The sequence below is a fragment of the Uloborus diversus genome, chromosome 2, assembly GCF_026930045.1.
Source record: "Uloborus diversus isolate 005 chromosome 2, Udiv.v.3.1, whole genome shotgun sequence".
Taxonomy (NCBI): domain Eukaryota; kingdom Metazoa; phylum Arthropoda; class Arachnida; order Araneae; family Uloboridae; genus Uloborus; species Uloborus diversus.
Genome location: NC_072732.1, coordinates 215,500,704 through 215,572,792, shown reverse-complemented (window position 1 = coordinate 215,572,792; position 72,089 = coordinate 215,500,704). Strand labels below are relative to the sequence as shown.

At 36.9% G+C, this 72,089-nt stretch overlaps 2 protein-coding genes across 2 annotated transcripts; one reads left to right on the top strand and one right to left on the bottom strand.

Moving 5' to 3' along the window:
• The first annotated feature begins 25,146 nt into the window (after positions 1–25,146).
• On the top strand, positions 25,147–25,680 carry LOC129217785 (calcium and integrin-binding protein 1-like). Its single transcript, XM_054852126.1, has one exon. It carries the CDS (start codon positions 25,147–25,149, stop codon positions 25,678–25,680), a length of 534 nt encoding a protein of 177 aa, XP_054708101.1.
• Positions 25,681–29,195: 3,515 nt separating this feature from the next.
• LOC129216797 (angiotensin-converting enzyme-like) lies at positions 29,196–67,469 on the bottom strand. Its single transcript, XM_054851013.1, has 12 exons — positions 67,311–67,469; positions 65,691–65,787; positions 63,592–63,735; positions 60,763–60,948; positions 55,887–55,984; positions 53,677–53,846; positions 44,857–44,981; positions 38,021–38,119; positions 35,585–35,729; positions 34,321–34,419; positions 32,904–33,026; positions 29,196–29,472 (listed from the first exon to the last, which is right to left on the bottom strand). Exons 1-12 carry the CDS (start codon positions 67,467–67,469, stop codon positions 29,196–29,198), a joined length of 1,722 nt encoding a protein of 573 aa, XP_054706988.1.
• Positions 67,470–72,089: the final 4,620 nt, after the last annotated feature.

Sequence of the window (72,089 nt, the reverse complement as noted above, 5' to 3'; positions counted from 1 at the left end):
TAAATATTGTTTGAAACTTATTGTTAGTTCTAGGACTCAATTTAAGGGGAGTTGGTACTTTAAAATCTCTAAAAAAAAATGTTTCAGGTTTTTTATAACCAAAATATTCAAATCAAGAGCTCTCAAGCGACAAAGAATTCATGTTTCTAGTTGATTAAAAGTAACTCAGTATTTTTTTTTTAAGTATGCAAAAGAAGAACTTTGACTAGTAATAAATATGGTTTGAAACTTATGGTTAGTTCTAGGACTCATTTTAAGGGGGTTAGTACTTTAAAATCTCTAAAAAATAATGTTTCAGGTTTTTTATAACCAAAATATTCAAATCAAGAGCTCTCAAGCGACAACGAATTCATGTTTCTAGTAGATAAAAGTAACTCAGTATTTTTTTAATGGGGCAGGAATGTATTAAAATGTACGTAAACTTTACTTTCAAATCGATTTTCTAAAAATATCAACTTCTTTTTTCTTTTCTGAAAACTACTTTACAAATTACTTAGAAATTTTCACCATAATTATGCTTAAGTGAAATTTTTGCTGTAGGACTCAAACTTTTCTAAAACAGCTGTTTTTATGCTCAAAAGCGGTCTTTTTGTTTTCATTTGAAGAGGGACTAAAGGTTAAAATTTAATAAATTATACAGGAAATAATCAGAAATGCCTTAATGTGTCACTTTAGTAGACTCTTAGATAATTTAGTAAAGTTTTAGATATCTCTGGAAAACATTGTGAACGTTTTAAGTTTTTACCATTATTATTATTATTATTTATTTATTAGTATTTATTTATTTATTTATTTTTATTTATTTTTTTGAAGGAAAACAGAGTCGGTACGCGTAATGTTAAACTACAGCAGTTTAATATTAAGCGTACCAACTCTCCTCAATATTAGGAAAGAAACTACACTCTAAGACAAAAAAAAAAGTTGCACCAGGAAGGTGTGGACCGATGTGAATGAAATTTGGAGGGCTGGTTCTTCTGCTAAGATATGCAAATGATTAAATTTCCAGGTTAGGGTTGCGCATGCAACGCGCGCAGGGTGGCCCTAAGCACAGCGCAAGACCAGCTATATAAGGGCGTCCAGTAGAGCAGCAATTTTAATTTAACTCAATCTGATTTGTTAGTTACGTCGTTTAACATTGGATTATGCCTCGAAATGAAGTTCGCAAGCAATTTACGCAACCAGGAGTGTTCGAAAGGGGTCGCATAATTGGCCTCCGAGAAGCTGGATGGTCATTTCGACGGATAGCACAGCACGTTGGTTACACTGATGTTACTGTTGCACGCATTTGGCGGCAGTGGACTCAACGAGGCACATATCAGTGTCAACCAGGCTCAGGGAGCCCGAGACAAACCGTACCGAGGGAGGACCGGAGGCTCGTAAGGCAAGCTCATAACGATCCAACCAGCACAGTTGCAGACATCCAACGGGCTGTGGGACCTTCCATGAATCAGCCAATAAGTGGTCGCACTATTTGCCGACGGCTGTACGACGTGGGACTGCGCTCACGTAGACCGTAACGACGACTGCCATTAACAGCATTGCATCGTCGGAAAAGATTGGAATGGTGCCGTACAAGACGGACATGGGGCGTCGAATGGTATCGCGTAGTCTTCACTGACGAGTCCCGCTTCTGTCTTGGTGGAGACGACAATAGAATCCGCGTGTGGAGGCAACGTGGTCAGCGCCAAGATTTACGGTTTATTGTACAGCGTCATACGTCCACGAGACCTGGTGTCATGGTGTGGGGCGCAATTGCATATGATGCAAAATCACCTCTAGTGTTCATTAACGGTGCTTTGACCGGCCAACGTTACGTTCAAAAGATCGTGCAGCCAGTTGCTTTGCCATTCCTGAACACCCGTGTTCGGCCGCTATTCCAACAAGACAACGCTCGACCCCATATTGCTGCCGTCTCTAGAGCTTGTCTTCAAGGCCTAGACAGCATGGAGTGGCCGGCATATTCACCAGACCTGTCCCCAATCGAGAATGTGTGGGATGCCATGGGACGAGATGTCAACACTCCACCCGTACCTCGAAATCTGCCGGAACTCCGTAACAAAGTTAAAGCAGCATGGGATAGACTACCACAGGACTTCATTAAGAACCTGTACGATTCGTTACCAAGACGATTAGCATGTTGTATTCGGAATAATGGCGGCCATACCCCATACTGAATGTTACCCATTTTGTGTATGTTGTTCAATAAATTTTGCTTATATCGTTTTCATTTTCTAATCATTTACTCTTCCATATACACTTAACATACCTTCCAAATGTCATTGTATTCTAAGACTTCCTTCATGGTGCAACTTTTTTTTTGTCTTAGAGTGTAAATACACGCCTGCGGAAGTAGCAGAATGAATCCATCGATATTGCCAGTTTTCTTTCCGGAAATTTTGAGAAGTGAACAAAAGATTAAACTTGGAGAAAAGTAAAAAAACTATGAAATAATAAGAGATCTTCTGCTTCGGTGCGCTGATGTATCAGCTAATGTAAGACGTGCAGTAGTTTCAAAAACGTTTTTTTTTTAAATCGGGTCAATCATTTGTGCAAGTTTATCCCCAGTTTCGCCAAAACTTCAAATTTCCTCAACCCTATTTTCAGTAAGTTACCGCCCTACAGCCAGGGCTAAGGCAGGAATACATGAAATACACCGCCAACTCAGTCATTCCAACCGGGGACTGCCAGATAATGCTGATGGGTGCTAATAAGGTTCGTGCTTATTAGCACCCATCAACCCGGCATAGGAAGTGATTGAACTGGAGGTGGAAAACCTCTTAAGGAAGCTTGTTTGGCTCTCTTGGCTTCATTTAGAGGTTTTCCACCTCCAACTCAATCACTTCCTATGCCGGGTTGATGGGTGCTAATAAGCACGAAACTGGCAGTCCTCGGCTGGAATGACTGAGTTGGTGGTGTATTTCATGTATTCCTCCCCCCTTTTATGTATCAAAAGGTATGATTGAAACTGGAAAACAGAGGGGAAGGAAATTTCGTGTCGGGGAAACTGGGGAGACACCTTTGTGTACCTCCTGAATTTGAAGATAATGAAACTTACCTCGGATAACGTTTGATATGAAACTTCGCCTGATCCTAATCCGGCGAGTGCTCGGAACCACCTGAAAATGGTTTCGTTCTTTCTTCTGAAACTTTCCCAGTTGAATTCGTTCGCCCTCTTTGCCGTCTCTTTCTCGAACTCGGCTAGCTCTTCTTTCACGTTCAACTGTTACGAAAAAAAATACGCGCATTAAACGAAACGGAAGTCTCCAAATGTCCTTATTTTTGAGAAATGACGATTGCTTATTGTTCTCACTCGACAGTTTTGAATTCCTATGATTTTATTTTCCCGCCAGCACCCTCTGCAGCATCACTGTCGACCGGTTCCTCACGATGCTGCTCCTCTTATGAAAACCGTCTCCAGGTTGCGTCCATATCCTACTCGCGCACATACACAACTACACACACACACATACACACACATACACAACTACACATACACAACTACACACACACACATACACACACATACACAACTACACATACACAACTACACACACGCACACATACACAACTACACACACACACACGCACACATACACAATTACACACACACGCACACATACACAACTACACACACACGCACACATACACAATTACACACACACGCACACATACACAATTACACACACACGCACACATACACAATTACACACACACGCACACATACACAACTACACACACACACACACGCACACATACACAACTACACACACACACGCACACATACACAACTACACACACACGCACACATACACAAAAGCATACACACACAAACACATGCACACAACTACCCACACACTCATCACACTCATGCCTGCACACAGACGCAAACACATATGCCTACACACACATACAAATTCCCCACCACATACAAACACTCATACACACAAATACCCACACAATCATACCTGTACACAGTTACAAATGCACATGCCTACATACACATACACATACCCCCTACACACAAACACACATATCCCCCACACACATATAAACACACGTGCCTACATACACACACACGTGATTGCGAAAAACATAATTTGAATTCAAGAGGTCAAAATTCAATTTTTTTTTTTTTTTTTTGAGCAATCACGATTGCTTATTGCTCTCACTTGACTGTTTTGAATTCCTATGGTGTTATTTTCCGCCAGCACCCTCTGCCAGCACCACCGTCGTGTCGACAGGCCTCACGATGCTGCTCCTCTTGTGAAAACCGTCTCCAGGTTGCGTCCATATCGTACACACACGCACGCCTACACATACATACACACACTCATGTCTGCGCACAGACACATACACATATGCCTACATACACACACACGAACGCATACACACACGCGCGCGTACACACACATACACAGCACACACATGCATGCATACATACACACATACACACGCACCCGCACACATGCGCCTACACAAACACACACGCTCGTGATTTCTAAAAATATAATTTGAATTCATGATGCCAAAAATTCAAATTAATATATATATATATATATATATATATATATATATATATATATATATATATATATATATATATATATATATATATATAAACTGTTGATTTCACTTTGGTTTCAATACTATAGTTGCTAAAAATGCAGTAAAACTAAGGCCTCCTACCCACAATGCGGTTAGTTGAATCAACTTTTTGAAAACGTTGCCTGTCAGCAGCAATTCCACAACGCTTTTAAAACTGAACTGGTTGGCTGGCATTTTTTTGCTGTTTATACGAGGTAACTTAGCTGAATCAACTTTTCGTCTCGAAAGAAAAGGGTACATAAAAGACAAATAATTTCATGTCTCACAACAGCGGACTGAGCCGAATCTATTCGAGTAGCTGTGCTGCACAACGCTGTTAAAACTGAACCGAGTTGACTCAACCATGGTTGATTGGTGTGTAAAGCGACTGCTGGGCAATGTTTCTTAAAATCAATAAATTTCGATCACTTATAAAAACTTTCATTTAGACGTATGAGCAGGGTTGCCCACAAGGGGGGATTATGGTGCAAGTTGCGCCATCAAATTTTTTTTTGGGGGGGGGGGGATTTTTAAAATTACTTTTTATTTCTTTATTTAGTTATCTATTTCTAATTTAGATTAGTATTTATTTTATTTTATTATGTTTATTTTTGATTTCATTTATTTAGTTTGTGTGTGTGTGTGTGTGTGTCATTGGCGTAGCACAGAAATTTTCTAATAAAATAATATTAATAATTAAAAATAATTAAATACATAAATAAATAAAAAATATTTCTGTAGGAATAAATAAATAAAAAATATTAAAAAGAAAAATAAATTTATTTTAAAAAATAAATAAAATAAAAAAGAGCTAAAAACAAAAAGGGGGAGAGAGTTGAGGAAAATTGGGGGGGGGGGGACGATTTGCGCCATTGAACTTGGGGGGATAGGCACCCCTGCGTATGAGTAGTTACATTTAAGTCTTGATTGTGTAACACTTTGGGTTAAGAAACTAACAGCTTTAATGACTTATTTACGATCTTGCTTAATGTGTTACTAACTTTGTCATCTTGAACATTCTTTCCTGCAATGAAGGGTGTAATAGAAGCAGAGATAACTAATAGTTTTCTAGAAATAATGGAAAATGTTTGGAAACTGAGCAGTATTTTATATGGATTGTGAAAGATTTGTGGTGTCACATGAATTTTTAAATAATTTTCAGTGCTTTGTATGAAGCTAAAGGAATTAGACAACGATTCAAAGTCTGAGTGTACTTGAGGGCCCCTAATACTGGAGAATATGGTGTCTTTCTTACACATTGTCTTTACTAGCGTGCCTCTTGACAATAGGTCCCCCCCCCCCAACCTCACATCCTTTCCTTTTATTTCCTTTTTTTACTCACCAACTAAGATAATTTTTGAGCAATCACGATTGCTTATGGTTCTCACTGGACCGTCCTTGATGTTGTGTTTCCTTTTCCAGCTTGAACCAGGGGCCTCTGTAGCACCACCGCGGCTCCTCTGGTCTTGAGCACTGTCCCCCAGAATTCACTTCTGCTAGACGGTGGCGTCCATGTCCAACACACGCATGTTCATACATATTCACACTCACACACGTACGCGCCTTTACACACATACACACACACACCTACGTGCACACACTTAAGCCTACACACACTCAACTTTACACACATAACCAACCAGGAGGAGAGATATGCTTGGGGGTGGGGGCGTTTCTAGAAACCATAACTCCAATGACTAGGGTCTTGTAGCAGCTCGTGATTGCGAAAAACATAACTTGAATTCAAAGTTTTAGAATTCAAATTGGAGTGGATTGGGGGAAGTGGGGGTCTTTTTTTTGCTTTCACTTCTCCCGGTGGTTAAAGTTTAGTGCAAATCTTATTGACTTATTATTGATAGTAATGAGTGACGTAAGATTCATATCTGGAATGAAATATTATTTGCTTTGTCCGAACTAATAAATTGTGTTTTTTTTTTTTTAACTTTTAACTGTAAACGCTCAGATACGGCATGGGTGCAGTCCTTCTTTAAATCCTTTATAAATTCAGAATTTCTCTCCTGAAGATTTAAAACTGAGTTAGTTCATTCGCATCTTTTTTGAGCAATCACGATTGCTTATTGCTTTCATTTGACTGTTTTTGACGTTCCTATCATTTTTCCCACCGCCCGCCACCCTCCGCAGCATCACCGTCGACCGGGTCCTCACGATGCTGCATCTCTAGCGAAAACCGTCTCCAGGTTTCGTCAATATCCTACACTTACACGCATACATACACGCACCTACACACAAATACATATATACACCTACACACACATACATACACCTACACACAAACACATACACACACACACATACCCCCCACACACAAACACACACACTTACATATACACCATCACTCGTGATTGCGTAAAACATAATTTGAATTCAAGAGGTCAAAATTCAAATTAATTTTTTCAATCTATCTTCTTTTTTTTTTTTTTTTTTTCATTTTCATTATGTCCGCTTTAAAATAAATTAAGTTTTTTTCAATATTAGTTTTTTAACAGTATTTTTTTCTAAATTGCAATTAGGTACATTTCTCACTCTATAGACTTTTTTAAATGATTGCTTCAGGTATTATGGTACAACTTTTAAAATATTATCGCTCATTGTCATTCTTTTTGCGTGATATCTTTATCTTTACTAATAATAAAGCTGAAAGTCTCTCTGTCTGGATCTCTCTCAGGCAGGACCTCTGTGACGCGCCTAGACCGTTCGTTTGATTTTCATGAAATTTGACACAAAATTAGCTTGTAGCATGGGAGTGTGCACCTCGGCGCTATTTTTCGAAAATTCGATTTTGTTCTTTTTCTATTCCAACTTTAAGAACATTTTACCGAGTAAATTATCACAACGTGGATGAATAAATGACGAAATTATCATAACGTGGAACCGTAACATGGGCAAGCAAATGAATATAGCAAATTGGCGAGAAATTCATCATCCATTATTTGTAAATAAATATACAGGCGAACCAAATAACCTTGGAATTTTCTACTACGGGCAAAGCCCTGCGGGTACCACTAGTTACTAATAATAAAACTGAAAGTCTCTCCGCTGGGATGTCTGGATCTCTGTGACACGCATAGCGCCAAGACCGTTCGGCGACTTTTCATGAAATTTTGCATAAAATTAGTTTGTAGCGTGGACCTCGAAGCGATTTTTCGTAAATTCGATTTTTTTCCTTTTCTATTACAATTTTAAGAAACTTTTACCGAGCAAATTATCACAACGGGGACGATCGAATTACCAAATTATCATAACGTGAAACCGTAACATGCGCGCGAGAAATTCACCATCCATTTCATATAAATATAAAGGTGACCCAAATGACCTTTTAATTTTCTACAACGGGCAAAGGCGTGCGGGTAACACTAGTTTAAATTAAAAGGGAAATTAAAGAAAAAGTATAGTTAGAATATTGAGATCTTGAATTCAAATTAGGTTTTTCGCAATCAAGAATATTGATAGGACCCTGCGCGTTGTGTTTCTTGTTTCTACGAATGACTTTTATCGCACCCATAATTAGAATTAAGGTGTCAACATTCAAATGAATGCCAGGGGTGTGTGCTGGATACTGTATTCGCGTAAAAATTAGTGTGTAAATTCGAGAAGGTCGTTTATAAATAATTTGATTCCGGGACACATGGACTCCTGCGTTATAAGCATAGAAAAATAAAAATCAACGGACGCGGACGTCATTCATCGGTCAAGTGAGAGCAATAAGCAATTCGTGATTGCTTAAACAAAAATGCAAAAATATAATTTTTAGAAATTCGGAGAAATTACAATTTGAGTGCAGTACTTGATTGCAAAAATCAAAAATTTGCATTTGTAAAAACCAAATTCATTTTGTTTTCCCCCTTTTTACTTCCTTTTACAAAAAAAGGAAGTATTGTATTCGCGAAAAAATTTTCATCCAAAAATCGGCCTTAATTTCCATTTTGCTCACCCCCAAATGAAAGTTGAGTTTCTTTTCAACCCGACCACTCGTGGATATGTGCCTAAGAACGTACAGGCACCCAAAATATCCATCTTGACGATCCCCGAGTTAATTACAACGAGTTTTCTCGTCACGTCTGTATGTATGTGCGTATGTGCGTATGTATGTCGCATAACTCAAGAACGGAATGTCCTAGAAAGTTGAAATTTGGTACGTAGACTCCTATTGGGGTCTAGTTGTGCACCTTCTTTTTTGGTTGCATTCGTATGCTCCAAAAGGGGTCTTTTGCTCCTTTTTTGGGGGAAATCATCGTTAATTTCGATGTAAACTCAAGTGGTGTTATAATTTGGGGGACACTTGCGATATATCGTCAGTCTTTTGGTCGCCATGTTTTGTCGCCAACTTGGCGACAAATTTGGTGATTTTTTTTAATTTTTTTTTTAAAAATCTGGATTTAATTTCGCCATTGTTGGTGATATTTAGAGAGGAAACTATTGAATCATATTAAAACTGCCAATAATGAGAAAATGACATCAAATTGAAGTAAAAGAAAGTCATGTGATGCACACATCAGCTCGTTTTTCTGAAGGAAACGTTTTTTGTAATGCCAAGTATGCAACTGCCTGAAAGGAGATTGTTGTGGTTAGGTGATCGCTTCTTACGCCTAAAGACCCAATTTCGAACCTGAATCCATTCGGTGGATTTTCATGATGCAGAAAATCGATGCCCTCCATGTCGGATGGTTATCCCTCAGTTAATCGTTTGGCTTTTATTACTTTCGGCGAAGTTAGTTTGCCAGTGCAGTTTCACATCGAAGAGAACTCGGGTGTCACCAGTAGCTGATAGGAAATCTTTGCGTCGCCTGAAACTACAACGAAACCGTGCAGACGTTAATGCGTTTATAAGTTACGAGAAGGTTTTGCTGTCCGCTACAGGTAGTTTCCCCTCATAACGTCTGGATCACCAATTTGTTGATCTTATCGAACATTATTACTATGATCATTAAACAATTTATTAGAAGGTTGCATTAGATTTAGAACATAAGGTCGCAGATTAAAAAAATAACATCCATATGCATTTGTTTTCATCGAAAAATCGCTAAAGATCTCAGCGCCTTTTTACCACACAATATGTTATTCTTTTTTTTTTTTTTGTTAAGTTAAATTATTAATGGAAAAAGAAATTAAAAGTTGAAGTTCTTTTTTATTACTTTGCTCCTCGTAATTCATAAACGCATAAACGTCTGCAAGGTTTCACTGTTTTCTTTAATGTTTAGGCGACGGAAGGGTTTCCTGTTCGCTGCACCCCCCATCTGGTAGACGTGAAAGTTCAAGTAGTAAAGGCATCCGCCAATAGTGGTACTGCACCAAAAAATGGATGTTGTATCGGGGATCGTACAAACTCTGCAAAAGGTAAAGCCTCTAATGTAGCCCTATTAGAAAGAAAAAAGAGAAGTCGACATAGGGTAACCGCACCAGTACAGACATGCTTAAGCTATTGCTCTCAGTAACTCAATTTTCTGAGCCTTTTAATGTATTTAGACCTTAAAAACTATTTTCCCTCATTCAACTACATCTCATCTTACGTTCGGTTGCTTCTTGATCCTCTGAATTTGTTTTTTCTATTTTTATTTGCTCAATTTCGAAAAAAAGGTCCGACCCCCAGTGACAGACACTGACAATTCTGATGATACCCAGTAACAGATGGGATGAAGAAAGGATGGGTAGTGGACAGAATTCCTCTTTTCTCTTCAAAATGTGCAAAAGTTTTTTATTTTTAGGCCTAAAACCTTTTTAAACTCAAATGAAAATGAAACACCGGCAGACCTCTTGGTGGCAGTTCACTAGTGCCCCCTATTGCCTTGTAACTACCAACTGGCTCAAAAGATTCATTCTTATAAGACTAGATGGTTGCACCATATTCATAGGTCGCAGCAACATCAGTTTTACCCGCCTAAAACTCTTATAATTTAAATTCAAACTTACGACTGTCTGTTAGTGGATTCTTGTAAGTTGCTGGTGCCGTTACCCTACATAAGACATGATGACCAGTAGGATTACCGCAGCCGAATACATCCACATTCTGTGATCTGATTAGTTTTTAGATCGATACATGACACTTATGAATTCCCAGGCCAACTTTTTGAGAACATGGGTGAGGAGTCTCTATAAGGTTCTGAAGCTATATTGCACAAAGAAACTTTAAGGGACAGCTTTCTCTCAGGTTTCTTTTTTTCTTCTCTGAGACAGCTTTTTGAACTCCTGTTTTAAGCTCCTTTTGAACTCCTTTTTTGAGCAATCACGATTGCTTATTGTTCTCACTTGACTGTTTTTGGCGTCCTATCATTTTATTTTCCCACCGCCATCCTCCGCACCATCACCGTCGACCGGTTCCTCACGATGCTGCTCTATAGCGAAAGCCGTCTCTAGGTTGCATCCATATCCTACACACACGCGCATACATACACAACTACACACTCACACGCACACACACACAAACATACACACACCTACACACATACACCTACACACACAAACACATACACACACGCACACATACAAACACCTACACATACACGCATACATACATACAACTACCCACACATTCATGCCTACACACAGACACACACACACATACACCTACACACACATACACCTACACATACACATACATACAGACACCTACACGTACACACAAACACATACATACACGCATACATACAAACACCTACACATACACGCACACATGCATACAATTACCCACACATTCATGCCTACACACAGACACAAACACATATGCCTACATACACATACCCCCCACACACAAATTCATACACACAACTACCCACACACTTATGCCAGCACACAGACACAAACACACATACCTGCACACACATACACATACCACCTACACACAAACACACATACACCCCACACGCAAACCCACACGACGCCTACACACACACACTCGTGATTGCGAAACACATAATTTGAATTCAAGATGTCAAAATTCAAATTAATTTTCCTTTTTTTTTCTCCTCATTTAAATTCAAACTTATGACTATGTTACTGGACCTTTGTTTGTTACTGGTGGCGTGACCCTATGCCTACAATTGTGTAAAAAATTTATCTTACTAGAGATTTTCTGTTCTCCTCCGTCAGGTCTGTTTGATATCCCAACACTTTGCATTGCAAATAGTACATCCAGTGCCGATATCTGCAGTTGTTGATACTCAGGAACCTCTTAGCGTCTTTCAAGCTGTCCATTTTGTAATTATTGTTCGTTTCGGGACAATTTCGTTCGATGTCGGCCTTCATTCCGCTTCCTTTGACACCCGTCAGGATGGACGTCAACCCCATTACCATCAGGCACGCAGCAACCACCAAGCTGTTCTTCATCATGTGAGTTTTCCAAATGCTTATTATCTAAAAAGGAAACAAAAAATGAATAAGAGGCCATTCATAATTTACGTAAGGGTCCCTGGGGGGGGGGGGTAGGAAAGATCTCTACATACCCGTGCATGAAAGAGAGAGGGTTTAGATCCTTTCTTACGTAATATTTTCCGAGTCGATATTTTGTATAAGAAATCGCGCGGTCAAGTGGTTTGGCAGGGATCTTATTTCATTTGCTTCTGGAAGGTAAAAAACGTACTAGGATAAGCCTTTTTTTACTTGTTTTTTCAAAGAATGAATAGTGTAAAATATGATAAAAGAATCGCACTGACCTGGAATGTCTTATTTTAAATTAGTTTCACATCATATACAAAAAAATATTTGTAAAAAAAAACATTCAGTCTAGATTCCTTTTAGTAAATATTTCTTTGTGCACAAAAAGTTTTTTTTTTAAATGTAATAATAGTGAATGAAATGACGATTCCAGTGATGTAAGATTCGTTATTTTATTATTTTGAAAACCGAAACGGAATCTTACGTAAGACGGAGGGGGCGGTGGACCTTACTTGGGGGGGGGGTCAAAAATTGTCAAAATCATCCTTACGTAATTAATAAATGACTCGTAAGTACAGTCAAACTCGCTTATAACGAGTGCAAAGGGACCGAGATATTTGCTAGTTATAACAGAGTGCTCGTAAAAAACGAGTTTGATAAAAACCATAAAAATTCATCATAGCTGCTTTTTTTCTCTTTTTTGATCACTATGTTCCAAAGAAGTAGATTACTTTGTTTTGAACTGCCTGAAGGTCGCTTTCTTATATCATTGTGTTTGAGGAAGATACATACACACATATGTGACTTTTTAATGTTTCTTTTCTCCACAAATTAAAACGAACCGATGTGTGCATCACATGACTTCCTTTTACGCCAATTTAATGATAATATCGTCTTGGAGTAAGCAAGGAAACACTAAATATTTTAACAGTTTCTTGCGAACCGAAGCAAAAAAACGTTTTATACAGATTTATTTCCCCATTATTGGCAATTTTAACGTGATTCAGTGGTTAACTCTTTAAATATCACCGACATTGGCCAAATTAAAACCACAATAAAAAATTAAAAAAAAAATAAAATCGCCAAAGTTTTCCCCAAGTTTGCGACAAAACTTGGCGATATATCACCAAGTGTTTTCCAAATTATATCACCACTTCAGTTAGCCTTGAAATTAACAATGATTTCCCCCAAAAAAGGTGTATACGATCCCCTTAGGTACATCTGAATGCAACCAAAAAGGAAGGTGCACAACTAGACCCCACTAGAAGTCTACGCACCAAATTTCAACTTTCTAGGACATACCGTTTTTGAGTTATGCGAGATACATACGCACATACGTACATACACCCATACGCACATACATACGAACGTACGGACGTCACGAGAAAATTCGTTGTATCTAACTCGGGGGTTGTCAAAATGGATATTCCGGGTGTCTGTACGTTCCTAGGCATATATCCACGTGTGGTCGGGTCGAAAAGAAACTCAATATTCATTCGGGGGTGAGCAAAATGTAAATTAAGGCCGATTTTTGATTGAAAATTTTTTCGCGAATACAATACTCTTTTATTTGTAAAAGGAAGTAAAAAGTTCTGTCATAGCTTGTTCACAGGATTTATGATTTATCACAAACTTTGGTTAACTTTGGAACATTAAAGAAGTTCCCCAAAAACCGCTAAGCTGAGCTGGAAGTCAATAGAAATTTTTTGAATCGCAAAAATATTGCTCGTTTTAAGCGGGGTTTGCTCGTTTAAAGCGAGTTATGGTCCAATAGACTTAACATTGTTCCAACCAAGTATTTCTGGTTTTCTCACTGAATCCGGGTTCTCCTTAAATCAGGGCTCATTATAAAGGAGTTCGACTCTAGTAAGTTACCGCCCTTTTTACTACCTTTTACTTCAGCGGTTCTCAACACCCAACGAGCGCGTAAAAAGATTTTCAAAGGAGGGGGGGGGGGGCGTGAGGGTATAACAGATGAAATAAAAATAAAAACAGACAAGATTTTTTCAATTTTGTGGTCACATGAAAATATTAGCTGCATCAGCCCTCTCATTAATGCTGTAAAAGTGACTAATGTAACTCATGGGCAGCCAAAATGTTGATTTTAAGCATTCCCGAGTTAATTACAAAACTTTTTCTCGTAACGTCTGTGTGTATGTATGTACTTACGTAGGGGAGACTGGGGAAACTAGATCCCCACTTTAGTTTTCAATTTTTTTTCTCTGCTGCAAATTATCAGTTTTTTTTTAAAGTACGTGGACAAATGATTTTTTCCTCTATCTGACAGTATTTTTTTATTTGAAATGAAACAGTTTTGGTAAAATATTTTTTTTCAAAAATTTCATAAAGGGATCATGTATTCCCACATCAAGAGATACATGATCCCTTCATGCGGAATAATCCCACTTAGAAAATACATAGACTTTTCATTAGATCGGCAATTTATTTATGAATTTTAGTTTTCTGCAAAATGTTTCTAAAAAATAACACCATTTCTAATTTTCTTTATTAGATTATAATAATGTGAACACAAAATAACATAGATTCAAACTTCACTAGACATTTGTAAAAAAAAGTGTACTTTACTTTCATGAACTTATGATGCTTTTGATCATTTACTTATTATCCAATACAGTTGTGAACAAAAAAAAAATACTATGTTTTATAAATAAAATTAACAATTTTTTTAAAGTAGCGTAATGAAGCTAAAATTACAACAAATAAAGAAATAGGATGACAAGCACGAAAATCATCTTATTTGCAAACATCTTGTCTTGCAATAATAAAATCAAGAGTTTTATCAATTGACTTAATTTTTAAAAAGAGGGAAGAAAAATGTAACTATCAGTGTACTTATAAAAAAGAAAACTTATCTCATATGTTTTCAAAACCTGAAAAGTCAAATGCAACCAATTCGTTTGTTGTAGTTCTTAAAGTTCAGCTCAACCCATCTGGATGTATGCAACTTACCACATTCATTCTGATTTACTACACTTTTGTAAATTTTTCAGGAATAATAGATTGGTTAAGCATGTTACCTTTTCGCTTAAAAAAAAACCTATTTCAAACTCTAGAAATCCAACTTAGCATTCTATCCGCTAATGGGCAACTTGCTTTTCTATTGTAAATCTAACTATAGCAAAATCTTTTTTTTTTCTTTTAAACAAGAATTTGACATCTATTTCAACTTGTTCAAGCTCATTTGGCTGATCAGAACATAATTTATCAGTAAAGTTAATCTATGTTTAGATGTTTGAGGTGTTCTGTATGTTACAAATGCGAACTACTTATTTAATTGTTTAGCATATTTACTGCAGTGATTGATTAAATTTATCACTCACTATGATAAACTTTATTATGTTAACATAGTTTTGAAAGTTTAAAGTTAATGTCAACTAAGTAAAAAACATTTATATTGTTTTCATTGTATTTATATTGTCATATGGAGACTTGATCCCTGGGATCATGTATCTCTCTAAGCGAAGGAATCAAGTATCCCTAATATGCAATTTTTACAAACATACTTGTTCTATTATTAACAATCAGTGGCAATTTACTAAAACTATTTCTCAATTATTTAAGACTGTCTACACTTTAACATTATGCTTCGGAATTTTTTTAAGTTGTCGGCTAATGTAAACTTCGGAATGCTTATCTAAAAAAAAGTTTTCCCTTGACACATTCAGTCAATCATTTCTAGAGCTAAAACAAAATGACTGAAAAAAACAAAATATTACTAGTTTTTAAGTACAAATATAACTTTAACATAATTGTCAGGTTTCAAATCTCTACTTAATGATTTTGGTACATTTTTGGCTATGGGATCATGCATCACTAGGGATCAAGTATCCCCAGTCTCCCCTATGTATTAGGGTGGCCCTTATATGAGGGTTGTTAAAAAAATGTGAAATTTCCATGGAGCAATTCGTGATTTTGGTCCAGTCTGTAAAAAATAATTACTGTAATTTTCAAGATTTTTAAGACAAGTTTTAAGGTTTGCTATCACAACAGGAAACCTTTGAACTTCTAGGGAAAAAAAAGAATCTGAATTCATCTACAATTTTAAATTTAAGCAAAATTATGCAGCCAGAAAAACATGAAATTAATAGAATTGAAACACGAGATCGAAAGAATAAGGATGTTTTAGGACAATAAAATGCAAGTACAGATGTTTGCTCCTAAATTGCTTCACTAGCAAGATTGATGTTTATTGCACTCTTCCGATCTATGCTTTGATATAGAGGGATTCCCATTCCCCTTCTGAGGGAAGACTCACCCGCCTCCCTATACTATCGAGTCCCCCAACAGCGAGAACCCCCCCCCCTCCAAAAGAGCAACTTAAAACAGCATTTTCTAAAAACTTAAAAATCTGATTCTTGACCCCCCCCCCCCCTCCGCCGCCATTTTCCGTTGGTGAGCTTTTCAGTCATAATCTATATATATATATATAAATGAATGTTTGTCTGTATGTCATCCATGAACTCAAAAACTACCCGGCAGATTTAGCTGAAACATTCACCGTTTGTTATTTTTGGTACTGGGAATGTTTATAGACCCGTTCGAAAAAAATCCGATCTATAGTTCCTTTTTTATTCCAATTTAAGTCACAATCCATTGAAAAAATACGAATAAAATTATCGGCTGCAGAAATTAATTCGCGTGAAATATCTCATCGATAAGAAGTTAGCTGTTGCCATTTTTCTTGAGTTTGAACAAATGAATTCTTTCTTTATTGTTTTATGGCTTTTCATGCAACGGGGGATTTAAAACTTTTTCTATTTAATATTTTTAGCGATGGATTGATCTTGCAAACTGCGTGAGTACAAAATTTGAGTATAGTCACGGCTTCATTTGATACCTGGACCGATTATTATGAAAATTGCTATATATATGTATTTTTCCACGGAGAAGGTGCATAATATGCTCATTGAAGCCACTCGCCACCAGGTGGCACTGCAGAGTAGCAACTTCTGCCCCGTTCAACCGATTTTCATGAAAATCAGTATAATTATGTATTTTTTTGTTGGCGTGGCAACGCGCGTCGGTTACAGCTAGTGAACTAATTAAATGCATCACTTTTCTTGTAAAATTTTGGCTCCTTCCTTTTTTACTTAAACTCTGAAGGTATGTTCAAGGTTTTAAATAACCTCATTGCGTTATTCGATGCAAAAGTTCGATGGCAATTTTTCGGACTTTTCTAAAGCTGCATCAGGATACACTAGGGTTTCTTTTTAAAAATTCCAACAGTACTGCGAATACACAAAGCAAAAGAGCGCAAAAAAAAAAAAAAAAAAAAGTTTGGAAAAGAAATAATTTTTTGTCTCGATTTTTTTTGAAATTTATTATCTCGTGTTAATGTTAATTTCTTTCGTTCAGTGTATGAAGTGAATGTAGCATTCTGACTGATTTTTTTCGCTACACTAGTAAGAATGAATAGATCGTTAAAAATGTGTTTTGATTTTTAATGTGTCGAAAAACTTCATATTGAAAAAAAAGGGGGGGGGGCTCATTTATCTTCTATGTGGATATTCAAATGTCGAATCATAAGTACGCATTAATATGTTGCTCTTGATTAAAAATTTGAACACTTATGAAACGATTTTCATTTTCTGTGATTGTAATATAGTTGAATATTTTTGGTTGTTCCTGTAGATTTATAAACACCTACGCTCTTCATTTTCGGTACGGATCGTACTGTAGTAAATGTCAAAAACGTATTAAAAATACTGAGCAATCCAAGTGTATGTACTAGTGCACGAACGCACAAATTTAAATCATGAACACTTCTAAACTATATAACAAATAAATACCTTTGTGCTGAAAATTAAAATATTCAATTATCAAACGTTTTTGAAGCACAAAAAATGCCAATTGGCATTTTTTGTGCTTCAAAAAAATGCCGGAAAAAAGCGAGGTTGACCAGCATGCCTGGAAATTCGAATTTTCCGGCATGCTGGATAATTTGAGGTTTATTTGGGAACAAAAGAAAAGTAAATTTCCCCATTCAGCTTCAATCAGAAAGCAAACCACTGTAAGGAAAAAAAGAAATAAACTCCGAAAGTAACCCTTTTTCAAACAAAATGTGTATTGCCTATAATATGTGCTTGTCATTTATGGTAGATCATTATTAATTGATTTAATTACATATTAATAAAGTTTTTAATTCAGAAGCACCCTCATCCTTACTACGATTTGTTCATACTTTTTTAAATAAATTATTTTAGGTTCCTTTTAGAGAGATAAGTTTAATTTTTACTTATTGAATTGCTATGGAAATTCTTTAGCACTGGTTTAGGGAAGGTAACTTACTGCTTAAATGTTTGCTTACTTAGTTTTAATTTAGTTTTGATAAAATTATTCGTTACTGAAGAATATTTTTCTTGTTAAAATAACAAATGTCATTGTTAGTAATTACAAAATTAAGCTTTTTATTAATACTAATAAGACATGTATAGAAATTATATACATTTTTAAGCTGAGCATAATTTTTTATAGTATATACATTTTTCTCCAAACCTCGATTTTTCCGGCAATTTGGAAAGGATCACGCAAGTGTTCCGGCATGCCAGGCAAGTGTTATTGAAAATCTGGTGATAACTTCTCCCGAACGCCAGCGAATTGACCATCGAACAAGGTATCAATAAATTCGTCATTTTCCCGTCTTCACGTTCGGCTTTTTAACATAACCCTCCGATAAAAAATAGCGGAGATATTAAATAAAAACTATATGAATTACAGGGGTAGAAGTGACCAACTTGTCACTTATAGGACATCTTTCACAAAAAAATATAGGACAAATATAGGACACATTATATGAATAATTTTGCCATGAAAAAACAAATAATACATATCATAAATTATTTAGCTATTCTTATCAATGATTTTTTTAAAAAAAAACCTCAAACAAAATTATACCTTACATCTGAAATGACTTTCCAGTAGTTAAAAGAATATTTTTTGAAAAAAACTGTACTTTATAGAAGAAATAACTAAACGAAATTTGAACTCTTATTTTTTCTTCCTCACTCATAACCCAAATACTAATTCCACTGTTCTTTGATTTTATATCTAAACTGAACCCTTTAACACTTGTATTAAGAACAGAGGTTGAGAAGGTTCCTTCTGACGTTTTTCAGAGTTTCCGTTATTCTTGAATGTTTTAGCATGCTCCCTCAATTGCGAAAATCCACTATTGCTTATAGGCACTGAACAGTCGAAAAAATGGCAAAAAGCGGTAAAATCATTTTTTCCTTTAGTGCACCATGCACCAAAATTTGTAGAATTATCGTCCTTCTGCTTCAACAACAACAAAAAACGGGAATATAAGATTCTTGAAAAATATAGGAAATATAGGACGATTTTGATGCTTTTTTTGAAAATATAGGAAATATAGGATATATAGGACTACTTCGACCCCTGGAATTATGATACTTAGATTTCGACATAAAATCCCTATTTTTCGAAAGCTTTCTTCCATTTAAATTATTAATCGGTGCTTCATGTCAACTTTCCGTAACAATGCTTTTATTAAAAATTTGTAGTGGTAAAAAAATCTTTGAAAAGAGAGGTCTGTTGCAATTTTTTATCTCCAATATGAACAAATAAAATTCCAGCTTTTGTTTTGTATCTTTTCCTGCAATCAGGGGATTTAAAATGTTTCTTTTTCGGTTGTTTTTCCGTAATCTACCGCAAAATACGTTACTGGAGGTAGAAAACCTCTTTAAGGAAGCCAATAGTGCCAAACAAACTGGTAGCTAATACAGAATTGGCGCTGACCAGACGAGTGACCGAAGCAATGGTTCGGTTCAACTCGAGGATTTGACTGAGCTGATGGTGTATTTCATGTATTTCTGCCTTAGCCCTAACTATAACTTACTGAATATACCTGCCTTGCCTTCAATCTTCGAGTTGAACCGAACCATTGCTTCGATCACTCGTCTGGTCAGTGCTAATTTTGTATTAGCTACCAGTTTGTTTGGCGCTCTTGGCTTACTTAAAGAGGTTTTCCACCTCAGCTCAGACACTCCTACGCCGGGCTGATGAGTGCTAATAAGCACGAAGATGCAGTCATCGGCTGGAGTTGACTGAGCTGGCGGTGTATTTCATGTGTTTCTGCCTTAGCCTTGGCTATAGGGCGGGAACTTACTGAATATGTTACTGACTTTCTTTCCTTCTTCTTTCTTTTTTGTTTTTGTTTGTTCAAGCCTGATAGTGGAACACGTGTCACTCGCCATAGCTTTTATTTTCGAGTTAGACCGTGCAAAGCCGAGCGACGCAGCTACTATGCAATAATAAAATTTGTTTACGAGTTTAAATTTTCAAGCAACCACAATTGGCATCAGAAAGGCATTGTAAATTCATTTGGATTGTGATTTCTAGTACCGAATTCTTATCACTAACCTGTTATTAACATGAAATCTTCTAAGATCGTACCCGTCTATGAATTTTTAACAACCATCCAGGCAGAGAACATTTCGAGTGATCATTTTTTCCCCCAAAAAAGTGCTTCCGTCAAGGTTTGTTAATGATTTGTAAAAAGAACTCTCGAATGATATCGAACCATAAAATCACAATTGCGTCATTTCCTGGGAAAATTCAGATCAACAAATTTCGTTTTTAACAGTAATTTACAAAAAAAGGAATCATGTGACACTTTTCTTGGATTTTCCGACATTATTTTTATGGGTCTGGTTAATCTGCAAAAGGTTTAATCTTTTTTTTCTTTTCGTTTTCTTTTTAATTACCCTTTTTGACTTCTTTAAAGTTTAAACCTGCATTATGTTTTCATTTCATATCGCTTCTTCGTAGATTAAGAAGCTCAATAGTTCGGTGAGAAACATACTTAAATGGAGAGAAACTATTTATGAAAGGAAAAAACTTGAAACCTTTTTCGACAAGCTTAAATGACATTTTTCGCAAAAAAAGATCGCGGTAAGAACATTTCAAAAAAATCCAAATTAAGAAAACAAAAAACAAAGCCAAAAAAAAGAACCATTTGAAATACACAGTGCACTTCCGATTATCTGGGCTAATCACCCTAACTGGTGACACGTAATTCAGGAAACTCGGATAATCGGAAACAGCTTATTTTACAGTGTAAAAAGTTATTAATGAAAGCTATTATTTCCGTGTAATAACATGAGATAAATTTAAGCATAATAACTGATCGTAATTTAAGCTAAACACAGCATAATTATTAAAGTAACTCTCAGGACCAAAAATCAAAAATACTGGTTTAATACACTGTACCGAAATTTTGTAGTAGTACTAGTATTCCAGTGTACGGTAAATTCTATGAACTTTTACAGTAAAATATACGAGAACGCTGACAAGTAGCGCTGGTTAAAATAAAATAGTTTGGGGGAAAAAAGACTTCAAAACGGCAGCTGGAAATTTTTCTGAAAAGTTACAAAAAAAAAAAAAAAAAAAAAAATCATTGAACACCATATTTTTTGTTTTTAAAGCAAGTTTTAAATGCAGTTTTGAAGTCGGCTCAAGTTAGCTTCAAATATTTTTGTGTGCTTCAGAAGTAGTATGATGTTACCATCCCAAAACTTTATACAAAGACCCTTTATTAAACTTAAAAAAAAAAAAACTATCACCTCATTTAAAACCATTTAAATATTAATGATCTCTCCAAAACTTCATATTTCTCGACTATAAAAGTTACTTGAATGAAATGCTTTGTGTCCTTCATAAACTAATAATAAAAGACTTCATAGACTTTTATTATTTGTCTATGGTCCTCGTACTATAATCCTCGTAATCTATTTTATTGGCATAAAATAAAAATACCATTACCACGGCAAAGATAGTAGAAGAACTTCACGTTCGCTTCAGAGAAGCTGACATTCAAAATTATCATTGTGATTACTATAAATATAACGTTGTACGGCAACAAATTTTTGTAACATTTTAATCATTTAATAAAGAAATTGCATGAAATTTACTTTTTTAACCAACAACTTTCTTCTAAAGGACAAAAGTGATCGATCAGATGTATAGAACCTAAATTACAACGTCCCCTATCCAATCCTCACATATATAATAGCCAATGATCGAGTAACGCTCCCGATATCATCAACAATGAAACTCGCCCCACGGCATGGTAATTTGATAATATGTTTTAGTAATGTTTAACATGCAGGGAAAGGCTTTATTGTTACAAGGCAGAACTGGATCCGGTCATTTAACTGTTTTACTGTAAGACGGTGTCATTTCAGGGGAATGAAGAAACAAGAAAGTAGACAAAAATGAGCGCTACCTACTGGAGTTTAGGGGTCATCCTCTGGAGTGAGGGTTAAATTTCAACTATCAAAATATCACCGAACATGCAATGGCTTCGTTCAAATGTAGAAGCAATTTTCCCCCGTCAAATCTTGACAGGCCAGTACTCCAGCATTCGTTGGAATTTTGACGTCTCAACATCAAATTATGTTTTTCGCAATCACGAATTGCTATTGGATCTTACTCGTTGATCTTCTTATAAAAAAATAATCATCAAAATCGGTACACTAAGTGAGACGCTATAAACTGACGAAGAAAAAAAAACATTCTTTCAGTATGAACTGATAACTGTCTTCTTTTTTGAAGTCGGTGAAAACGAACGAGTTGCACTCACTGGGATTCGAACCTACCTTCTCCTTGTCCACAGACGGGTGCGCTAATAACTATTCCGAATGGGGCTCGGGAGAAGCTCGAATGTGGAATTTAATGCTGAGCATGGGCTGTTCCAATTGACGCACAACAGACTTTTTCCAGTACAACTCACTGTACAGTTTTTCTGAACTGTGTACCAACCATTTTACAATATTATTTAGTCAACATTTTACCAGAATTTTCTGTACAATAGATGCAAAACAATCCTCTATAAAAATAATAATATTTTTTCTCCTTTTCTTTTCATTTACTTCTATTTTGTTTCGCATTCTGTTCATTTCAGTTCTTTTTCACCAACTTTTATACCTTAAACCACCAAAAACTTTCCTTCGGTAAGAAAGGAACAACTTGTTTATGAAACATTCTTTTGAACTAAAAACTAATTTTTACGCAAAAAAAGTAGTCGCACGGAGAATACGCAAGCTGAATAATCCGTAATGCGGATTATCAGGACTGTAGTAGAAATACGGCCAAACGATCTTACCTGTACTCTAAGTGCGACACGTGACTACACAATGCCTTTCATCCCGCGCAGGCTTTGCAAGCAATGCAGTCATCTGTAGCACATTGCCGATTTCCGCAGTTGTCTCGTTCTATCAATAGTGTTTCATCTTGTTCTTTTCTTCGAATTTTATTTTAAAGGGCAAGGCATGACTCAAAGCTGATATGAGTCAAAATTTTGAGTCACATTTGGTTTGAAACATTTATGGAAGTTGACGCGTCTTAAGTACTTATTGGCCAATAGATGTTGCAAAAACACTACAAGGAACTGTACAAGATGATGACGTAAGGTAGAATTAGAGCATGGAAGGCAATTATTATTCGCGCTTATTACTGCCGTGTGCAGGTAAAGGGCAATAACTGCAAATTTTTCATTTTTCCTTTTTTTTGCATTTTTTTCCCTTTATTGTACGTTATCTTTATTGTACAAGCTTGCTTATTTGGTTTCCGCTGAAAAAAAGGCGCGAAAAAAACTTCTTACTTCTAAGAATTTTGTTTTTTTATTTCGACAACCTATTATTCTTCTGAAAAGGCGATAAGTTCAAACGGAAACTTGAAATTTGGAACATGAATATTTTCTTGAGTTTTTGTTACAAATGTTTAAAAATTTTTTTTGTTCGAATTATTTTTCAATTTAAATCATTTTTCGAAACATAAATCAATGGACCTAGTTTTCTTTTTCGCTTTAAACTTTCAATATTTTAATTTTGTACCTTATTTTGACCATTTTTGATAATGGAAGTACGCATGTAGGAGTAATGGTTGCGAAAATAGAAGTCTTGCAGGTTAAACGGAGACACGCTGTATATGATAGAGAAATGATGGAAATGTGTTATTGAAAAAAAAATCATATGTTTCACGAAAGGATTTTTTTGAGCAATCACGATTGCTTATTGTTCTCATTTGACTGTCCTTGAAGTTACGCCGATTTTATTCCCCCCCCCCCGCCTCCCTCTGCAGCACCACCGTCGACCGGCTCCTCCCGATGCTGCTCCTCTAGCGAAAACCGTCTCCAGGTTGCATCGATATCCTACATACACACGCATACATACACTCATGCCTGCACTCAGACACAATCACACTCGCACACACACACATACACACACTCATGCCTGCACAGACACAAACAACCACGCATACATACACACACTCATGCCTGCATACAGACACAAACACACGCGTACATGCACATACCTATACACACACACACACATACCCACACACTCATGCCTCGACACAAACACACACGCCTATACACACACACATACACTCGTGATTGCGAAAAACATAATTTGAATTCAAAAAGCCATAATTCAAATTATTATTATTTTTTTAATTTTACACACTGGTAAAATAGTTTCTAATTTGCTTATGTTTCTGTAATTGAGACTTTGGATCTTGGTAACAAGTAAGAAAACCATGTCGGTATGCGTTGTCGCAAATTTGTCCTAATTACCATATCTTTTTTACCAGTTCAATTACCGTTTCTTTTTTATAGGCCTCGTGTTACCCAATCTTGGAAAGTACAGTCGTTAAATACCAGTTAAATGATTTTGATAGTTTGCTTGTATTATGTAATTAATTTATAATAGTTTAAGTTAACTTTATACGAAACGCTTAGCAGAGTGAAACATGCGTCTTGCTGTTTTTGATACAGCACAGCCACCAATTCTAAGCTAGAATTAGAAAATTACATTTTTCCAGATGCGCGCAAAATTTGTCACCTCAACTTCAATTTATTTTGTTGAACGCGCATTCTACCTTTGATTTTTCAATTGAAAACTTCACACGTGTTATGTAGGTGGTGGCGGTTATGTGCAAAATATACTGAAAAATAACTGGTAAGCTTTCATATTGGAATTTGAGATTGAAGTTTTTTTTCTGTATTCAAAGTTAGAAACCAGTTGTAAAATGAATATTTTATCATCGATTAGAAATGCTTTTGGGAACTTGACACAGAGAATCAGGAATAGTTATGAGGAGTACAAAGCAGAAAGATGGAGGCGGGAGTTTATGTTTACAGAACAAGACATGCTCGATTATCAAACCCTTACATATCTGTCTTCTGAGCAGATACTGACTGTGCACAAGAAATTCCAATCGCTGGACCCGAGGTCGACTGAAGGTGAGAAAAATCCAATTTTACCAATTGAGACTGTACTGCAGTGTCCTGAACTTCGAGTCAACCCGTTTAAGGATCGCATAGTGAAAGTGTTTTGCTCCAACCCCTCTTACATGTCCTTCGAAGAGTTTCTGGACATGATGTCTGTATTCAGTGATAAAACGCCAATGAACGTGAAAGCGCAGTTCGCTTTCAAAATTTACGATTTCGATGACGACGATATGATATCCAGAGAGGATGTCGCCGAGTTGATTAATCGATTGAAGGGGGATAACGAAATGAATGACGAAGATATGGAACAGATATTGGAGAACGTAATGTCAGAAGCAGACATTGATGCAGATGGTTTCGTTACGTATCCGGAGTTCGAGCATATGATTGCCAAATGTCCTGAATTTATGCATTCATTTAGGATTCGTATGTAGTGATGTCATAAAAGAAATTGAGATAGAAAAAGTACTGGATGCAGTTTTGGTACATTTCAATAACAGATATTTTGGGAGAACTCATAACGTGAAACATTTGACGCGTTTTCAAAAATTATCGCCAAACTAGTCAAAAAAAGTCGCCTAAAAGTCGTTTGTGAAACGTTTCCAAAACCAATTTTCCTTAACTTAAAATTAGCAAAACAAGCCCTTGAATTACGCTAGAAGCTTCTTTAAAATGAAAAAAAAATCCGCCAAATAAATAAATTAAGCCGTTAAAATATAAAACTATCAACGGTATAGAAGAAAAAAAAAATGGTTATGAACTGGCTTGAAAAGTTCCATCAAAATGTACGACTGAAGTATAAAAAGCAAAAACGGAAACAGCTGTTTCAGCAACGAGGAATTATTTCGCCAATTTCGCAAGTTTCCCGTTATAATAATTCCCCTGAAATGTCGATGACGGTCTTAAATTTTTGGTCATTAGTCGTATCTTTCTGCAAATACTAGAAAGCCGAACTGCATTTGCTTCCAGCCATTGGCGGCAGCTATATTTAGATAACTGGTAGTGCCGTCAATTTTTCGATTCCAGTCAATGTCAAAGACTATGCTCTCTAATGGGAGGGAATTATTGGAACGTGGAACACATGCGTGAAACAATTGCCATGTTTAAGTAAGCTTTAGCATGGCCCACTAGATGGCGCTAACGCTTAACGGGCCTTGGCAATTTATGAATTTTCTGTGTTAAACCGATGCGACTATGATCCGCTCATGCATCCACCAACTAATGTGAAGGATTCCAAGTTTGTTTATTTTTGATTGGACGTCACCCATTCTGACCGCAACAGTCACTGAGTGGAACCCCTGCATCCATCAATCAATGGCAACGTAATAGAAACAGGGGTTTCCTGTAGCGCCCTCTTTGTTGCCATGAGTTTCAGCGATTGTCACGGCCTGTAACGTAAACAGAAATATAAGTGGGGCCATATCTTGAGAAACATTTTGTAACTAGAAAATCAGCCATCATGGTTTAAAAGGAACAAGAAAGGAATAATGGGAACAAATTTAATTCATCATATATTTCACGACAGAATACGATTTATAATAGTTTAAGTTGATTTTATACAAAACGCTCCGCAGAATAAAATATGCGTCTTGTTTTGCCATAAGAACTTCAGTTGAAAACTGACCGCCAATTTATCTTTATTCAATGATTGACTAGCAAAAAACTGTTGATTAGTGTATCTAGTTCTGCCTTGGTTAAAACAAAGCAGTATCTGCTTCTCGAACTTTGCCAAAAAAATATTACCTCATTAAAAATAACATTACTGAATTTTAAGTAATGCAGGAATGAAATAATGCCGTCTCGCGCGAGATTCGTTGCTGGTGACGTCAGGAGCGTTACGATCAGTGAATTGGCTATTATGTAAATGTGGATTCTGAAGGCTTGAAATTTCTTGTTAATGCATTCCAATATTTTTTTAGTTTATATACGCATTAACCTTTGTGTAGCTCGCATTTAAACACTTTACAAAACTCGTTGGAATTTTTTTCCTTGGATTTAAGATTGTCATAAATTCTAAAAAACAAACTAATTCAAATGCTTGTACTTAGTAGGTTCATTATAGACAAACAAGCAGTTTCAAAGGAGATACAGATGCAGAGCTTCAGTATTAATTCTGTGAAATCATTTCTCATCCATATTGCTGTCGCTAGGATATCATATTATTGTTCTCAGGCTTAAATGTTCCATTGTTGCTTTGAGATGACGACCATATGCAAAAAAATACCAGCGGAAAAAAAAGCATAACCTGATAGGAAAAAAAATTATTTCTATTATGCAAACAAAAGGAAAATTCGGTTTCAAAAAAGAAAGGTTCAAATTGGAAATGGTCAGGTGAAGACGACGAAGTCACTTGACATGCAATGACTCAGTTTTTGATGCACCTTTGCTATCTGTTTTTTTTGCCAAAACCTGCACGACTCTGCTTAAATAATAGCGTAATCGTTTTTACCCCCTGTGATGTGCTTACGCAGAAAAATTTTGGGCCTTCATATTATAACGTAGGTCTAGCACTCATGGGCTCTTGCTCTATTGTAAGTATCAAAAAATAACAAGAAAAGACCATCAAGTACAGTTAAGTGAAAACAGTAAGATGTTGTGATTGCTCGATAAAAAATATTTTAATTTTGTGTGAAAATTCAGGAACTTATTAAAATGACCTCTTAAGTAAAATGAGTCACGAGAACCATCCAGTAGGTACCACTGCGTTATTCGGAACTCCAGAGCTCGAATACGCTACCTTGCGGTGATTAACAATACAAACGAAAAAGGTAAAACATTCCCTTACACGTGTTTTCTTTGGGGTAAATTACAGGCTTCAGACAGTTTGTGGTGTAATCTAATTTCATATGAATAGAAAAAAAAGCTTCCCACAAACACCATGAAAAAAATGCTGTCCTTCTCTAAGCGTAAAAGCAAATTATAAGTTACGGCATGCGTTTGTTTTACCTTTTTCATCCGCCATTAGACAGTGGCTGCAGCGCCCCCTATAGTTTATTGGAGCTGCGAATAGATTTTCACATTAGGTACCGTTCACAAATGATGTCCCTCGTTGACGCTGGAGGAGCGGTTGCATAAAATTCTGTCAATTTGTGGCAAGAAATGTGACATAACGCGATTTTTTTAACAATATGCTTATGACAAACAACGTGACACGTAAGAATTTTCTGACATCAAAAAAGTGGGACGTCATTTATTTACATCACCTGATGGAAATTTCAAATACAAAGATTTTCAGACGGTGACCCCCATCCATTTTTGGATAGACAACGCCATTTTGCGTTTCACATGGTTTAAAATATAATTAACAGCTTATTTAAAGTGTGTATCTGATTAGTTTTTGCACGATCATGACTACGTGTACCTGTTTTTAGGGTGAATGGAAAGATGTATTAGTTTAAAGTTTGAGTTTAGTGACTGCCGCGAGTTTTGTAAAAGTAATTCTCTCCAAGTCCACGCCAATAATTCGTCCCGTTTCCACAGATTTCTCTAAAAGGAAGTGAACATTGCCATGGTCGTAGCTCCAGGGCAAATTTGGGGGAGGGGGATGCACACGGGGCACAGGCCCCTTCAAACAGAAAAAAAATAACAATAACATCAAATATTCTTTTATTTATTTGTCTTTAGCACAAATAAAATTAAAGTATAAAAGAAAACCGACACTGTTTCCTATATGCATAACATTGGATTCAGAGGCCTGTGCCAAGAAATAGATATTTAACTGGCTTAATTCACAGGTACGTAATATCGCAGTTCGTTCATTAATTCTACTTTGTTTGAATTGGTAATTAGCATTGACGGAGCGAAAAAAGATTTTAAAAGAACTGCATGAAAAACTATGTGATGAGGCCCTTTCAAAAACTATTTCTCAAGTTCTTCTTCAAGCTCACAAGTTCATACTTATTAAAGCCACACTATAAACAGCATTGTTTATCTTGAAAAATGTCTGTTGCTATTCATCCGTTTCTTCGTCATCGTACTCGATACGGGCTTCGATGTAAATCGGTTCGTCTGCCCCTTCTCCCTCGCTGTCCGTGGCCTCCGGACACACAGTGGGGTCCGAGCTCTTCCATCCGATGAACTCGTTCCGGTTCCGTTCCTTGAGCCACTTGTAGAGTGGCTCGAAGTACTCGAGCAGGGGATCCGCACTCAGCTCGTCCGTCTCATTCTTCGTTATGACGGACAAAGCCTCCTTCCAGGGCACCAAGCTCCCCAAACGCAACATTTTGCTGAAAAAAAAAACAAGAGTTAAAAAAAAAAATTGATTTGAATTTTGTCATCTTGAATTCAAATTATGTTTTTCGCAATCACGAGTGTGTGTGTGTCTATGTAGGCGTGTGTGTTTGTGTGCGTCGGGGGGGGGGGTATGTGTGTTTGTGGTGTAGAGGGTATGTGTATGTGGGCGTTTGTGTTTGTGTGCAGGCATGAGTGTTGGTAGTTGTGTGTATGAGTGTTTGTGTGCGTGGGGGCGGGGTATGTGTATGTGTGTGTAGTCATATGTGTTTGTGTCTGTGTGCAGGCATGAATGTGTGGGTAGTTGTATGTATGTGTAGGTGTCTGTATGTATGCGCGTGTATATGTGTTTGTGTGTGTGTATGTGTTTGTGTCTGTGTGCAGGCATGAATGTGTGGGTAGTTGTATGTATGTGTAGGTGTCTGTATGTATGCGCGTGTATATGTGTTTGTGTGTGTGTATGTGTTTGTGTGTGTGTGTGTGTATGTGTGCGTGTGTAGTTGTGTATGTAGGCGCGTGTGTGTAGGACATGGATGCAACCTGGAGACAGCTTTCGCTATAGGAGCAGCATCGTGAGGAGCCGGTCGACGGTGATGGTGTGGAGGGTGGCGGTGGGAAAATAAAATGATAGGACGCCAAAAACAGTCAAATGAAAGCAATAAGCAATCGTGAGTGCTCAACAATCATTAACACTAAAGCCTCGTGGCTCAGCGGTAGTGCTTCACGCTTCCACAATGCAGGCCCGGGTTCTATCCCCGGGTCGGGTCTGATCGACTCAGCCGTTCTTCACTTCAGTGGATCGATAAAATGAGTACCTAACGTGCTTGGGAACTAAAGCCTGTGGGTTCTGCGTTAGGCTGACCACCTAACCGGAGCATCTGCCTAGCACCCCAGAGCCCTTGGTCAGGAAGACTGAGATGGGCATACATACAGTTGGCGTAGGCCGGCATGGGCTGTCGTGCCACTGGATTTGGTTTGGTTTGGATCATTAAAGATGTTTTACTTATCACTGATTGGCCAAAAACAGATTCGAAATTCCAAATTTTCATGAGCATCGTGCTTTAGAAGCAAGATATATGCATGCATTTCCTGACGTCACAAAATTCGTGAAAATTTAGTCTCTCATGGCCAAAAAAAGACATTCGTTTACCCGTGCATTCGTGCGTACGTATATAATAAGTAGAGAAGTGACAAAAAGTCAATGAAAACTGATTGAGGGGTGATTGAAATGAAAATTGAGCTTGAAATTTGAGTGGTAACCTTTTTTGTGAGGACAACCTTTTCGATTAAGGGCACTATATATACGAGCCGACGCATCAGCTTAAGATTAGACTTTTTGGATTGGAGTGCGTGCTTGAGTGGTTGTCTTTTCTGGCGAGTTATCGCGTTGATGATTGTTCACTGTAAGCAATTATTAGCGGCACGTGAATTGTTTATAAAATAAAATATTTTCTGCAAATTTGGCAAAATCCGAAATTTTGCTGTGGTAACCCAAGCAGTGCAACAACGAAAAGTCCGATCCAAAATGGCTAAACTTAAGCTGATGCGTCGGCCTATCTATATAGCGGCTCTATTTTCGGTTGCACTAAAAAATAATACGCATAATCGTTGAAGTGCAACGAAGCAATTATTTGAAATATTCTCATGTACAAAAGCTAACTTTCTGAAACTCTCCTTGTGTGTGGCAAAGCATACATTTATATCATCTGGCTTTGATATTACCGGCACAAGCAAACAATTATCAAAAGTACAAGTAATATACCAGATATCCCGGTTATCACAGCTAGAGACTGCTGTTTCATTTTTATTAGAACTCTTAAGTCTAGACTGAAGAGTTCTAATAAGAACGAAACTGCAGTCTCTGGCTGTGATAACCGGGTTGTCCGGTATACTGCATGTAGTTCTGCCTTATCCCTGGCTTAGGCGCGGTAACTTACTGCTAATAAAAAATTATTAAATACAAACAAAAAACCCGACTGCGTAAAAACCAAAAAAACCAAAAAGAAAAATGTATAAACCCAGTAGTTTAGAATGTTATTAAGCACTACTGAATAACTGCACCATTGAAATAGTTTTATAACCGTACACAGGTAAGACAAATCATAAATTCAAAAGCAGAATAGAAGGATCAACAGTCGGAGCCCATTCCTTTCTAAATCAAGGAACCCCGTAAAATGTGAATAGTCCCCGACTGTTGATCCTTCTATTCTGCTTTAGAATTTATGATTTGTCTTACCTGTGTACGGTTATAAAACTATTTCAATGGTGTAGTTATTCAGTAGTGCTTAATAACATTCTAAACTACTGGGTTTATACATTTTTCTAGTTTTTTTGGTTTTTACGCAGTCGGGTTTTTTGTTTGTATTTAATAATTTTTTATTTGACACTTTTTAGTTAATTTTCATTGATTTAGTTACTATGATTATAAGACGGTACATTTCGCAATCTTGTCATTTTATTGAGAGAGTTTGTATCGTGAGGTTTATTACGTACCTTGTGGTACTTAATAAAACTACAGATAATTAATCCCTCTAGGCACCTAACTCGGCTTAAAGCTACATGTTCTTGACATTCTGCAAAAATACGCAAACTTAAGACAACCACAGCACAGCTATATAAACAGCCTGTATAACTCATAATGACGCGAGCTATTGAACGTCGTCAGTTAAATCTTTCTCGCAAAACTAAAAAAGCCTGTCAAGAAGATACACATTGCGAAACTCAGTCCCCTGAATAACGACAAAAACAAATGCAACATATTAAAGATGAAAATCGAATTAGTAGACTCTTTTGGTGCTCTTTGCACGGGTTTATTTTGATGAGGACTACAATCTGAGTGTCCTGCCTTTGTTACACATGATATATTTTTTATTACAGTACAGAATACATATAAAGAACACGTGAAAGAATTTACATCAGAAAGAGGGGAAAGTACATCCGGAGCGACGGTGGGAGTCGAACCCACTGCCCAAGTGTGAGAAGCAATTGCTTTGACCACTCGGCCACTGAGGCCCCAATTAGTAGTCTTAGTAAACCTAAAATTCAGGCAGTGAAAGCTACCTGCATTTGTCGCACGCAGGTAGCGTGCGACACGATCCCGAACTGGCAAAATGGCAACAAGTTTTTGATATCGTGAATTTTGATTACTGTCATGTGTTTAGTGACAAACCCAGGGTTAAGACAAATCGATTACGTAAGAATTACCAAAATTGGCCAAGGCGTTTAACCCCTACAACGCCACATAGAAACAAACATACATACATACATAGACTTATAAACACATTACCCTCCTTTGCGTCGCGCACGCGCAGTCGGGTAAAAATGAATCATAAGGTTCTTTGCAAAAGAAACTGATTTTACCTTTAATTTTTGTTACATATGCCAATATGTATGGAACGGAGAAGAAAAGAAGAAAAGTCGATAGTACCTGAACAATTTTCCAGCCTTCTTGCTTTGGTAGATGTCGCAAGTGTGCAGTGGCCCTTTGTGTCCTGACTCCTTGCACAAAGCCTTATGGAACTGAAACTGAAGCAAATGACCCACGAAATACCTGAAGAAAAAACGAATAATGTATTTTTTTCTTCATTCTTTGCTATTTCTGGGACTACTGCCACTATTATCGCCATGGATCTAAAAGTTTGGTTATTTCTTGTTTGGTTACTACTTAGGGAGGATACGATCCTTGAAAATCCTTGAATTTCGTTTTATAAACTCCAGTGCCTTGAAACTTGAAAATGCAATGTCATCCTTAAAAGAAACTCACCGACTCCAACTCCACAAATTTCTAAGCCTTCGACTACGGCTCCTAAACCCCAAGATTACTTCGACTCCGACTCGTTTTTTTTTCCAAAACCAGATCGACTCCAATTCCACTACTCCGACTCATCAGCTCTGGTACACACCTGCAAGTGTTTAAGAAGGAATACACCTTAAAGACACCCATTTGTAGTTGCACTAGCGCAGCCAGAAAAACCTTCTGAAGGGGGTTTTCTGATCAAAAATACCTTCTGGAGGTGTCTTTGGATCAAAAATTCCTTCTGGAAGGTTCTTTTTTAAAAATTAATAATACCTTCTAGAGAAGTTTTTTTTTAAGTCAAAAATACCTTCCGGAGGGCGATTTTTGTTTAAAAATACCTACTGGAGCGGGTTTTTAAACAAAAAATACTTTTTGATGTTGGTTTTTTGATCAAAAACACCTTCTAGAGGAGGTTTCTTGATCAAATCAGTTTTTTCATATGTTTTAACTACTGCATTAGAATACGCATTTATGCTTCTGACGTCATTTTCTGTTATTCCCTGAAACTTTTTATGCTAATAATTTAAAAATATTCCTAGTTTTACAAAGCCCTTTTTGCAGAAACCCTCGAAAAATATTCTTCTACAAGACTCATATACGAAAATCACACAAACTTTATTTCTACACTTAATTTTTCCTCCCCAAAATCAATATGGTTTACAGATTTGAATCCGCTCTGAAGTTATTTTCGTTCTATCTCACTGTCCTTTGTCTATGAAAACAATCCGATTATGAGTATCGTTGGTTTACTGTTCCTTCACAACACTTGAGGTTGTGAAAATTATTGAGAACGTGCTAAAAGTGAAATTTTATCAAAAGAAAGAAAAACAAGCAAAGATTGCCTATTTCTGCCGAAAATTCATTGTCAATTTTTAAGCAATGCACTTAGATTTTTAACTCCGTTCCGGATTTTACGTTGGCCCGCATGGTACGTTTTTTATCATTGGTCAGAGAAAATACGTAAAATCGGGGTTTCCTTTCTGTTCTGTTTTGAAGAAATACGAAATGTAAAATTTGTTTGGAAGATCAAGCAAAACTTTCTGCTTACCTAAAATAAAACGTATCCGTAGCCACATGATATTTAGAAAGAGGATCCAGGTCATCGTCTGTCCTTCTCACTGGAGGGCAGAGACCTTCGTATTTATTCCTGTAAAAGTAGTTATTATTTGAAAACTCATAAGATTCAATATCATTTAAAGGTTATCATCAGTTTTTGCAGACTACTTCGTTATGTCTGTAGATTTACGCCATTTATAGGTAAACTTGAAGAGTTCGCGCATGATTCAACAGAATAGTAAGAGTCAGTCTAGTTGTCAGTGTTTAGCTAAACTATTTATGCACTAGAAATCACCCGTAAAGGTATGACGGATGAAAATTGTTTCCACTTTGAAGAAAGCAATTGCCTGTATGGTGATATTTTGATAGTTGAAATTTCAACCCTAACTCCAGTGGATTAACTCTAAACTCCAGCAGATAGTGTTCATTGTTGGACAATTTTTCGTTTCTTCATTCTACTAAAATGAATCTTATCAGAAAAACAGTTTTACCTTACGAAGTTCAACCTTGTCAAAGTAAAGCCTTTCCCTGCATGTCAAACATTGTCACAAAGTATTAGCAAATTATCATGCTTTGTCGCGGGTTTCATTGTCGGGGACGTCAGGAGCGTTATTCGATCAGTGAATTGGCTATTATATGTATGAGGATACCCGTAACATTATTTGTCGGTTATGCGTTTTCATTCCTTTTTTGCTGTTGCAACCTTCAATGTGATGCAACTATTCAACCAATAGGGCAGTTTTGCGTAATCTGTCTTCATAGAGATTGAGCACATGGGTTGGAGAGATTGCTCTAATAATAACTATGCAATTAAATTGTTAAAAGCGATAACTACATTTAAAATTACATTATTATTGTGAGATTTTTGTATGCAAGTATTATTATAGTTGGAGTAAATATTTTATCCTAAACCTAAAAATTCATAAGTTCTTAGAATGGAAGCAGAAAATGTAATTAAAAGGGAAACAAATGAAGGAAACAAAACAAAAAACGTCAGAAAATTTACAAATTTACATTGTTACTTTTTATCTCGTTAAATTTAAAATTACTAAATTTTCATTAGCTCTTTTTTATTTCTTCCACCATTTTGAGCCATTTTCTTGCTCTGTGCTTCTAAAAACTGATGTACTAATGTTTTTTTTAGAAAAATTGTTATTGGATGAATTACGTTACTTACATATAATGAGCATCGTGTACTAATTATATGATATGTAATATGTACCTTGAATGTCATATATATATTCGTGAATAAATACCTCATCTTCCACCATTGTGTGTTCATCACTTTTTGGGGAATTTCTCCGCTGAATACCTTCCATCGCCATGAGTCGTAAATATAGGACGACGGCAGGAAAACAACTTTCTCGAGGGCCATTTTCAGTAGGAAAGCGATGTCTGAATCTAAGAGGAATTGGAAAATAACGTGAATGATATTGAAGTTACTCTAAAACCAGTTTGTGATTTCATTCTTCCTCTGGAAATTATCCTTCTGTACTGTGAGTACATTTTCCCCAATTTTTCTTCAGTTATTGAAGGATATTTAGCCATGGAGAATTTTTTCATTAGTTATTAGTGCTGAATCCTTGTTCGTTATAGACTTTAAATAAATACCTAAAATCTAGATTAAAGTTTTGAGCTTGAACTTAATTGTTATGACCATTCTCTCACTAGTTAGGGTTGCGTTCTTTTTCCTTGAAGCGTCACAAATTCTCATAAATTTATTTTGAGTCACAAGATTTTTTTTGCTGAAGTCATAACAAATATCAGCATCTTTTTCTGTTCGCTGTTTTGTTAATCTGCAAGCTGACAAATAATTGAGGAACTTCATTATTTTTGGTGAGAAACACTGAAAATAGTATGTAGAAAATTTTGCAACCATATTATATTCGAAAAGTCTCCACATTTAGCAAAACTTGTTTAAATTAATTGCTAAAATGTTGTCTACTTGGCAATACACCGTCGTTTTTTTTTTTTTTTTTTTTTTGCCATTGATTCCCGTGTTAAATGCTACTAAGCGGGAAAACAACATACAAAAGAAACTTCTAAAAGCAAGATAATTTTAATAAAAACAACCGGAATAAGTGCCAAACATTGGAAGATTACAACAAATTAAGTACATAAAGACCATGAAAAACGCATCTAGATTGCTTTTTTTGTGCAGTTTAGGGATGTGTTTGTTTCCATGTGTTTGAAAGTTTCAAAAGTGATATTGATATATATATATATACAGTCGGACCTCCATATATCGAAGTAGCAAACTACCGGAAAAAAATTCGATATACAGAAATTTCGATATATAGAAACGATCTTAATTTATCGTACAAATCTCCTAAAACACTAAATTTAAAGCTAATTTTCGTGTTATTAAACCCAATTTTCTAATTTATACAAGCATCGGATTAAATGAAAGTTGATGATTAAAAAATTAAGAAAAATTAAATTTTTGCACCGTCATACATCTTCATTCTTCGGCAATTAACTTGATTCGCAACATAAGGGTTGTTTCGTTTTGACAGTGTAATCGAGAGAAAAGTAAAAAATCAATCTACTTAACTTGAATGGTTTTTACTGAAGCTAAAAAAACTAGGAAGGATAATCAACAGACAAAAGGAATAACTTGAAACTGATTTTACAGTGTTTCTGGTTACAACTTAGATTTGAAATAAACTTGAGGGAATTGAAGAACTCCAGAACGGAACAACGACCTATTTACACAGCCCTCAACCCCAGGATTCCTTATGAGTTTCGCAGCAACCTTTAATGAACATAATTTTCTCCGCTGGTTTTCATTTTTCATGAGACAAACAGCCTGAAGTTTAATCAAAATCTACGAATGTCACGAAATTTTTTTTCGATATATAGAGATTTTTTCGATATATAGAAACAATTTTTCTATGTAATGAAATTAGAAATTAGCTGGCATTTCGATATATAGAAAATTTTGATATGTGGAAGTTCAGTATATGGAGGTTCGACTGTATATATATATATATATATATATATATATATATATATATATATATATATATATATATATATATATATATATATATATATATATATATATTATTTTGCAATGACTCACTGGGGATAAAAATAAAAGAATAAGCTTTGTGGGAAAGGAAAAAACACAAAATTTACTAAATGCTTTGTGACTGTTTATTTTCCGGCTGCACTATTCTAAAAACAGTTTAATACAAATACACTGAGAAAAAAAAAGTTTTTAAAAATGAGCACATTCATCCTTTCAAATATTCTTGAAAACTTCTGTTTAAAATATGAGTACCCATGTTTTTAAATAGTGTGCTTAATTATTTCATGCTCAAAAATGAGTACATAATACACAGTTTTGAAAATTATTACATGTACAAAAATGAGCACAAATACCTCAAAAATGAGCGCACATGTTGATTTGAGTATTTCATGAGTATTTGAATCTTTCAAATTTGAATACCACGTAGTTGGGGCCATTTTAACTCACGATATGTTCGAATTTGAGTACTTTTTCGTCATTTTTAAGTTGTTGTTTTTAGAGTGCAGAGAGATAAAAAGTTTTCCACTCTTATTCGTTAAATTGGATCTAATATAAACGCAAACACATCTTGATTTTGAGAGTTGTATAAAGTTCACCGGATGAATGATCTGGAAAGTTAAAAAAAAAAAAGAAAAGAAAAAAAAGAGGACAAACTTACTGGAATTGGTGGAAAAGTTCTTGAGAAGTTTAATTTTTTTCAAATGCGTGGGAGTGGAAACAGATAGAGCCACTGTGTCTCCAACAGCTTCGTGGAAACCTGAAAAAAAAAGATGATGAATAATATTAGGAACAGAAATCACGTGAAGTTATACGTACACACTAGAAATCGGCCAATCGATTAACATACAATTCTGTTGTTAAGTTGTTTTATGTTTCAGTGAATTCCTTTCAGTGAATTCAATCCTTTGCAACAAACTCAGTGGACCATAATTTTTGTTCGTTGTACCGGGAATTTCGTTGTAAAGGAATTCATGCCCTGTAATGCAAATTAAAACGGGGCTTAAAATGTATTTCATTGAAGCGGATATTTCGTTTTATTGGGATTCGTTGTAACGGGATTTCACTCTACTTCTGAAACCCCTTTGTAAACTAAATTTGAGTCCATTTGAGCTTCCTTTGAAGATCATCCCTGGGTTGGAAGTTCGACTTAGCTCAGCGTCTTCGGAAATAATGTTTGGGAAAGGGAGTTTTCAGTTTGAAAGTTCTCTTTCTTACCTTTTACGTTTTGCATTTTTTTATTCGCCCAAATTTATGCAAATAAAAAGAAACTACTTTAATCTACAATTGTTCATTTAACTTCTCTTCGTCTAACACTTCCACATTTTACTGACACAAGCCTAACTTATAATTAAAGCTGTGTCGTTCACCATTCTTATTGATTAATCCAATTTCTTTTAAACTGATGCTATATGTAAGATAGTGCCAGCGTTCCGATTGCGTACGTAAAACATATGCTACTGTGGACACAGTCCTTCATTGTGTGCGTGGGGGGGGGGAGGTCAGGAGGAAGCAATCGACCTCTCTGGCTTTGAAAACCAACGTTTTTTTTTTTTTTTTTTGATATATGGGTTTGGTTTTTGGTGTTTTTTGGTACAATATGCATTGATTATGTACAATAGGGATGTTTTCGATTTTTCAGTTTTATTTTTATATGATAGAGTAACATAGAGGAACATCATAGGAGAAAATATTTTTGCAATACGATAAGTAGTTTGTTTTTAAATTAATTTTTAAAGTTCAAGCGCTTGTGACGTCAAATGGAACAGGAAGTGACGTCATGCGCTCTTCCGTCGCGGGAGAAGCCGAAGGACGTGCAGTTGACTTCGAAGACGAAACGTAAGGCTTACCTCCTCGCATTTAACTCCTCGCGTTTCTGGAACATTAAACCTCTCATCCTCTCGGAAATATTCGAATACCATCATTGATGTTACTTGAGGAAGATTATTAGACTGTGCTTTAACGAATCCGGCCTCCACAGTTTGTTCAAAAGGATTATTGAATATCTAAAAAATAAAAATACCAGCGAGCTCAAAATGTCCGTAGCGAAAACAAGGGATCTTCGGAGGAAGGCTGCCCATTAGTGCCCTGTGACGTAAGCTCGTGACGTTTCAGAAAAGCGCACTTTTGCGCGTGGATTTTTAAAAATTCATTAAAATCAATCATGGTGATTTAAAATTCGGCGATGGTGAATTTTTTAGTTTTGAGGATCAATTAACAATATCCAATAGTCAAAATATGAACATTTAATAAGTTGCAACTTATTAGTTGTCCCTATTGAAACCCTCAAGAAAATTTTGAGATGTCGGACCTACACTAACATTGTACAGTTCACCAATCGTTTGGAAAAAGAAAGTAACTTGTAAAGATTTAAATTTAAAAAAATGGACAGAAAAACAAAAAAGTTAGAGAGAATTAAATTCAGAGGCAGACAAACATAAAACTAGAACAACATCCACTTCTTGGTCAAACCTATGCTACTGCAATGCGAAACCTCATTCTGAGTATGCAAAATTGATCAATGTGGACGTGACAGTGGTCGATTGCACAAACAATTTCTTGACAGGAATACTCACCAGAGTTTGGTCCTTGTTGAAACATGGGAGGCAAATTTGGGCACACTACAAAGTACTTAATGGGTCCGATCTATTGCCCATACAGTTTGTAGACAGCCAATACTCACCAGCAGTAGCTACCTGTTGAAATGCCACTGTCAAATGCGAGTACTCAATAAAGTACTCGATGGGTCCGATCCACACTGCTCAAAACAATTAAGGGAACACGGAGCAATTGCATAAAAGTGAAGAAACTGTTGTGAGGTAGCAATGCAAAGGCATGAAATGGAGTATACATGAGTATGAAGATGCAATACAGTAAAAAAAGAAGCAGAAAGCACTTGACTGGGAACTTACTCCTCTAGAAGAATGAAAGGAACATGAAATTATGCATCCAACATTGTCTGCTACAGTTCTTTGTGTTGTCTCGACTTCCAGTCCCCCGATAAAACGTCAAGCTAAGAAATTCGGTAAATTACAATGTTGTGGGGCCCGATTTTGACCTTCTGCCCCACTTGCCTGAAAAGGGTCATCCTTCCCCATTCTGCTAACAGTTGCAGCTCATAAAATAGAGAGTTAGAAGTAAACACATTTTGGCGGGAAAGTTTTCCCACCGCTTGTATTTGAGTTAGCGACACTTGGAATTTTCTATGACTCCCGCTTTGGGTCAAAAGGGGTCAGCTTCCTTTCGGAGATTTCAAACACTTTCCCGTCCCCGAGTCACAGCTGCAGGATATAACTTCTGAAGTTCTGACATTTTGAGCCCATAAAATAGAAGGCTTGGGAATAACAAAATTCCATTCTGACACTTTGTGACAGTCCGTACTCCATAAAACATAGGGTTTTCCTGGAAGCTGGATCTCCAGATGTTGAACTATGATCCTCAGAGAATGTGTCCCATGCATCCCCCGGTATAAAACGGGGAGTTAAGATTTTTCGAGAGGAGGAGAAGAGACAGTTTGGAAAGAAGAGAAGATAGAGTTTTGAGAGCAGAAGATCTTTCGAGAGCTCGGCGTTTCTCCGAGACGTTTGTCCGGAGTCATGATAGAAACGCGCTGTGCCTTTGGATGACTTAATGGAGAAAGGACCGAAATCTTGGTACGTACAATAGTAGCTCCCACTTCCCACTACTTAATTTAAACCAGTAGATTAAAGTTTAATCCCTTTGGAGAGCAGAATCATGATGTGCTTAATTATTGAAATCTTTAATGTTTTGAATATAAATGTTTAACTCCTGACTAAATATCTAAGCTTAGTTTAGAATTGTATATGTACTATTTTATTTAATAAATATTCAATGTGTTATAATGAATCCAACTATTATTTCTCCTATATTCTACAATCCAAAAGTCCACCAGATCATAACACAACGCATTGTGCTAACTCCGCTATGGGGAACGGCCCAGCAATGTCGTAACATATTCCAATCTAAGAAAAAAAAAAAAAAAAAAAAAACGGTTGAATATTTCCGCTCAGGCAGTGAAAAAATGGGCTTCTGTCAAATTGCGATATCCGCAAATGAACCATTTTCTGCTTTTCGACCACAGAAACATTGATTTGCTTCCAAATATTACGTTTTAATCTCATGTTTTCTTAAAACATGGAGGCTTTATTGAAAACTAGTTTCCGGAATAATATTTTTCTCAATTTTCTTAAAACCATGTGCTCCCCCATTTTTTTGAGCAGTCCCAGCTAAAAAACGACTTCAAAAAAACTGCAGATGAAAAGAAATTTTCGCGTATATTTGAAAAATACTGCAGTTGTTTTGGTGAATGCAAAATGCTTTTATTTTATATTTTTTTGCAATTGCAGTTATTTTGCAGATTTTTACTATCGAAGCAAACTGGACCAACTATTTGGTGACTTTTTTAAAGTTTCAAACGCAACTTCATAAAAACTACACTTTTTTTTGTAAGTAAAAAAAAAAGTTATCTTTTTCTCGAGTATACGCTATATTGTTTCGGTGTTTTTAATTTTTTCCTTTTTGTAACATTATTTCATTTTTTAACTGAAAAAATAAATTGTAATTTTAACTATTTATTCCTTTGAGTTACGTGTTTCAAAGCAACCACCTTTCGAAATTCCAAAAATTGTATGTATGCAAGTAATGAATTTATCCATTTATATGAATACTGAACGCCCCAACCAAAACTATAGCAAACAACCAAGACTATGACAGATAGGCATACTGACGCCTAAACAATATTTTACTGAATTTACATATTGATTAAACTAATTAATAATTTGGTATTATTGATCAAATTCAACTAATGTAATTATGAATTATTTAAGAACAAGCTTAAAGTCGTAAGAAAAAAAACCTCTATTTTATTTTTATTTCCCCGTAAAACTTTTCAGAAAGGTTTTTTTTTTACTTGTTGAATAACAATTCAAACAATCGTACTTTTTACAAAGTTGATTTTTAAGTGAAGATATTCTAAAAGCTAATCCCTACCTTTCAAACTTAGAAGAGCGTTGTCTATTTTTTTGCTATAGTTAAAAGGTTTTGTGTATTTCTTGTAAATCTAATATGGGTCTCAAGAATGTTCTCCTTTTCCCATGAGAGAAACTTGCCAGGATTGCTATGGCTCTTCTGTTACTACTTCCTTAGTCCATTTTTTAAAACTCACGTGCTTTGCATTCCTATCTATTGTCCCTCATGTCAAACGTTAAAATCCGTTACGTGCAGAACTTACGTACCCGCCCCGCCATTCTACAGGCATAGGCTATACTAACACAGGTCTCTTATCGCTTCTCAGAAATTCCTGCAATCAACTTTTCCAGATGTTTTTATCGTTTTACTGAAAAGATTTCAATTGTGAAGAAAAATTAGATCTTGTCCAAACAGCTCTAAGTGTCGTGCTAGCTAGAGTTTCATAATAAAACACTGCTGTTTAATCCGGCTCGACTTAGCATTGAAATGATATGTTATGTGTTCGTCATTTTAAATAATTAACGTGATATCTGGAATGTCGTGAAATCCGGGTGTTGCAAAACGAGGTCTGACTGTATGACTCCTTAAAAAAGTACTATTAAGTAAATTTCATTTAAAAAAAAGAAAGATGATAACATTGAAACTTTTAATCTTTATGTTTTTTATCTATTTTCTATTGTATTTATTTGTTCACATATTTTTATTATTTATTTATATATATATATATTCTTATTATTTATTTATACATTCTTATTATTTATTTATAAACTTTTGAGCAATCATGATTGATTCCATTTAAATTAATTTTTGTCGTATCGTGACCTTAGCTCTTTTTATGCACGGGATGATTCACAGATAGCGAGTCACACGGTCGATTGCTTTATATGACGAGTGGACCTTATGTGAGCTGTTGTGACGTTTGAGATATTTGATCTCTTTCATGTTCCTTGATCACACGCCGCACCTAATGAAATTCATTAAAGCTAAATTATTGGGGATAAAATAAATGTGAATGTCTGGCTCAAAACATAAATATATTACTTTTGGCATTGACACTTGTAAAGTTATGCCATATTTATTAGCTTTTGAATAATGTAGGTGGAAATATGGTTTTTAAAAATACCAATTTCAAGAAGGATTCGAATTTAAACAATGTCAAATTAGTCTCTTATGAAAAAAAAAAATAAGGAATTTAAAATTAAATAAGAACATATATCGCTTGAAACAGTGTCCCGGAACATAAGTACAAACGCACAGGAACACCGCGGTCGGGGCCGAACTACTAGCCGCGCCGCGGGGTTCCCCAGCAAAGAACTACGAAGGAAGGTAACCACTTTAGCCCTGAATGCGCGCTGTTTTTTGCTCCGCTTCGAAATCAATTTATTAGTGCAATTTTAAGTTTCATCGTTCAAAATCCCATGCGAAAGGACTGAAATATGACTCCGGTTTACAAAAAGGTAAGACACTTGAAAATTCACCTGTTATTATTTGTGCAATTAACTTTTATTTAATTAGTGCATAGCAGATTAGGGTTAGCTTGAAAATTTAATACCTTATTGAAAGTTTTTAATTTTTGTAATTTTTATTTTTTCACCGATTGACTTAAAACTTTGAGCGAATATTCATGTTATCAATATCCAGCCATGAAAAAAATTGTGTTATAATATCTCAATATTAACCAGTCTAATTAACTTAATTACTTCGCACCACGTGGTCGATTTGGACAAATTTCATGATTTTTTTTATTCTTACAAACAGTTCTATTTGTTATTGTGTCTCGAAACTTTTTGTACTACTTTCATAATCATAGCAATGTATTTTCGTGCAAAAAGGCTGCAAAATTTCAATTTTAATGTCCTCCAAATTAATAAAATCTTAATTTGTATTTCGGAGGACGAGTTCAAGTTTTAATTAGATGTTTTTTAAAACGCACGAGGCACATCTATCTGTAGTCAATTTCGGCATTTCTATTAAAGAATTGTCTAAGCTTTAATTTTGAAGTGGTTTTGGATTTCTATCGCATTAATTCTATTTGTTATTAATTGTTCACTAATATTTTTAATTTGGTGGGTAACGTTTTTTCAGTCTTTTTTTTAAACTCAAGAAAAACTGCAGTTTTCATTTTATGAAATTCTGGTGGTATTTGGAACCAGAGAACTGCAGAAAATGAACTGCAGTTGAACTGCAGTTAATCTGCAGATATATATCTTTTAAATTCTGGTGTTATTTGGAACTGAAAAACTGCAGTTCAGAAAAATTCAGTTAGACTGCAAAAAAACTGCTGTTTTTTTATTTTAAAATTCTGGTGGTATTTGGAACCGAAAAACTGCAGTTCAAAAAGTTCAGTCTTTTTGAACCTCCGTATTGCAGTTGAACTGTAGATTAATGCTTTGTTGAACTGCAGTTGCTCGGTTCCAAATACCACCAGTTTTTTTGCAGTTTAACTGCAGTCGATTTTTGGCTGGGGTGTTTTATTGCACATACAGCTAGTTGAAGTTGAATACTCACCTGTGTTAGCTCCGTGTTGAAACGCCACTGGCAAATGCGCGTACTCCTGATAGTACTGGATATGTCCCATCTCGTGATGAACTGTGACAAATTCCCCCATGTTCACCTGCGTGCACATCTTTATCCTGTAAGGGAAACGGGGCACTTGTTAAAATCATTGTTTGTGTTTCATTTAGTGATGGAGCCCTTGGCTTGTATGTTTAGCTTCCAAGTACGAGGATGGTTACTAAGTTTTTAATTCGTTTTTTTACTTATCTTTAGAACCTGGTGCTTCAATATTGTTTTTGCGCATAGGGTAACGGCACTAGTAACAGACATGTTTAAGACATCGCTCTTACTGTCCAACCACGGATTGCATGGAATTTTCAAACATCCACATGAGACGAATCTATGTGAAAAGGGGGGAAAAGTAAAATCTCGATGCGCATGTTCCGCTCATTTGAATGAGACTGCTTCTGTAAAAGCTGATATCGCTAAAAAATAATAGATTTGTCCATTTCCGGCTGTAAAAGGGATGTTTGTCTTTCCATACAATCCGTGGTCAGACAGTAGGTTGACTCAATTTTCTGAGCCTTTTAATGTATTTAGACTTCAAAATATTTTTTTATCATGCAACTACATCTGATCTAACGTTTGGCTGCTTCTAGATCCTCTGAACTAGTTCATCCTTTTTTTATTTGCTCAATTTCGAAAAAAAGGTCCGAACCTTATTAACAGACACCGAAAAATTTGGTAATACCTAGTAACTGATGAGATGAGCAACGGACAAATTTCCCCTTTTCTCTTCAAAGCGTGCAAAAGTTCTTTATTTTTAGATTTAAAAACTAATTAAATTCAAATGAACATGAAACACTGGCAGACCTCGTGGTAGCTGTTCAAAACCTTCCACCACTGCATTGTAAATACCAACTGGCTCATAAAATTCACTCTGATAACACTAGATGGTTGCACCGTATTAATGGGTCGCAGCAACATCAGTTTTACCTGTTTAAAACTCCTATTATTTAAATCCAAACTTACGACTGTCTGTTACTGGTGCCGTTACCCTAGTCATTGCACGTGTCATATTCAAAATTCATTGAAAATTTTGAAGATCAGTAAAGAGCTAGCGTTTCAGGACATTATTCTCTGTAAAGAGAAAGCATTTGGATACATTATTCTATATCACGAAGGGCTCTCTCTTGGCAATCATCGTGATGTTAGAAATATATGTGAATTGCTGGTTGACTGTAAGCAACAAAATGTATTTCGCTATAAGCAAATTGTAATTTAAGTAATGGCAGCAGAGGTAAAAATCAATTTTTAATGACATTACAAGTACAATTGCCTTTCTATGCAATCGCCAGCAAAGATTTTGTCAAATGTCGGGAAGCAGTTGGAGACCATTGGCAAAGTCAAAAAGTGACAGAATCGTGACGTCTTACTGGAATCACACTGTGAACCATTTGTAATAAGTTTCGTGTGACTTCACTGCGAATATCCATTTGTGACTGGTCGCTTTGGGACACTGTGAAATGTCACTGCTGCGTCACTTAATGGTGTCACCGCCGACTGGCATTTGAAAGTGGCTGCAACTAGCTTATGCAGTGAAGTTATGTGACCGTGACACAACTTTCACGAGAAGATCCCATTTTAGTTGCTAGTGAGAAAAACTTACGCAAAATTGTATTTTGTTTAGAGACAAGGAGTAATGAACTACAGAGCATAGATATTGGAAAAAGACAATAGAAGTAACGTTTCAATAAATTAAATAAATTAATAAATAAAAAAAAACATTGCTGCAAATAGTGACTTCAATCTCTCATTTTGATTTCAGAAAACTTCAACTTGTCAAAAAGAAAGTCCGGCTATTATTTTCTTTTATTAATTACTAGTGGTACCGCACGGCTTTGCCCGTAGTAGAAAATTAAAAGATCATTTGGTTCGCCTGTATATTTACAAATAATGGATGATGAATTTCTCGTCAGTTTGCTATGTTCTCGTGAATTTGCTACGCTTGCCCGTGTTACGGTTCCACGTTATGATAATTTGGTAATTTACTCGCCCACGTTGTGATAATTTGCTCGGTGAAAAGTTCTTAAAATTGAAATAGAAAAAGAATAAAATTGAATTTTCGAAAAATTGCTTCGAGGTGCACACCCCCATGCTATAAACTAATTCTGTGCCAAATTTCATGAAAATTGGCCGAACGGTCTAGGCGCAACGCGCGTCACAGACATCCAGACAGACAGACAGAGATCCAGATAGACTTTCAGCTTTATTATTAGTAAAGATTTGGATTAATCATTGCATCGTTCGTTGTAAAACATCCAATCTTCCTATGAGATACAGTCAGTAAACAACGTATTTTACGTTTTCCCGCATTTTATATTTTCTAAACATTTTAGAAACGCAAAATCTGGGTTTTACCGTACGTCTTTTAGTACAAGAACGAAGCAAATCAATTTTTGAAAGAAAAATATCCAATGGCTAATAGAAGCTGAACATTCGTATATTTTTTCTTACAGAAAAACTTGAAAAGGACTTATATAATACGGCAAAGTAAAATCTCAAGGAAATACACCACTTTTGCAAAGATACTGTAACGGATTCGGTGCGGCTTCCAACTTTCTCGAAAGGATGACACAGTTCTTGATTAAAAATACAGGAAATTTATTTACACTATGTACAGGAAAGAGCGTCAACTACTGCTAAATTAATCATCAGCAATTAAACCAGTATCACTCAACACCTTAAACTCAACGGTTACACACGTATTTACTTCCAAATACGAAAACAACACAGCGAAATGCTTCGCTATAAACAGAGTTAATACACACTCTCAGTACAAATTCTCAATCGAAACTCCAACTCCCTATCCAGCGTAACCGTTTATATACACACCGAAAAGAGAGATCTCAAATATTCCAGAAAAAGCTACAACGTTCTACAACTACACTTTCATTGATAAAATCAGTGAATGAAATAAGAAAAAAGAATAGGGGGTTGTATACTTTAGCCATATGTTAAGGGGTTGTATATTCATTACGGGAAATTATTTACAGGTTACGTTACTACAATAATTACTATTTACAGAATTTGTAACATTGCTCCCTTCCCAAGGACTGCACGTCTCGGGCAGTACAATCCCCAGAAAGGGTGCCAAACTTCTATCACAAGTTTACAAATATACACATTAATTAATAACTAACAGATACAGAAAACACAATAATAACAAGAAATATTACTAAGCATTAAAAGCAAAAATTATCTACAACTTTTATGTTATCAACCATGGTTGTTTACGTAATACTCATGAACTATGGCCATAGTATGGGGCTAACCGATCATAATGTACAACCCTAGGTTTTGCATTAGGTGATTTTTGGATCCTCACTACGACGTCATTTAGTCGGTTAAGGACTTTGTAGGGTCCATCCCAATGCGACTGCAATTTGGGTGACAGACCTTTCCGTCGGATGGGATTCCATAACCAAACCTTGTCGCCTTCGTTGAATTCATGTCCAGTAGACCTTGTGTCGTATCGGGTCTTCATCTTCTCCGCCGCGATGTTGATTCGCTCTCGTGCGAAGTTATGAACGTCTTCCAACCGGGCCTGGAGATCCTGGATGTACTCCTCAGGCGATGCAGGCGCAACCGGAGGACGACCGAAGAGGAGATCACAAGGTAGCCGAAGCTCTCTTCCGAAGAGCATCTGAGATGGGGCATATCCGGTAGTCTCGTGGACAGCACTGCGGTAGGCCAGCAGGAACAAAGGTAGCTTCTTGTCCCAATCCTGTTGATTTCTGGATACCATAAGCGAGGGATTATTCAGGATTGTGCGGTTAAATCTCTCCACCATGCCGTCCGATTGTGGGTGTAGTTGTGTTGTCCTAGTTTTCTCAATTCCGAAAATGTGACATAGGCCCTTAAACACAGCAGAGATGAAATTCCTCCCTTGATCGGAATGAATCTGCAAAGGTGTTCCGTATCTCGAGATCCAATGTTGGACCAGAGTCTCTGCTACGGTGGTAGCCTCTTGATCTGGAATGGGATATGCTTCCGGCCATTTAGTGAAATAGTCGATGGAAACAAGAATGTATTTGTTCCCATCAGCAGTTCTTGGTAGAGGACCCAGGATGTCGATCCCAATTCGTTCGAAAGGAGCTCCAACGTTGTACAGATGTAGCTTCCCTCTGCTTCTTTTCTTAGGTCCTTTACGAGCAGAACAGGCGTCACAAGAATGGCACCACTTCTCCACGTCATCCTTCGCCTTGCTACAGAAGAAGCGCTCCCGAACTTTATTGAGGGTTTTCAAGACACCAAAATGTCCTCCAGTCGCACTACTATGTATTTCTTTCAGAACATCTGAAATCCTTGATCGGGGAAGTAGTAACTGCCACCTAGATGTTTTGCCGTCGTCAGATTCCCATTTTCGGTGTAGCACGCCGTTCCGTAAATGGAGCGAGTTCCATAAAGCCCAGTATCTTTATGTTGCAGGACTGAAGATGGAAACGTCCTGCCAGCTAGGTCGCCGACTGTCACTTTCCATGAACTCCAAAATTGCTTTTATGTCGGGGGTCTTCAAGTTGATCTTTTCGAACTTGGTCGTCACTCCATGGATCAGGTTCTGATGATATTGGAGTCACTGTCACCTGATAGGCGGTAGGGCTAGTCGTTCCATACTGTTTCTCGATTCGGGAACAATAGTGGCAGTTCTCAGGACAGGGTCTCCTTGATAAAGCGTCAGCATTACCGTGAGATAACCCTTTTCGATGCTTGATCTCCATGTCATATTCCTGGAGCCGCTGTATCCATCTGGCTATTTGACCTTCCGGATTTTTGAAGTTCAAAAGCCAAGTTAATGAGGCATGATCTGTCCGAAGCAGAAATTTTCGGCCGTAGAGGTAATGATGGAAGTGTTCTATAGCTTTCACTATGGCCAGTAACTCCTTTCTGGTGACGCAGTAATTTCGCTCCGACTTTGATAAGCATTTGCTCCAGTAAGCGATGACATGTTCATTTCCGTCAATTTCTTGGGATAAAACAGCTCCGATGCCCTCGTGGCTCGCATCAGTGTCTAGGATGAAGGATTTTTCAGGCTGAGGATAGGCGAGGATAGGCGTTGATGTTAAAGCCTCCTTAGAAATGCATCTTCGCATTCTTTGGACCATTCAAACTTTTGCTTGCTCTCCGTCAGCTTATGCAAAGGTCGTGCAATGTTGGAAAAACCCTTCACAAACTTCCTGTAGTACGTGCAGAGCCCCAGGAAACTTCGCAGCTGATGGATGTTTTCGGGACGACTCCAACTCTTGACCGCGGATACCTTTTCTGGATCGGTTTGTACACCTTCAGAAGAGATGATGTGACCAAGGTAGTTCACTTCCCGGCGGAACAAATTACATTTGGACGGGCTTAACTTCAGATTGGCTTCCTTAAGCTTTTGCAGCACCTTCCTAAGATTTGCCAGTTGTTCTTCGAAACTGCGTCCCACGATGATGATATCGTCTAAATAGACCAGACAGGATTCGTAGGAAAGTCCTCTTAACACTGTCTCCATAAGACGCTCGAACGTAGCTGGTGCATTGCAGAGGCCGAAGGGCATCACTTTAAACTGCCACAAGCCTTGTCCAGTTGTAAACGCTGTCTTCTCTCGGTCATCAGGGTGTATTTCAACCTGCCAGTAGCCGCTCTTCAAGTCCAGGGTCGAAAACCACTTGTGTCCGGAAATAGTGTCCAAGGTGTCGTCTATCCGTGGAAGAGGGTAACTGTCTTTCTTGGTGATTTCATTCAGCCGCCGGTAATCGACACAAAATCTGGTGGAGCCATCTTTCTTTCGGACCAAGACGATGGGAGAGGCCCAAGGACTGGATGAAGGTTCGATTACATCATTCTCCTTCATCTCTTTCAGGAGGGTCTCAACCTCTTCCTTCTTGGCGAACGGTAGTCGTCTTGGATGCTGTTTAATAGGGGGGTGTTCTCCAGTGTAGATCCTATGCTGCGTTAAATTCGTACGGCCAACATCCTCCGATGTAGATGAAAACAGATGCTTGAAGTCATCCACCAATTGTTCCGCAGCAGTTCTTTGATCTTTCGATAAGGGTGCACTCCCAATTAACTTCGATGTCAAGGACTCAGAAGACACAGTCTCGTGGGAATTGATTCTTCTAATGATGCAGTTTACTGGAGTACAAGTTGCCAGCACTTCACCTTTCCGGATATTCCTTGGCCTTTCACTCACGTTGACGACTCGCACAGGAATTACATCTTTAGAAAGGTCCACTAGCGTAGATGCTACCAGCACTCCTTTTGGGCTATTGCTTAAGTTGGGGTATTCAATAAGTCCAAATCGAAAACTATTGCTTTCTTCAATGGAGCCAGGTATTAATGATTCTGACCTTGAGGGAATCGATAAATCTGTTTGGGCTATTATTTGATGAGCGGATTTTACATCACTTTCTGCGGGGAAAACGGCTATGTCTTCTCTCATCGAGTGCAGCTCATTTGTCTTGAAGTCGAGGTTGAAGTCATACTTCTTTAAAAAGTCCAATCCGAGAATGAAGGGGTCTGTGATAGCAGCAACGAATGCCGTATGATGGTAAGTGGCATTTCCAAACACAATTTCTAAGTTTACTTTACCTTCAATCTCGATTTTGTCACCTGTCACAGTTTGGGGGGGGTAACGCAGGGCGGCGTCCATAGAATGTTGAGTTCAAATTGACGAGCCACATCTGTTCTAATGATTGTAACATTGGCTCCAGTGTCAATAATCAGTTCGCAAGGAAACCCGTTTACGTATGCGTAAACAAACAGTCCATTACTGCCGCCACTCGTCGATGAAATCTGGAAAACTTTAAGATGGGGCTCATTCCAATTTGGCGACCTCCGCCCCGCGAGATTGCCATGGCTTAGTTTTCCTGGACTTGGGAGGGAGAGGTGCTCTTCCCTCTGGTTTCTTGGCGAGCTTCACATTTTCTTCGTAAGTGACCCTCGCCGCCACATTTCCAGCACTTTAGTGATTGTCCATTTTGGTACTTGGGAGTCGAAGTCCTTTTGAGGATTCCTGCAATTTCTTTTATTTGCTTTTCCAGTTCAGCAAAGCGTGACGAAACCGGATCAGGCTCATCAGTTTTCACTCCGCGGATTGAATGGCGATCCTTGCGGGTTGTTTGCTGGGCGGCCTCCAACTTCATCGCATACACAACAGCAGAACTCAGGTCTTTGACATCCGCCATCCGTAGAGCTTTCTGGATTTCCGGATCTCGAACCCCGTCGATGTAGTAGTTGAGTGCCAGGTTGTCTCGAACATCCGCAGGACAGTCGCAAAAAGCAAGATGAGACAGTCTCTCGACGTCCGCCGCTAGCTCTTGCAGGGTTTCCCCGGTTTTCTGGAAACGGGACTTCAACTGGAGTCGGCTGAAATCTTTCTGGCACTTCTCACCGAAGCGAAGCTCCAACGCAGATGTGAGGGCGGCGAAATCCAGGCGCTGGCTGTCCGGAAGGGTCTGAAGAATGTCCGCTGCGTCACCTCTCAGGGATGCTGCAAGATGGCAGGCCTTGGTAGCAGAGTCCCATCCGTTCGCTTCCGCCACTATCATGAATTGGGTCTTGTATACCTGCCACGAACTTTTCCCATCAAATGTGGCCAGTTTAATGGACGGTCGAGCAACAGATGTGGGAGCGCCAAACTGTACAGAACTGCTTTCCGCGGTCGCCAATCTCCGTTCCATGTCTTTAATTATTTCTTCCTGAAATGAAGTAAATTTCTTGTCTTCTTCTTCCAACTTATTTTCCACATTGGCGATACGCTCTTCTACAGTATCAAATTTTTCTTCCAGAGCATCAACTTTATCTCCCATGGCGGTTAGTTGATTCTCCATCATGGTTTTCATCGACGTTAGGTCACTTTTTATTTCATCTTGACTTGTAGTAATTTTAGCAGTTAAATCACTATTTAACTGTTCTTGGTTAGTCGCCAATTCATTTTTCAATTGTTCTTGATTAGCCGCCAGTTCATTTTTCAATTGTACTTGATTTGCAGTCAATTCATTTTTTAATTGGTCCTGATTAGCCGCCATATCATTTTTTAATTGTTCTTGATTAGCCGCCAAACTTTCGGTCAAGTCACTTTTCACAGCATTAATTACTTCCAGAAGTTGTTTTAATTGGTCATCCATTGCGCGAGTAATCACCATAAAAACAAAGTCTATAAATTCTAACAGTCTTTATGAAAAAAAATGTCCAAAGTCACACTTACTCCAAGAAAGTCCAGAAGAAGCCCCACGTTGGGCGCCAAATTGTAACGGATTCGGTGCGGCTTCCAACTTTCTCGAAAGGATGACACAGTTCTTGATTAAAAATACAGGAAATTTATTTACACTATGTACAGGAAATAGCGTCAACAACTGCTAAATTAATCATCAGCAATTAAACCAGTATCACTCAACACCGTAAACTCAACGGTTACACACGTATTTACTTCCAAATACGAAAACAACACAGCGAAATGCTTCGCTATAAACAGAGTTAATACACACTCTCAGTACAAATTCTCAATCGAAACTCCAACTCCCTATCCAGCGTAACCGTTTATATACACACCGAAAAGAGAGATCTCAAATATTCCAGAAAAAGCTACAACGTTCTACAACTACACTTTCATTGATAAAATCAGTGAATGAAATAAGAAAAAAATAGGGGGTTGTATACTTTAGCCATATGTTAAGGGGTTGTATATTCATTACGGGAAATTATTTACAGGTTACGTTACTACAATAATTACACTATTTACAGAATTTGTAACAATACGTTTCCAGCTTCATTTGGACCAAGAGAACTTGCCTGTAGTCCTTTCCGTCGTGCAAATTCCAAGCCGATGCATGGCACACCATGTCTTTGTCCTTTGGCTTCTCGATGACGCTCTTCTGCCAGAAATCTGCCGTCATTGGTTGCATTCCAATCGAAGTGAAGAATTCTTCCGCTATTTTAAACATCTCGATCGGTTTCATTTTCTAGATAGGAGAAGAATACGAGAATACGTGTTAGAATAATGCAAGTCTCATCAGATCTGAGAAATGAAATGAAAATATGCATTGATAAACGTGGAATTAAGATGAAAATGAAATGGAAAATACAAGGTCGTCCTAATTAAGCTTCTCTAACTCAGAGGGTAGTGCCCAACATTTGTGATGGATATTTTTTAATTTTCAACTTAGATTCTTTTGCTTCTTACTGCTAAATATGTCACTGGAGAAATATACCAGGACTCATATAGAAAACCTTTTTACAGCTGGAGATCATGTAATACTTCTGAGGCTCTTGATTGGCCAGCCCACGCAAATGCTTCGACCATGTTTTTGTCACCCATCCAGCATATATGAACAAATAATGTTTGTCCCTAGTTCTAAGCTCACGTTTGAATATTTTAAACCCCCTCCGTCTTTGAATAACGTCTAGAAGAACTTGTTTCGAAATTAAACAATAATTAGAGTACGCAAAGCATACTAGGAGATAAATGACGTTTTTCCGTGGTAGCCAATCAGTAGAGTCTCCAAATTTCTACATGGTCTCTAGCAAGTAAAAATTGTTTATATGCTACAAGCATATGCTGCTGGCCTTTGTCGTTCATACACAATAGCAACTATATTGCAACTCTGGTTAGTTGAGCTGTGTACCTTGACTATGTTTACCTGTTTTAGGGTAGTTTAGTAAAAAATAGAAGCGTTATTGGCTCGAATTTTAGTTGGAATACTTTTGAAAAAATACTAAGTAAGTTTCTCAACTCAACTTAGCCCCAATTACCCCTCTCTAATTACCGAAACAAAGGTAAATATTGTAAGAGTCGAAGTTCAACTTCTTAGAGACTCAAAATACCTTCTTCATAGAGCTTTTGTGTCAAATGGTGTATCTCCCCACATGTATTGTACCATCGAATAGGCGGGTTACGTCCAACTTTCACCGACGAATTGATCAGTCATGTTTCTTCTGCAACTTAACATCCTCACTCGCTTGTTTTTTGCCTTTGTGCTTTTTAGACTATGAAATTCATCAAAGATCAGGCCTACTGAGAGAATCTATATCTTAATGAACTGTTAGTTGCCGCCTTTAAGCTAAGGCAGAACTACAGGCATGTACCAGCAGCCCGGCTACAAAAAGCTTTTACCTACCGTCATGAACTGCTGCTTACAAACTCTCAACCGGTAGTGGATAGAAGAGAGGGGAAATAGTGGCAATCGCCCCCTCCTCGAGGCGCAAACAAGGAACTTTAAAACAGCAGATTTTTGAAATTTACATCAGCAGGTGTTGAACTAACGGCGATACTGTGGGTAAACCTTTGTTGGAACACGCGTGCGTTTTCGGTCCTTACTTGCTTATATTACACCAAAATATAGTAACAATATGCCCCTAATTGCAAATATGATTTTTAATAGTAACAATATTTTAATATACTATTAAAAATCAGTAACAAGTATTTTATTTGTTAACAAATAGAAACTGCAACAGATTAAATTTTAGATCACTGCGTTTCCTTTCCTAGTCGGCCAACCATGATTTCGGTGGCCAATCGCGTGAATAAAAGCTTAGCCGTACTTAAAATATGCTTTAAAAAAGCGATATAGTTCGAATTCTGTATAACATGAAAGTTCCAAGCACATTCTATCAGACGCAGAAAAAATTACTCTTTATTTTGGTACTAGATTTTTTAAATTTTTGAATGTGTTTTCACTGCAAAAATCACGAAAAACATTTTAGAGGTTTTTAACTAATATCTTCGTTAATTAATGTCGTCTGAAGACGAAACCTAACTAAGAACACTCTCGATCAACTCTCCTTTTGAACATTTTTTTTTTTTTTTTCAAAATCGGCCCACTCGTTTAGGCGCTACGGTGCCACAGACAAATACACAGATGCATAGATACACAGACATTTCAAACTTATAACCCCCCTTCTTTATGTGTCGGGGTTTTAAAAAATTTAGGTCACATTGACAATTTCGCGACCGCTGGAAATGCGTGCGTGAGTCCCAGTTTGGTCACATAAGAGTCACTTACCCTCCTCTGCATTTCCGCACTCACATCCGGCGAAGCAGATTTTGAAAAAGGATTCAGAATATCAAAAACCTGGGCCCACTGTTGAGAAAACATATGACCTAGGAAAAGAATAAAACTACATCATACAAGCTGTGAGATAAAGATTATAATTACAGTCGAGTCTCGAAAATCCGAGGTAATCGGGGTTCGTCCCACCTCGGATTACTGAAAACTCGGATTATCCGAAAAATTCTATAGACTACATAAGTATATGCTCTGTTTAGTTCCTTACGCTTTGAAAAAGAAATATTGTCTCCTCTAAAAATTTATCAGTCAAATAACAACATAAATTTATATTTTAGTTAATCCTAAACGAGTTTTGATTAGTTTTTTTCCCTTGATATCTGCACGTACTTGTGTGTAAACGTCGGCAACCAAAAATTGCCCTTTGATCGTCCTCGAATAAGTTTTGTCGAGACATTTGTTTCTATGTGTGAGCGTACATATGTACCTCACATAATACAAAAACCTTAGTCATAGAAGGATAAAATTTCGTATATACGCTTCGTACAGCGTCAAGTTTTGCACTTCCCCTTTTAAATTGCAATCGGATATTCCAAAAAAGCTGTCTGTTAGTCCTTTGATGCAAAACAATGTTTTAATTTCAAGTTATTTTTTGTGTTAACCTACTTCCTACTTTCTCGAGGGCATTTCTTAATCTATCTCTAACAGTCAAAGAATATTTCATGTCACTTGGCAAGTGTTATTGACATAAACCTTCCAATTTCTTTTTGTACCTTATTAGGGAAGTTCTATGTAGCAAAATATTTCAATTTTCGGATTAAAACATTTTTTGTCTATAAAGAGTATACATTAAAAATATCAACACAGTACCTCGGATTTAGCAGAACCTCGGACTTTTGAGACCCTACTGTATAACTTTTTACTCTTGAAATTAAAGAATTGAATTATCCTATTAGTGCTTGGGGAGTTGAAGTTTGGGCAGCATCAAATCAGCGCTTTCTAATTGTAGAACAAAAAACTTTTTTTTTACAGTGATGACACTGAATTGAAATTAAGCAGTCATCAAGTTGCGTTTTCTAATTACAGATTTTTTTTTTTTTTTTTTTTGAGTATGGTGGGGTAATTTTTAAGCGGTGTTCCAGTTGTGTTTTCTAGTTGCAGAACAAAACACTTTTTTTCCTTTCTTTTTGTGTGGTGCGTTTCGCAGTGTATGGTGAGTAAAGGTGGTTCAAAAATACGGGTAAAAAAATTAATTTGAATTTTTTCATCTTGAGTTCAAATTATGTTTTTCGCAATCACGACTGTGTGTGTACATGTAAGCGTGTGTTTGTGTGTGGGGGTATGTGTGTATGTGTAGGCATGTGTGTTTGTGTTTGTGTGCAGGTATGAGTATGTGGGTAGTTGTGTGTATGTGAGTGTGTAGGTGTGTGTGTTTGTGTTTGTATGTGTATGTGTGTGTGTGTTGGTGTATATATGTATATGTGTGTAAATGCGTGTATGTATGCGTGTAAGTGTGTAAGTGTAGGATATTAACGAAACCTGGAGACGGTTTTCGGTATAGGAGCAGCATCGTGAGGAGCCGGTCGACGGCGATGCTGCGGAGGGTGCTGGTGGGAAAAATCAAAGGAACGTCAAAAACAGTCAAATGAAAGCAATAAGCAATCGTGATTGCTCAAAAAAAAAGTTTTTGTGGATAGTAATATATTGGAAGAACTTTAGCTTCCTATTTCAACTGAAAGAGGGAGCTCAGCCTCCTCCCCCAAACTTCATACGTATGGGGAGAGTGGTTAAAAAAGTACATTGAACTGAAGAAACAATGCTACGTATTATAATATTCACTAGTGATATGCATATACATTGCAATAAAATAATTATTTATATTAAAAAAAACTGGGGAAATTAAATGTTTCTAAATTTGTGACATTTTTATGCTACGGCTAATGTTAAATTAAGGGGTCATTGAGCACCCCTTTAAAGTTTAAGTAGGAAGCTAAAACTTTTACAGCAGAATACTATTAGTAAGTCTAAAAAAATAGGGGGTGTCCTGGAGTTTAGCTAAAAAAAAAAGATTTTTTGAATCACCCTAAAGGTGAGTCTAAATTTGAGCAGTGTTTAAGGTTGCGTTTTCTTATTTCAGAGAACAAACATAGTTTCATTTTCACTTCCTTTCTATATAGTTTTAGATTTTTTTTCTCCCATTATTTACTCCCCCCCCCCCTCAGCTGTCGTCGCGATCATTTTCTTCCGTTGTTCATTTATTTTTCATTTTTCCGTTCGTCTTAGTCCCTAAATCATCATTCTGAATCCTCCCTCCCCCCCCCCTCCCAATCATTGAGGGTTAAGATTTTTCGCAAATTTGTTTGAGGGTTTTTTTTTTTTTTTTTTTGAGCAATCACGATTGCTTATTGCTTTCATTTGACTGTTTTCATGTGCTATCATTTTATTTTCCCGCCAGCACCCTCAGCAGCATCACCGTCGTCGACCGGCTCCTCACGATACTGCTCCTATAGCGAAAGCCGTCTCCAGGTTGCATCAATATCCTACACTTACACGCATACATACACGCACGTACACACACACACACAAACACATACATACATTCAAACACATACACACACAAGCATACATACATACACATACACAACTACCCACACACTCATACCTGCACACAGACACAAACACACACGCCTACATACACACACACACTCGTGATTGCGAAAAACATAATTTGAATTCCAAATGTCAAAATTCAAATTAATTTTTATTTATTTATTTTTTTTTCATGAGGAAAAACAAGTTTTTACCGTGTAAATTTGCAGATTACTTTTGTACACGTGTTTCGGAGATACAAAAAACTCCTTTATCATTGCGTATTGATATGAGCTTGTCAATCAAAATCACATGTGTAAAGTGCTGAAAAAGAATGCAAAGGAACAGAAAATTACAAATAGTGCAGATATCTGAGCAGCTAACAGAAGACGAATGGAAATGGACCAATATGGGTTAAGGAGCAAGCTCGGTTCTTGATCTAGACAGGTTGAACTCGTGCGTTACTCATCTGACTTTCGTCCAAAAGCTCACAACTTTTTGAAGTAAAAACATTATGGGGCTGTGCTTTATGGATCTAACAGTTCGCAGACCTAGTGCGATATCTCGTTATGGTATCCATTCTTTCACGTGGCACCCCTATTGGCGGATAGCCATTGCTACGAGCATTTGACGCCCAGTTTGTCCACCGGATGGAGGCACCTGTGCGCTTTTCGATGCGAAACTGCACTAGGGATTTAATTTTGCCGAGAGGACATTTCGTATTTCGTTTAAAGATAAACGGTTCTTACTGGCAAGTGTTGGGACTTTTGTAGCATATCCTAAGACGCATTGATCAGCTTTTTGCAAAGAGGTGGCTACTTTGAAAGATAAACAGTGGGAGGTGACAGTGCCCTCCCAAAAGTTTCCTTATTCGGCAAATTTGGGGACATAATTGCAATTTTTAAATGCCGTATGCCCCATATGCACTTTTAAGTGCATACCCATATTTTATCATTCGGCAAAACTTGTGAAGTTTCATTTGGCAAATTGAGAGCTTCTGCAAAAGCAAAGGTTTAAGTTCGGGGCGTCGCTGAACGCAACCCCTCTAGTAACTATTTTTTATCTACTCAAATTTCTGCTCTTTCCAGATAAATATTTAATACTTTTGCTGTAAATTTAAATGAAAGGTGTTTCAAAAAGAATGACCCGATTCGACTTCAAAAAATCATAACTATTCAGATTTTAATCCGTTTCATTAAATAAAGGTATCATTATTTTGTAGTAAGTTACAGCCTTAAAGCCAGGGATAAGGCAGAAATACTTAAAATACACCACCAGCTCAGTTATTCCATCCGAGGACTGCAGTTTTGTGCTTTTTAGCACTCATCAGCCCGGAATAGGAATCACATGAGCTGAAGGCGAAAACCCTCTTAAGGGAAGCCAAGAGAGCCAAACAAACTGGTAGCTAATGTTAGCAAACCAGGGGCTGTAACTTACTACAAAATACCATGCTTTGCCATCAATCTTTGAGTTGAACCGCACCATTGTTGCGATCGCTCATCTGGTTTGCTAACATTAGCTACCAGTTTGTTTGGCTCTCTTGGCTCCCTTAAGAGGTTTTGCGCTTCCAGCTCATGTGATTCCTATTCCGGGCTGACGAGTGCTAAAAAGCACGAAACTGCGGCCCTCGGATGGAATAACTGAGCTCGCGGTGTGTTTTAAGTAAAGGTATCATTAGAATGGGAAAAATCTCGAGTTTCACAGAGTTGCCAACAGGTAGCGCTAACTCTCTTTTTCGCCAGCCATTTCAGTGTGTGTGAAAATGGCTACTGCACGGCAAGAATAGAATTGTGATTTACGCTTCGCGAAGTGTGAGTCCGTAGCAACTGTTCAGCGGGATTTTCATCGAGAATATCCTGGTGTTGAACCTCCTGTCCCGAAGATGGTATAAGAGATGGTACAGAGTTTCTATGGAAACAACAAAAATAAAATAAAATATTTTCATTTCACCAGGAAATGTAAAATTCAAAACGGCAAGCTCAGAATTATGTTATAAAAATATATCACTTATTTTTTGTAGTAAGATGGACCGAAGAGAGTTAAGATTAAAAAAAATCATTGCTGTGAACGTATTGTCATTTGTACAAAACTGCGTCTAAATAGGTATAAGTGCACATCTGTAACGAACAAACTACCACCCCAGCAAACTAATAGATGCTTCCATTTCCACCTATAAACCGGATATTGACCTTTCCATATAATCGATGGTCAGACAGTAAAATACTTTCACATGCAAATACTGTTCAGTTGGAGTCGAAAAGGGTAAACAGTCAAAATCACTTGCCGAGTATGTGCGCTGGAATAGGTCCATCCGGCCTGATGTATTTCGCCCCGTAGTGTTGAATCAGCTTTCTTCGCGTGTAGGCGTGGATCTGCTTGTACAGTGGCTTTATTTGTTCCATTAATTTGTCGACTTCCACGTCTTTCACACTTTCTTCTGACTTCATCTTATCACCATAGTCCTTGAAACCTGACGAAAAAGGAAAAACTGTTCAGTGTTTTAGATGAACGCGTGTTAGGGCGATCTCAAAAAAATTAGTGTTTAGGCGCAATAGAGTTTGCAAGAACGCATTGATTTCACTGGAAGAATTGGAAATTTTTTAAAAAATCAGTTATTCAGAAGTCTATTCTTCTTTTGAAAGTAATATTTTTATTGGAGAGTATAGTATTGGTACTGTGTAGGAAGTTACACATAGTATAGTACAGTCATTTAGGCTAAATTTGCTCCATTTCAATTTTTTTAGTACGTTTCACTTTTTGAAAAGACATAAGATGCGCAGTGCTTTGCTCTCCTATGTTTTCTACTCCTTCAGCTTTTGCTCAAATTCGAGTTATACGGTTCGACTGCCAGTACTTGCTCCTATAGCTCAAAGCTTTTATCATCCTCTCTCTACTAAAAACAATAGCGAAAAAAAAATTGTTCAGCTAAAAGTTATAGATGAACAAAAAACAAAAAAAAAATCAATGTTGATGTTTCAAATTATTGATGTTTTTACCATCGATGTATTAAATGAAATTTATGCGTTAGAGCTTTCAAAGTGTTTTCTTTGTCTATTAATTATGATGCAAACCAAAGTATCATTTTAAAAATCAATTATGTTTATAGAACACAGTTATGAGGTCATATACAGCTGGCTCTCTGTTTAACGACGCTGTATTTAACGACGGCTTTTCATGGCCCCAAATGGTCCACTATAATGTTAAAAGTATTCTATTTAAGTTCGCTTTCTACTTAAAAACGATTTTTTGTGGTCCCTTGAAAGTCGTTAAACAGAGAGCCAACTGTACTTCATTCATGATCCTGACATCCATCACTCTGGAAAAATCTTTCTACTGATTGTTTTCTTAAGAAGTAGAACCGTAGAAGTAGGTCTATTGCAGAAATATTAGGTACTAGTGGTACCCGCACGGCTTTGCCCGTAATAGAAAAATTAAAAGGTCTTTTGGTTCGCCTGTATATTTACAAATAATGTGTGGTGAATTTTCTCGCCAACTGGCTAGTGCCCATGTTACTGTTCCACGTTATGATAATTTCGTAATTTACTCGTCCACCTTATGATATTTTTGTTCTTAAAATTGGAATAGAAAAAGAACCACATCGAATTTTCGAAAAATCGCTTCGAGGTGCACACCCCATGCTTTAAACTAACTTTGTGCCAAGTTTCATGAAAATCGGCCGAACGGTCTAGGCGCTATGCGCGTCACAGAGATCCAGACATCCAGACATCCTACGGACAGAGAGAATTTCAGCTTTATTATTAGTAAAGATCTCTTTCGCCAGCACACTGTAGGTAACTATAACATTGAGTGATGCTTAAGTTTTCCTCAAGTGTATATCATGCGGTGAACGATATAAACTACAATTCAATGTGATTAAATTGAAAAACCAACGTGAATAAAGAGCTAATTAACACAAAAATACAGCATATAGCTATTTCAAGGTACAATGGAGCTTCTTCATCAAGGCTCAGCACACACCAGAACGTCGTGAAAGAAATGAACGTCAACCACGTGAACACCGGTATGAATACCAAACAGGTCAACCAATAAGAATTCACGACAGAGACGACAACCAACCAATCAGCAAACTGCACGTCACCCCCCCCCCCCCGTGTCGTGCAGCAAATGGAGGAAACAACCAATCAGAAGCCTGAAAACAAGAAACAAAAAGAGCGGGAGAAAACGAACTACCCGCAGAAGCGAATATTAAAACCTTTTTCCAAATATCAGGGAAAAATGGATTGCTGCAAAAATCATTGACTAGAGAATGAGAATTTTTCCAAATGTAGTAAGTTTCCCAAAAATCGGGGTTATAGACATTTAAACTACATTTGAGCCTCTTTTTTTTTCTATGCTGCTGCGAGGAAAACTCGCAAATGTTCGTTCATGGTTTTTGGGGATTACGTGAACTAGATTTAAAAGTTCTATTGCGTCTGAGTGAAGTCAGAACGGCCAAAATGGCAACACTGGCCAAATAAAACGCTGCACTTGCGTTGTGGCAGATATTGACAAACGATGGATTTAAAGTTTTGTTGTAAGCTTGGCAAGATACCGAAAGAAACATCCACCGTACTTACCAGATCTCAATCCTCTAGACTTCTTCTTATTCCCACGACTCACACTCGCTTTGAAAATAAATAGTTTTGACGATATTCCCGACATCCAATGAAATAAGACGAGCCATTTGAATTTTGTTCTAAAAGAATTACTGCCTTGTAAATACCAACTGGCTCATAAAATTTACTCTGATAACACTAGATGGTTGCACCGTATTCGTGGGTTTCTGCAACATCAGTTTTACTCGTCTAAAAGTCTTATTATTCAAATCGAAACTTACGACTGTCTGTTACTGGGCCTTTGTCTGTTACTGGTACCGTAACCCAACCGTTTCTAAATTTTATTTAAGAAGTCTTCATGTCATCTTTCAAGCAAAAATTTTCTGCCTAAGTCAACCATTCTATGTTTTCCCTAAATTTATAGTTTTCTAGTTGCAGTACTTAGCCGATGATATATGAACGAATATTATCTCCCTTAGTAAGTTGTTGATTTTGACAAGTAAATTCTAATATTTCATGAAAGAGATAGCTTGCTGTTAGAGATTAAGGACTCTTACCCTCACTCCGGGCCATTTCGTTGCTGAGCTGGAGGTATTGAAGAAACATTTTTTTCAGTTTTTTGTTAGTGGTGTCTCTCCATTCTTTCCAAATGTACTTCAGTTCCTCGTAGTTGCGAGAGGTGAGCAGGATCTTCCTCAAATCTGAAATTTGGGATAAGCTGTACGACATTTGTTGATTTCTTTGTGTTGCGCTTTAAAATTAAATGTTTCATATTTAAAATACACCCGAACCTGCTTTTATGCGGTCTTTTTATATGCGATTTTATTTATTTATTTATTTATTTTTGTGCTGTATATTAAAATTTCATTCAGATTAGGATTCGACTAAGTTTTTTTTTGAAACGGGAGCGAGGTAGTATCTTCAAGTGACGGCATAGGCACCCCGATGGGAAGTCACTGTGACCTCCAAAAAGTTTCTTCATCCTGAAAATTTTGTCCGACTACTCGTCAAAAATTATCATCACTTTTTTTTTTATTTCTTTAAATATTACAATTTTGTAACATTTTGGGTTATTTTCTACGTGAGAATTTTTCTATGCGGTTTCTATTCACCGCATAAAAAAGATATTTTTAACTGTGTAGCGAAAACAACTTTTTAAAGCTATTCGAGGGCCGTGATAGCCCGATCGGTAGAGTGTCGGATTCGGGGCCGGAGGGCCCTGAGTTCGAACCTCGATGGTCGAAGACCCACCGTCGTCATTAAAGGGGACTGGGCGACGTTAAATATGCTCGTGGTCTCAATGTCCTCCAAGTGAAACGATACCTCTGGGGGTGCTAGCACCAGGTAACTATTAGCTCTTGGACTAGTTCTAAATTCTCATTAACTGTTCGATCCGGTGATGGTGCTGCCATCTATCGGTATATAAAATAATGGAGGCAAGGCACTTAGTATGCAGACCTCGACATAAATACAGTTGTAGTCAGTTGTGACTCTGAATAGGAATAGGAAAGCTATTCGTGCAATTCCGAATAATTTTTTTAATTCGATTTTTTTATGCGTTCCCTATCCAGCGCATAAAAAGATTTGGGTGTACAATCGCTTTTTGGTTGTTTGTTTTGCTTTAACATGTTAAGTAATAAAACTGAGATGCAGCTTTATCTTTGAACAGGAGCTATAAATTAACGATGTTGAAACTCAAATTTGAAAAAAAAAAAAAAAAAACTGCTCACACAGTCATACGTTTCTAGGGTACACGAACCCCTTTTCTACTTCCAAAGAAATATTTAATTTTTTACATAATTAATTAACTTAGATCATGATTAAATTTAACAATTTCAATTAATTAACTTAAAACATTGACATATTGGGTTACACTATAAAAAACCTATAAGTTACAGATGTAAAAATAAAATGATGTTTAAAAGTGCAATAGACCAGAGATGTTATGTAATCCAAACCAGCAATATAGAGCACAAAAGTGCATTGTATCTTAAACGTAACTTAACCAGCAACGAAATGCCTAAGAAAACGATAGCTTTATAAATTGCATCTCTTACTTCAAAATAGCTTTGCTGTTATATTCTCTCTCTCTTTTTTTAGTTTTAATACTATATTCATAATCTGTGAATAAATTAAACTTTTAAGAAGATAGTACTAATATTTCTGGTAAACCTATCTTCAGAGTAATGTGCAATGAAGGGGTGCACATTTCTTCAAATTAAACAGTGCACCCTCCAGAAAGAGGCTGTCCCCCCCCCACTTATAGATCCAAACACTTCGCAAAGTACCATCCTCTCTAAAAAAAAATTCAATGGCGCAGTTTGCGTCATTCACCCTTGATCGTAAGCAGCCCTGCACACTGAAACCATTTTCATACTGAGCTCAGTAATTACCAGTTATTACAAAAACAGGAGTTTTCTACAACTTCGAAAAACTAAAAGTGCTAACAACAGGGCTAAGGAACTGAAGGAAAAATTACTGTTCCGGCTCCGATGACGACTCCAGGACTTTGCGAACCTCCGACTCCGATTCCTTTACCCTAAAATTGACTCCGACTCCACAATCCTGGTTTGATAGTAGCAAACATTTTTGGTGCATTTTTTTTTTTTTTAAAGGAGATCGTGATAAGGTGATGAGTTATTTGTTACTAAATTACCTTCTTCAAGTCCCAAGTCACATTTCTTCTTAGATCTGTACGAACATATTTTGGCTTTACTGTATATGAGGCTCATATCCGATTTGATTTTATCTAGCTAGAGGAAGAAAAACAAAGTCTTTTACTAGGGTCCAACAAATGTATGTATTCATTCGTCGACCATGTTTACCTTACCAGAAACCGGGTTCTATTGCTGAGAGCGACTATAGTAAGATTGGCTACTTTTAAAATCGCTCCATGACTCCAAAGTTTCCCGTTACAGTAGAACTCCAATCCTCCAAACTCTGATTATCCGAAGCGCTTTCAGAAATGTATCAAAACAATTACGGCAATTTAATTTGCTGCAATTACCAAAGTAATGATTCTGTCGATGCACGCTTCTATCCTTTCCTCCGTCAAGCTAGTAAAACAGCTTACTTTGACCAAGATGTTCTGTAATCAATGACTTTAATTTACAGTATAGTAGTTACATAGTACATACTGTTCTAATGTACAAGGACGAGGGCAAATAATTTCTGATATTTCATTCAGTACTAGCAGTGCGTGCACAGCGGTGCCCGTGCTAAGAACTTAAAGGAAGCCCGTTGAATTCAAAAAATCCACCTCTCCCCCTTTCTGATGTAAAATAAACATTTTTCTTCAACTAAAATGCTTACACATCTTTCCAAAAAAAAAGTATCTTTGGAATTGAAAACTATTCGCCAAAACACACCAAAAAATTAACTGTAGCTTTAAAACTCAAAATAATCCTTCAACTGTATAGTTCATCGCTCAAAGTGCCTTGTAACCACGCTACCGTAACCCTGCCCTTTAGCAAGTGAAGCGGTTTCTTTTCTACAATTTAAAAATGTTTTGCCAAATAAACAATACTATAATTAAAACGTTATCAAGAGAAATCAGACTTGAATAATACGACAAATCAAATTATTTACTTAGAAAAGTTTCTATCTTCAACTATGAGAACAAAACAATCATTGAAGAAGTAAGGAAACGAAACCTAAAGAAAAACCCTACAAAATTAAATTATGTACCTGAATATCTGCGAAAAAAACCGCATTCAAAAATCAGTTCGCTGACCACAGCACCCTAGCCGACCACGCGTCTGAACCGCGCGGCATGGTTCCTCACAGCCATCGACACTGTCGGCCAGTGCCCTCTCGATCAGTTAACTTAATCTGCCATCTATTAAGATTTCATAGAACTAAACTTACTCCGCGATCTATTAGAAATTCATAGAGCTAAACAATTAATTGAACTTATAGATGTTTCGTTCAGTCTGATTCTTTTTTTTTTTTTTTTAAAAAAAAAGCCTATAGCCTTTCTCAATAAATGGACTATTTAACACAAAAATAATTTTATATTTCGAACCAGTAGTTTCTGAGATTAGCGCGTTCAAACAAACGATCAAACTGTTCAGCTTTATATTATTATTACAGATTACACTATTCGTATGGTTCCCTGGTAAGTAAAAAATTAAGGCTTCACTAGTTTGGAAAAATGAAACGACGAGCTTGGTAGCACTACAGTTAGTAACATGGTTCATTGGTGATATCAGTTCTATATTGCTTTATCATTAACTTTAAAGGCAAATTTTTATCTCAAACAGTGTACGTCACGTACCTCTTTTGACTTCTCTGGAGGAAACGAGCTTGATCCCAAGTCCAGGATGTATTGGAACCACCTGTAAATAGTGATATTCTTGTCTTCGAACTCCTTCCAGTTGAATTTGTCGGCTTCCTTTGCCGATTCATTCTCGAATTCAGATAATGCATCTTTCATTTTCAACTGTTACGAAAAAAAAAATACACATATAAGGCCCCTATATATACGAGCCAACGCATCAGCTTAAGATTAGCCATTTTGGATCGGAGCGCGTGTTTGAGTGGTTGTCTTTTCTGGCGAGTTATCGTGTTTGGTGATTGTTCACTGTGAGCAATTATTAGCGGCAAGTGCATTTTCGGCAAATTTGGCGAAATCCGACACTTTACTGTGGTAACCCTAGCAGTGCAACAATGAAAAATCCGATCCACCATGGCTAAACTTTAGCTTATGTGTCGGCCTATCTATACAGCGGCTCTATACACATAGGACGATGTAGAATTTTCACAATTCATTTATTTTGTAACAATCAAAATTAACTATAATCTTTATAAATAAATGGCTACTTCTGTTTAATTAAATAAAGCGCACGGTTTTTTTTTAGTGATCTTTGTTTTTGTTATTTCATATTTTGGAAATTCTTCAAATTTTTATATGTTTTATTTCGTGCTTTCGTTTTGAAATGAATACTCGTTCGTTCTTTATACTTATTGCTATTTTGCTTCTATGGGTAAGGAAGAAGCTTGACAAGCTTTGTCAAGCGAAAAATTAAATAAATAAATTTTGTATTTGATTTTTTCTCTTGACAATTTCTTTCTAAATGAATATTCTAAATATGTTATTTAATGATTTCACTTCAAACGCTTAGATAGGGAATTTACGAAATAAGTAGGTTTTCGAATCAATAGGTTTTTCTTTCTTTTTCAACAGTATGCATAATTTAAAATTTCAATAGTGAATATGATGGCTTCATACATTTCAATTTTTACATATTTCAACTAATTAGTGTTCTGTTTGTATGATATTTAGCATGAATAAAAAATCGAAGAAGACTTTTGTTTTTTATTTATTTACTCATATATTTATTCTGAAATTTATAGAAAAACCGGAAAGTAACTTTTTCAGCACAAATTAATCATGTGTTAGCAATCTTTGATTGTGACAACTGAAAATTTTAATTCGTTAAAACAAAGTTTTTTTTTTTTTTTTTTTTTTTTTTTAAGAAAGCGCCACCTGAAGAGTTTTTACAATGCCAGTTTTCAACTATATACTTATTGCAAAGAAAAAAAAACTTACAAATGATTTTCGGTTTTTTTCCGTCAGGTCCGTCTGATACCTGAATTCAACGACTTGAGAATAGTGCTGCCAGAGACGGTTTTTGCAGTTGTGCCAATTCAGGTACCTCTTTGCATCGCGCAAGCTACTTGGGTTGTAATTGGAGTTTCTCTCCGGGCATTTCCGTTCGATCTTGGACTTCATGTCAGCTCTTTTGCCATCCGATGAAAGAGACGTCAAGCCCAGAACCACCAGGCACGCAGCAATCACTGCGCCGGATGGGTTGTTCTTCATCATTCGAGTCTTTCCAATATTCACGAACTGAAAAAAAAATGGCGACTGTTAAGAAATTTGTCTAGATTTTTTGCTCTGTGCACATATCTATGGCCTTCTGGAATGAAAACAAGGCTGGGCCGTCATTCCAAGCTCATCAGCTTGCGAGATCGAGATTTTCGCTCACGTGATCAGTTGTGACTTAGAAATGTTGCAAAGTAGTGTTCTAATCTACTCGAACATAGCCGCAAGCTAAGTTCGAGTAGATTAGAATACTACTTTGTGACATTTCTACATCACAACTGGTAACGTGAGCGAAAATCTCGATCTCGCAAGCTGACGAGCTTGGAATCACCGCCCTGGTACGTTCAATTGAAGAGTACCATGTTTGTTTTTAGTGTTATTATTGTGCATTATTTGAGCTGCACGGTCCTTTCTATCGAAACGACGTGACGCAAAGCTACGAAGAAAGGTGACACAGAACTATTGTCCCTTTTTCACGAGAAGGCACTTCGCCACGCTTCAAACGCAGAGTTCCATTTTACGCGGGGGCGATTGGTAAGTAATCCACGCGCTTCTAAAGGAGACAAAACCAGACATCCTTAACTTTGGCGTGCATCCTTACATTTTAAAAACTGCTGTTTTTACAACAAAATGCTTTGATCCGAATATACCTTCTGCCGAAAACAGCGAAATAGAATCATCGGATACCACGTGATGAGGGAGGCGTCAAGTGCCTTCTCGTAGAAAACGGACAAGCTAACGAAGCAAAGAATTTGCTAAAACGTACTTTTTACAAAAGTGTCATTTTGTCTTGTTTGTTTTGTTAAATTCCATTTTTCTATTTATTACCCGACAGCGCGTGCGCGACGCAAAGGAGGGTAATGTGTTTATCAGTCTATGTATGTATGTCAGTTCCTATGTGACGTTCTACAGGCTAAACGCCTTGGCCAATATTGGTAATTCTTACGTCAATCGATTTGTCTTAACCTTGGAAGTGTCACCAAACACATAACAGTAATCAAAAGTACCATTTCAAAAACTAGTTGCAATTTTTCGCACACTGTGTTTCGCAGTGTTTTGCACACAAGTGCAGGTAATTTTCACTGCTTGAATTTTTTGTTTACTAAGTCTACTAATTGGAGTCTCAGCGGCCGAGTGGTCTAAGCGATTGCTTCTCCCACTTGAGGCGGTGGGTCAAGACACCTTTGCTCCGGATGTACTTTCCCCTCTTCCTGATGTAAATTCTTTCATGTGTTCTTTATATGTATTCTGTACTGTAATAAAAATTGTATCATGCGTAACTAAGGCAGGACACTCAGATTGTAGTCCTCATCAAAATAAACCCGTGTAATAAGCACCAAAAAAGACTCTACTAATTCGATTTTCATTTCTAACATGTTGCATTTGTTTTTGCCTTGATTCAAGGGAGTTTCGCGACTTGTTCTTTCTTGAGAGGCTTTTTTAGTTTTGCGAGAAAGATTTGACAGACGACGTTTCCGATTTCCCGTTATCATGAGTTATACAGGCTGTTTATATAGCTGTGCTGTGGTTGATTTCGCGCATTTTTGCCGAAGGTCAAACATATGCAGCTTTAAGCCGAGTTAGGTCCCTAGAGGGACTAATGATCAGTAGTTTATACCACCGCAAGTTACTTAATAAACCTCACGATACAAACTCTCCCAATGAAATAACAAGGTTGCGAAATGTACCGTCTTATAATCGTAATAACCAAGTCAATGAAAATTAACTAAAAAGTGTAAAATAAAAAATGATTAAATAAAAACAAAAAACGCGACTGCGTAAAAACCAAAAAAAAAAAAACTAAAAAGAAAAATGTATAAGCCCAGTAGTTTAGAATGCTATTAAGTACTACTGAATAACTGCACCATTGAAATAGTTTTATATTCGTACACAGATAAGACATATCATAAATTCAAAAACAGAATAGGAGGATCAACAGTCGGGGCCCATTCAATTTTTAAGGGATTCCTTGATTCAGAAAGTAATGGGTCCCGACTGTTGATCCTTCTATTCTGTTTTTGAATTTATGATATGTCTTATCTGTGTACGAATATAAAACTATTTCAATGGTGCAGTTATTCAGTAGTACTTAATAGCATTCTAAACTACTGGGCTTATACATTTTTCTTTTTAGTTTTTTTTTGGTTTTTACGCAGTCGGTTTTTTTGTTTTTATTTAATAATTTTTTTACTGTCTTCTGTTCAACCGTGTTGCTTTCCTCGGATGAATTTTCATCCAAAGAGAACACCACTTTTTTGCATTGAAAAAGGGGTTCCTTGTAACTCCGAAACACGTGCCTGCAGTAATTTTCTATTTTTGTGTATTAAAACATTGGTAATTCGTTCATTTTCCATCTAATGTATCGATTTCATTCACAGGTGTTTCAAGAAATTTTCTCCTTAGAAGAAAGAATAGCCATCATTTCCTGGAAACTGGATGGTGAAACATATGAAAAGATGCTTCAGCTGCACGAGTGAAAATGCGGAAAAGAAACACTATTTTTTTTTCTTTTTTTAATTCTTAAATCGACACTCATTTTCCAAATCTTGATTGACTTTTATTGAGAGTGAATCAGCCTTCTAGAGCTGCGATTCCCTTCTTGTTTTGACCCAGCGCTCCCTCTTTAGAGGTTAACTGGCACCTATCCCCCCCCCCCACCCTCCCTCTTCATTTCCCTTCAGAAAAAACATAAGTTGTTGCTAGCGGGCATCTGTATTACTGAAAATACAAATGCTTGCATAATTTCAGTAAAATGTGAATAATAAAGCAATCTATCAAATCCCCCGTCTTAAACATAAAATGTACCTCCCCTACCAAGCCCCCCCCCCCCCGATTTTTCTATAAAAAGGATTAATTTTTATCAATGCAGAATTCTTCAAAGACAGGAGTATATTTTTATGAATTATATATGCTATTAAAATCTGTGCAAGTCTGTCTGTGAGTGCGTCTGGGTGTCTGTAAATCTATCTCCTGGCAATGTCTACAAAGTCAGTACTGGTAGCTTTGGCTAGAGAACATCCAGGGGAAGCCATTCCGTTAAGCCTCACCCCTTGAAATTTTTAAGGGCCAATAATCAAGTCCTGGGGATGCCGTGAGGACGTCGTCATACCTGAGTATCCTGGGGACATCCGGATGTAAAGCATTAAAATCATCTATTGTCACTCACGGGTAAAGGAGGTTGGCGAGCGAAGCGGGCAGGGAGTGGAGCTCTCTAGCTATTATTACTAT

Bases quoted from the DNA above. Each gene is read 5' to 3' on its own strand.
- LOC129217785 (XM_054852126.1), top strand. From the start codon at position 25,147: ATGTTTACAGAACAAGACATGCTCGATTATCAAACCCTTACATATCTG.
- LOC129216797 (XM_054851013.1), bottom strand. From the start codon at position 67,469: ATGAAAGATGCATTATCTGAATTCGAGAATGAATCGGCAAAGGAAGCC. The intron at 34,420-35,584 runs GTATTTATTCAC...CTACTTTTACAG, and splicing joins ACACAATGGTGGAAGATGAG to GAATAAATACGAAGGTCTCT. The intron at 33,027-34,320 runs GTAAGCAGAAAG...TTTTTTCTTCAG, and splicing joins ACGGATACGTTTTATTTTAG to GTATTTCGTGGGTCATTTGC.